The 72,089-nt window shown below is 40.2% G+C and overlaps 3 protein-coding genes across 3 annotated transcripts; 2 read left to right on the forward strand and 1 right to left on the reverse strand.

Annotated features, from left to right (window-relative positions):
• Positions 1 to 8,070: 8,070 nt before the first annotated feature.
• LOC109179823 lies at positions 8,071 to 8,772 on the reverse strand. The gene has a single exon (XM_019329303.1). The coding sequence runs from the start codon at positions 8,770 to 8,772 to the stop codon at positions 8,071 to 8,073; it is 702 nt and encodes a 233-aa protein (XP_019184848.1).
• A 29,780-nt stretch (positions 8,773 to 38,552) lies between these two features.
• Positions 38,553 to 39,542, forward strand: LOC109179824 (probable leucine-rich repeat receptor-like protein kinase At1g35710). Its single transcript, XM_019329304.1, has one exon. The coding sequence runs from the start codon at positions 38,553 to 38,555 to the stop codon at positions 39,540 to 39,542; it is 990 nt and encodes a 329-aa protein (XP_019184849.1).
• Positions 39,543 to 39,602: 60 nt separating this feature from the next.
• On the forward strand, positions 39,603 to 41,084 carry LOC109179825 (receptor like protein 30-like). The gene has a single exon (XM_019329305.1). The coding sequence runs from the start codon at positions 39,603 to 39,605 to the stop codon at positions 41,082 to 41,084; it is 1,482 nt and encodes a 493-aa protein (XP_019184850.1).
• Positions 41,085 to 72,089: the final 31,005 nt, after the last annotated feature.

Here is a 72,089-nt window from a genome sequence, read left to right on the forward strand (position 1 = left end):
TAGGGGGATTCTTGGAATTCTTGGTGTGGTGAGAGATTATTGTGGTGGGGGTTCTAGGTGTCTCCTATGTCCCCTATTTATATATCTAAGAGTCCTAATTTGGGCCCAAATACTATAGGCTTGCTAACTCTATTCCTTTTCGGACTAGGGATTGGGTTTAGGGATGAGGGCCCATGGACTATAGTGGGCCTTTCCTAACTAATTATTGTGATTTAATTCTTCCTTTTGGGTAATTGGTTAAATGATTAATTGGTTTCAGGGATCGTAACACGGGGTGTTACACTCTTGGTCCCAAAATTGCTCGTATCTTCCCACAAATCATTGAATTCCTCACTTGTTGTGAATGATTGTACCTTGAAATAAAACCAACATAACTTAGTCACAATTTACACAAGTTTTTAGGATTTTCACAAATAAAAAGGGTTCAAGAAGGGATAAAAATATAGACAAAAATGCACTTATCAACTCCCCCACACTTAAACTTTTCCTTGTCCTCAAGCAAAGACAAAAATAAATCACTATCCTAGCAAAGAAATTGATCACACTCCTACCTTGCTCAACTTGTCAATCCACAAGCCAACTTGCTACAACACAACTTATTTCAAGAATCATTTTAGCATTCCACACAAGTTCCATTCTCAAGCCGATAACCAAGCACCAAAATTATTTAAGTGTGTGATGATCAAGTGTGCACAATACTAAGTTGAGATTATGCAAAACTTGGCTTTGAATGAGATCCCATAGGCTTGCCCTTCATACCCCCACTAGTTTAACTCTAAAATTGCATGCTAAGATCAAGTAGGACTTTTATTGGCTTGTAACAGGGCTAAGGGTGAAAGGTTAACAAAGAAGGGGTATGGAAATTAAACAAAAGAGAGAACTTGACATTTATTCACAATTAGAGCTAGAAGAGATATAACATCTATGGACTAAGGAGCAAACAAGACTCAAAAGACAAAACAAACCTCTAAAGTGGTGGGGGTTGAGTACAACTCTCAAAACAAATTTCAAACTTTTATTCTTCTTCTTTTCTTCTCCTTTCATTTTTTCTCATTTCATCTCTTTTTCATGACTTTTTTTTTTTCTCAATCTTCTCATCATTCTTTTTTTTTTTTCAAATAAAAAAAAAAAAAACAAACTTATGAAACATGACCCCCACACTTAGACAAGTTTAACAAGAGGATTTCTTACAAAACAAGCTCCAATAAAGATCTCTTCAAAGAAAAAGAATAAATGCTCTATTCTCTCAAGGGTGGAGGGAAAAATTTTGGCTAAGGGTTAAGGGTTAAATGATGAGGGTTAACACAAGGAAAAAAAACAATCACAAAGAGGAGACAAGTGCTTAGCACTTATTAAACAAACAAACGGCTCAACGGGGACAACTAGGGGTAAAAACATATGTAATGGGTAGGCTTGAAAGGCTCGAGCTAAACAAAAATGGCCTAAATCATTTCTAAGCATGCAAATCTTGGGCTTCACTTGGGGAGTAATTAGGCAAGTTCTAGCAAAACAAACATGACCGGAATCTCACATAAGCCTTCACTAGCAAAGCATAACACACAAGATCAAAAATTTATTCATTTATTAAGTGGTTAACAAGGAAATTGGCAAGAGAATAGATCAATCATATGGTGTACCTCAAATCATCAATCACAAATTGCATTGCAACAAGCACCACCAATCAAACCACCAACCAACAAGTAGGGAGTAATCACAATTTCAAGCATAGATAGACAATTTATTCACACAAAACTCAATGAGTCATTCAAGCAAAAGTTTCAAAAACTTCATTTTTTTTTTCAATTTTTAGAAAGCACCCAAATTATTCCCTCCCCCACACTTAAAGGCTACATCGTCCCCAATGTAGAAGCAAAACAAGAATAAGAATCAAGAATAATATGCACAAAGGGGTAAGGGTCAAGCTCGGGGCATAAAAGAAGCATACTAGAAAACTACTAAGGCAAAATATCTAGACTAATAAGCATGCTAAAAATTGAAGGTAAATAAAGTCTGAAAATTAAAGTTTGAAAGTTAAAGCAACAAAAGTTTTGAACACAATCCCATAACCAAAACCACAACCAAACAAAAGAACCAAAAACCATCATCAGAATCCATGGTAGCGAGGATCATAGGGTTGGTCAGGGCCCCCAGGCGGGTGAAAGTATGCATGAGGGTAGAAGGGAGGCGGTGGACCCGTAGGGGTCTCTGGTGGGAAGAAACTGCGAATCTCCATGACAGACGTGTGGAGGTTGTTGACAGTGCCATACAACGTATCCAAAAGTGCCCCTTGCTCTCTTTGCTCAAGCTGCATTGCCTTCATACTGTCAAGCATTTGAATTTCAAACGATGTCATGCTTGCCGAGGATGATCCCTCTCTAGTCCCAACAGCTTCTCCCATGAACTGATTAGCATTAAGCTCTGCATGTTCCTCTTCCCCTGCATCAGTCTTTCGCCTCTTTCCCTCTTTCTTGTTTGACTCAGCTCTCATAATGTTGATCATGTTGCGGTCGGTGATTTGATGCACTCCATCGGATGATGGCCCTGAGATATTCACTGTTTTTCCACTACCCTTTACCAATCTAGTCAAGAATGGCCCGATATAGAGAGTATGCACATTGGACTGGTACTGGCTGTGAAATAGCATCCCAAGGAGATAACCCATATGAACCGGTTCTTTCTTAATGATGCCATAAAGGCAAAGAAGATCAGGTCGAGAAACCCGGTTCGTTGTGCCATACCTAGCACAAATGCAATGAGCAACAATATAATGCAAAACTTTGTACTCCCTTCTTTTGAATGTAACATTGGAATTCCGGGAGTACTCTAGTGCCACAGCCCCTTCAACTATTTCTTGCCAGAATTCGTCTTCATTAGGGACTTCAAGGTGCCGTGCATCCTTTTGGGATTCAGTTAAATCTTGTAAGGCATCAAAACCCATACATCGGCTTAGATCATGCAAAGAAAAATCAAACCTTGTATTGCCCAGCTTGAAGGTTATTGCCCGGGAAGTTGTGAAAGTGAACGTGAACACCTGCATTGTGACCAACGCTTCGTGCAACATGTCAATGTGTGTCTTCTCTTGCAAATCAAACAACAAGTATCTCCACTCTGGGGTTGTGACCAACTCATCAATCAGTGCATCCAATCCAAAAGGTTTAAGTGTCTTCAAGTCAATTGTTGCCACTGTAGCAATGGGTTTCAGCTTGAATTGGATATATCTAGCTTCATAATTTGGCTATTTGAATGGAGCTTGTCTGTTCCAAAGTTAGGTGAGGCTTTTGGAGCATCACGCCTTACCACCTGTTTAGTTCTCTTCATCTTTCAAGAAAATAACACAATTAATGGGATAAGAGAACTAAAATCAACCAATTCTTGGGATTGAGCGCTCAAATATGAAGTAAATATGCAATATATACATATGAAAAAGCAAAAGAAAGAAAGAAAGAAAAATAATAATAATAATAATAATAATAATAATAATAATAATAATAATAAAAAGATTTTTTTTATAAGAAGAAACTGGTTAGGAAAAGAAAAGAACAAAGAAAATGAAATAAAGCTTCTTTTTTTTTTTTAAATATAGTAAAGACTTACCAGTGAGATACTGCCTCAGGGATGCCCATCCCTGAGGCAGTACGTCACTGGCAGATTATTCTGCCCAGCGACACAATTTTTTTTTTTTTTTGGTTTTTAGAGAAGAAAGAAAGCTTAAAACCAAACAAAAAAATCACAGGAAACACATAAGAACAATGGAGATTTTCTAAACATGAGTAGCAAGCATAAAAAGAGTGAAAAACAACAAAGATTAAAACACACATTAAGGACCAAAGTTGAATTATATATATATATATATATATATATATATATATATATATATATATATATATATATATATATATATATATATTAGTAATTGCATAAACTAAATAGTCTAAAGCATACTAGTTAAGAATATCAAGTCTATATCTAAGCACAAACACAAAAAACTTTAAGAAGAAAAAGGAGAAAAATACCTTGAATACATAAAAAGAAAGGCAAAGAAAATGAAATGAGGAGATAACAGCTCAGGTTTCACACTGGTTGAACTGGGAAAGATGGAGAGAAAATGTGAGTGTGTGTGGCGTGAAAGAAGGGAGAAAAGAAAGAAAGAGAGAATCTTAGGGAAGGGGGAAGATTCAGGGAATTTAAGAGAGATTTTGTAAGGGAAATGGCAGGGAAGTGGGGTCACGGGAAAGGGAAGAAGAAGCATGGAAAAGGAAATAAAAGCTGCTGCAGAAAATAAAAAATTTGATTTTTTTTTTTTTAGAGATACGTACTGGCCAAGGGATGGCCGTACGCCAGCCCGTCCGCTACCTGCTTCAACTTTATAGATACGGATGGCCTCAGGGATGGGCGTACGAGTAGCAGTACCATTTTTGGGTGCCTTTCCAGTGAGCACTGGTTTTGGGTAGAAATATCGTACGCCCTGTGGGATGGGCGTACCAGTGGCAGTACGCTACCTGCTTCAAAGCTATAGACAAGGATGGTCTCAGGGATGGGCGTACGAGTGGCAGTACGATTTTTTTTGTGGCCTTCCAGTGAGCGCTGGTTTTGGGAGAAAAAAAACGTACGCCCCATGGGATGGGCATACCAACAAGCTCAAATTTTAATATCATGCAATTCACTCAACAACTAAGGCTCTAAAAGATAAAAACTTAACCAAAATATCACCATGCAAACTTAAACCATTCCCAACACCTTCCTAAACAATTAAGATCAATGCTCACACAATTACTCCTCAACTAAATCCACTTAAAACCAATAAACCCATCCCAGATATGCATGCAAAATTGACACAATAAAGGATCAATGGACTCACAAAAACACAATAGACACACTTCTAACTCTAGTTAAAACACATAAAAAAAAAACATATAAGGAAAATAAAGTAAGATTGTGATAAAGAAAAATGCAAGAATTTAAAAGATAACATGGGGTGCCTCCCATGAAGCGCTACGTTTAACGTCGCTAGCTCGACTTGACCTTTCATATTCAAGTGTAAGTGGGATAGAAGAGATCCCAAACCGCATTGGCATCCTTTTCTTTGAATTCCGGCTCATTAAAGAGCTTCAACCTTTGCCCATTGACCATAAAAGGATCTCCCGACTTAGCCACAATTGAAACGGCGCCCGATGGGTAATGTTCCACTACTCGGAAAGGGCCCGACCATCTTGATTTGAGTTTACCAGGAAACAACTTGAGCCTTGAATTGTAGAGTAACACTTGGTCCCCCGGTTCAAAGTTCCTTCTCAAAATTCTCTTATCATGAAAGTACTTGGTCCTTTCCTTGTAGATCCTTGCATTTTCATAGGCATCCATTCGGAACTCTTCAAGCTCATTCAATTATAACAACCTCTTTTCTCTCGCCGAGTCCTCATCCAAATTCAATCTTGAAACTGCCCAATATGCCTTGTGTTCATACTCAACCGGCAAATGACATGACTTCCCGAACACAAGTTTAAACGGAGAAACACCAATAGGAGTCTTGAATGCGGTCCTTAGGGCCCATAGTGCATCATCTAGCTTCAAAGACCAATCCTTTCTTGTTGGACTCACCACCTTTTCAAGAATAGATTTGATTTCCCTATTGGCCAACTCTACTTGCCCACATGTTTGTGAATGGTAGGGCGTAGAGAGCCGGTGATGAATACCATACTTGAGAAGAAGTTTCTCCAAAAGCTTGTTGCAAAAATGTGTGCCATTGTCGGTTATGAAAGCTCTCGGCATGCCAAATCGGGAGAATATATTCTTCTTGACAAACTTGAGCACGGTCTTTGAGTCATTCCTCGGAGTTGCAATTGCTTCTACCCACTTTGACACATAATCCACCGCTACAAGGATATACTCATTCCCAAAAGAAGGAGGAAATGGACCCATGAAGTCCATCCCCCACACATCAAACAACTCCACTTCAAGTATACCCTTTTGAGGCATCTCATGTCTTCTTCCAATGTTGCCGGTCCGTTGGCAATTGTCACACTTACGCACAAATTCTCTAGCGGTAGCAAACAAAGTAGGCCAAAATAAACCGGATTGTAGCACTTTTAGAGCCGTGCGGTCGGCACTCATGTGTCCTCCATATGGTGAAGAGTGGCAATGGCTCAAAACACTTAGAAATTCCTCCTCCGGTATGCACCTTCTCACAATTCCATCGGCACATCTCTTAAACAATAGGGGCTCATCCCAAAAGTAATCTCTCACATCATGCAAAAATCTCTTTTTCTTGTTGAAATTGAAATCCTTTGGGATGTACCCGCTCACAAGGTAATTCACAATGTCCGCGAACCAAGGCACATAATTTCTTCCCAATTCACTCAAAATGAAAAGTGTTTCTCCCTTGAATGAGTCATCAATGGGCAACTCATTTTCCTTATGGCCTTCAAGTCTTGAAAGGCGGTCCGCCACAACATTCTCGGAGCCTTTTTTGTCTCTTATTTCCAAATCAAACTCTTGAAGAAGAAGAACCCAACGGATCAACCTTGGCTTGGCATCTTTCTTTTGGAACAAGTACTTCAAAGCCGCATGATCAGTGTGAACTATCACCTTGCTTCCCATGAGATAAGATCGAAATTTGTCCATGGCAAACACCACCGCTAGGAGCTCCTTCTCGGTTGTTGCATAATTCACTTGGGCTTCATCAAGCGTATGGCTTGCATAGTGGATCACATGGTAGCTTCGGTTCCTCTTTTGGCACAACACCGCCCCAACTGCATAGTCGCTTGCATCACACATTAACTCAAACGGAAGACTCCAATCGGGGGGTTGAATGATGGGAGCATGGCATAGGGCCTCCTTCAACTTGTCAAATGCTACAAGGCAAGACTCATCAAAATGAAAATCAACATCTTTGGCAAGCAAATGAGTAAGGGGCTTTGCAAGCTTGGAAAAGTCTTTTATGAATCTTCTATAGAACCCGGCATGCCCAAGAAAACTCCTCACTCCCTTAACGGTGGCCGGCGGTGGCAATTTTGATATGACTTCTATCTTTGCCGGGTCCACCTCAATTCCTCTTGCCGAGACCTTGTGCCCAAGAACTATTTCTTCGGTTGCCATGAAATGGCACTTCTCCCAATTTAGCACGAGATTCACCTCTTGGCACCTACACAAAACTTTTTCAAGATTGATTAAACATTCATCAAATGACTTCCCATAAACGGAGAAGTCATCCATGAACACCTCCATGATCTCCTCCACCAACTCGGAGAAAATAGCCATCATGCATCTTTGAAAAGTGGCCGGCGCGTTACACAAACCAAATGACATCCTTTTAAAGGCAAAGGTTCCATATTGGCATGTGAACGTGGTCATCTCTTGGTCCTCGGGGTGGATAGAAATCTGAAAATATCCTGAAAATCCATCTAAGAAGCAAAAGTATTCGTTTTTGGACATTCTATCAAGAAATTGGTCAATAAATGGGAGGGGGTAGTGATCCTTCCTAGTAGACTTGTTCAATTTTCTATAATCAATGCACATTCGGTGCCCGGTAACAAGTCTAGTAGGAATCAACTCATTCTTCTCATTTTCAATGACCGTTATACCGCCCTTTTTCGGAACAACATGTATGGGACTAACCCACTTGCTATCCGAAATAGGGTATATAATGTCGGCCTCATGCAACTTTAAAATCTCTTTCTTTACCACATCTTTCAAGTTAGGATTCAACCTCCTAAGGGGCTCCACAATGGGCTTGGAATTGTCCTCTAAATAGATTCTATGCATGCAATACTTAGGATCAATGCCAATCAAATCCCCAATTGTGTACCCAATTACCCTCCTATGTTTTCTAAGCACATTAAGCAATTTATCAATTTCATCATTGTGCAAAGAAGAATTAATAATCACCGGGTAAGTAGAGTTAGAGCCAAGAAAAGCATACCGGAGATTTGGAGGTAAAGGTTTTAATTCTACCTTTGGGGCATGCTCCTCTCCAAGGGGTTCAAGAATGGCAAGAGCTCCCGTCATGTTTTCAAAGTTGCTCATCCACTCTTGCATGCCAAGGTCCACCTTGATTTGGGTGCACTCTCCCAACTTTTAAAAGAAATTTCCCACAAGAGAGCTTCCTTGGTTATCTCCTCCAATCCCAAGTACCTCTCCAACACATTCTTCTATGGCTTCCACCATGTTGCACTCATCAATGTAAGAAGTTTGGTGTTTGGCCATCTTGAAGATGTCAAACTCAATTTTATGGCTGGCTACCTCCATCACAAGCTTCCCTCTTTTGACATCTATGATTGCTCCGGCGGTGGCTAGAAATGGCCTACCAAGGATTATTGGAACCTTGGCATCCTCCTCTATGTCAAGAATCACGAAATCTCCCGGGATGTAGTATTGATCAATCATGACCGAGATATCTTCAAGTACTCCCACCGGGCGCTTGATGGAACGGTCCGCTATTTGGAGTGTCATGGTAGTAGGCTTGGGCTCTCCAAGATTGAGCCTTTTGCATAGAGAGTATGGCATAAGGCTCACACTAGCCCCAAGATCACACAAAGCACGGCTCACTACAAATCCTCCAACAATGCAAGGGATAGAAAAGCTTCCCGGATCCTTCAACTTGGGAGGCAAATTCTTTTGGAGAACTGCACATGTCAAAGCTCCCTCACTAAGGTCCACCACCGCACTCTTCTCTAATCTCTTCTTGTTACTCAAAATATCCTTCAAGAATTTATTATATGAAGGTATTTGAGTAATGTCTTCCACAAAGGGCATAGAAATCTCCAACTTATCAAGCATTGTTTTAAACTTGTTTTCTCTCTCGGTTTCTTTTGTTTTCCGTAACCTTTGTGGAAATGGCAGCAAGTTGCAAGGAATCACCGAGTCATCTATTTGCTTGCCCTTGTTCACATTCTTCTTACTTGAGTTGTTTCATTCTTGAATTGGCTCCTTCCCTTTTGACTTGTTTCTTTGAATTAGAGGCTCATCATCATTTTCACTTTCAAGATTTTTTTCAATTTCCTCTTCATTTGGCCTTTTCTCATCTTCATCTTTCTCAACATCTTCTTCAATTGTAAGATCATTAGAAGGAAAGGGTGGATCTTTCAAAGATTTTCCACTTCTAGTGGTGATGGCGTTGACATGATTTCTAGGATTTTCGGTGTTAGCCGGAAGTCTACCACTAGAAGATGAGGCTTGTGTAGACCCTTGAGTGCCTCCTCCTTGATTTTGGGCTTGTAGATTCTCCACTTGAGATTGCAACTTGCTAATTTGTGACATTTGAGACATCATCATGTTCATTAATGTCTTCATGTCCACATCTTGAGAAGGTTGAGAGGATCCTTGTTGATTTTGATTGTTTCCATGTCCTTGATTTCCTCTCCATTGTTGATTCAATTGATTTCCAACTCTACTTGCTTGATTTCCTTGAAAACCCGGAGGTGGATTCCTTCCTTGCACACCTTGATTGTTCCAAGAAGACCCAAATTGATTCCTTCCTTGTTGACCATAATTTCCATATCCTTGCCCTTGGTTTTGGGGTCTAGAATACCCAATCATATCCACTTGCTCCATGTTTGATAAAGAGCCTTGGCCACTAGGATCTAACAATTGACAAGCTTGAGAAGCATGAGCTCCTCCACATATGGCACAACAAGCTATTAGTGCCATACTTTGAGAACCGGGAGAATTGCAAGTAGCTTGTGGCACCTTTACTGTGCTGGGAGGAAAATTTCTGGGATACATGGTGAGAAAGAGAGGTATCGAGCTGAATCCCGAGAAGGTCCAAGCTATCATGGACATGCAGCCCCTCAGTACCATCAAAGACCTGCAAAGGTTGACTGGTCGGCTAGCCGCTCTGAGCTGATTCCTTAGTAAGGCGGTGGACAAGAGAGTGCCTTTTTCTTCGAGGCCATGAAAAAGAAAGAAGGTTTCACATGGACAGCCGAGTGCCAGGAATCCTTCGAGGAGCTGAAAAGGTATCTATCTACACCCCCTGTGTTATCTACTCCTCAGGTTAGTGAACCTTTGTACTTGTACCTGGTCGCATTGCCTAGGGTGGTCAATTCCGTGCTCGTCCGAGAGGAAGAACGGGTCTAGCATCCGGTTTATTACGTGAGCCGATCCCTGAAGTCCGCCGAGACTCGCTATACGCCTTTAGAGAAGGTGGTGTACGCATTGGTGGTTACGGTACGGAAGCTGGCACCTTACTTTCAAGCACATACCGTCCGAGTGTTGACCGACCTACTCTTGGGAAGTGTGCTGAGAAATGCCACGTCCTCGGGACGACTCGTCAAGTGGGCCGTAGAGCTGACCTAGTATGGGATCGAGTACCAACCCCGCCCGTCGATCAAAGGGCAGGCGTTGGCTGACTTCTTGGTCGAATGTATAGTGGGAGAAGTCGACGGAATCCTAGCTTCGAAGGAAGATTCAGGAGAATGGTGGGAGTTACATGCCGATGGGGCGACGAGTAGTCAGCATTGTGGCGGAGGAGTCATGTTAATCACACCGGAAGGATTTCGATTGTATTATGATCTAAGCTATCAATTCCAAGCATCCAATAATGAAGCGGAGTATGAAGCTGTGCTGGCAGGCATTAGACTCGCTAAGGCCTTAGGGGTCGACCGCTTGCGTATTAAGACGGACTCGCGCCTTGTGGTGGGGCAAGTGTCCGGAACTTGTGAAGCTAGGAGCGACCGGCTGGTACGATATAAGGAAAAGACCGCGGAGTTACTGAAAGGGTTCGTCGCCCAAGAGATAGAGCACATCTCGCGATTCGACAACACCGAAGCCGACATCTTGTCGAAAATCGGCCTGGAGGGGATACCAGATCATCTTTTAAGGATCCGCCAGAAAGAAGACTTACCTCGGCCTAGCATCGAGGAGTCGAGTGAAGAAATTCAACAGGTTAGAACCTTGGAGTGGGACCGCAACAAAAACCCAGAAATGTTCTAGATCGAAGACATACTACGTTTCAAGGAAGAAGGGAAATTGCCTGAAGACCACACGGTCGCCGCCCGAGTCTGAAGAAAAGCCCCTTCCTTTGCGATTGTGGATGGGCAGTTATACAAGAGGTCGTTCGGAGGCCCCCTTCTCAAATGCCTGCTCCGATCGGAGGCGGAGAAAATAATAGATGAGGCCCATCGGGGAATATGTTTGGCTCATCAGGGTGCTCACACCCTGGCACGCAAGTTAGTCGTCCAAGGATATTACTGGCCTACCATGATGAGAGACTGCGTCGACTAGATAGCCAAGTCCGTCATATGCCAGGCGTTCGCCAGGAAGGAAACTCGGCCGACTACCTTCTATACCCTGGTTGTTACTGCCATTCCCTTTGCTAAGTGGCGAATCGACCTGTTGGGTCCTCTACCAGTCGCCCCAGGGCATTTCTGGTTTTGCGTAGTGGCCATCGATTACTTCACCTAGTGGGTGGAGGCCGAGCCTCTCGTGATTATTATCGAGTATTAGTGTCGTCGTTTCTTGTGGAAGAAAGTAATTTGTCGTTTTGGATTGCCCGAACACTTAGTCAGTGACCTTGGACGACAGTTTGATTTTCAACCATTCGCGGAATTCTGTTGTCGGCACAGAATTCGGCATACCAAAGTATCGATTGCCTACCCTCAAGCCAACGGACAGGTCGAAAACGTGAACCGCACAATTGTGGACGGCATTCGCAAGAAGCTAGAAGATGTGTGAGGAAATTGGGCCGACAAGTTGGACCGGGTTCTATGGGCGTATCGAACTACTCAGAGGTGACCTACCGGTGAAAGCCCGTTCTCCTTAGCGTAGGGCTTCGAAGCAAAAGTGCCTATAGAGGTCGTCGAGCCCACTCATAGGGTCCGCCACTACACCGATGAAGGAAACGAGGAAAGCCTCAGGATCGAGAAGAATTTCTTGGAAGAACGAAGGGAATTTGCGCACGTTCGCATGGTGGAATACCAGCAGGCTGTCAAGAGGTATCGGGACAGGAGAATCCGACCACGAGCTTTCCAAGTGGGAGACCTTGTTTTGCGCGATCGACAAGCCAGCCGACCCACGGAAGGAGGGAAGTTCGCGGTCAAATGGGAAGGACCCTACCGGATAGCTGTTGTGGTCCAAGCAGGCACCTACAAGTTGGAGAGCCTATTAATCGAATCTAGAACGTGATTCACCTAAAAAAGTACTATCAGTAAAAGGTCAGCCCTGTGTACTTGTTTGAACACAGCTTTGAATAAATACTTGTCACTTTTTGGTTTCCCGGGGGCCACTTCTGAGATAGAAAAAGCCTACAGGGTCGCCTCGACTGAGCGACTCGGCAAGAAAAGAGAGAAACGATGGGGCACTGACCCTAAACTGTTTCTGAGATAGAAAAAGCCTAATGGGTCGCCTCAACTGAGGGACTCAGCAAGAAAAGAAGGAAACAAGGGCACTGACCCTTAGACGTTTCTTAGAAAAAGCCTACATGGGTCGCCTCAACTGAGGAACCCGGCAAGAAAAGAGAGAAACGATGGGGCACTGACCCTAAACTGTTTCTGAGATAGAAAAAGCCTAAAGGGTTGCTTTGACAGAGGGACTCGGCAAGAAAAGAGAGAAACGACGGGGCACTGACCCTAAACTATTTCTGAGATCGAAAAAGCCTAATGTGTCACCTCGACTAAGGGACTCGGCAAGAAAAGAAGGAAACAAGGGCACTGACCCTTAGACGTTTCTTAGGAAAAGCCTACAGGGGTTGCCTAGACTGAGGGACTCGGCAAGAAAAGAGAGAAACGACGGGGCACTGACCCTAAACTGTTTCTGAGGTAGAAAAATCCTAAATGGTTGCCTCGACTGAGCGACTCGGCAAGAAAAGAGAGAAACGACGGGGCACTGACCCTAAACTGTTTCTAAGATAGAAAAAGCCTAAAGGGTTGCCTCGACTGAGGGACTCGGCAAGAAAAGAGATAAACGACGGGGCACTGACCCTAAACTGTTTCTGAGATAGAAAAAGCCTAATGGGTCGCCTCGAATGAAGGACTTTGCGAGAAAAGAAGAAAACCGGGGCACTGACCCTTAGACATTTCGTAGGGATAAGAGAAAAATAATCCATCCTGAAGTATTTTCAGGACATGGAAAGCATCCGGAGCCGCCTCGACTGAGGGACTCGGCGAGGAAAGTTCCAAGATTCGAAAGATAAAAAGATTAGCTGATTGAAAAACAAAGAGATCGGAATGCCAAAAGAAATGTTTCCATTAATCAGAGTCCAAAGGGAGGACTGGCCCTTACAAAAAAGATAAAGCTAAGAGACCAAAGCTACGGAGGGAGGCGCTGTGGTTTCAACCCCTTCGACCTGCTCCTTTGCCGATGGTCCAGATGGAAGAGCACTCGAAGGGTCTTCTGTCTGCGGAGGTACATCTGTAGGTGCCGCCGAATCCGCCGCCAGCAGGACTGGAGGAGAAGGAGAGGAAGTCGTGGTCGCGGCCCCAGGCACTGGTAATGGTCGCGGGCCAGCAGAAGGGCGTATATGTGACTCCCCAAAAATCCACATTCAATCCATGGATTAATTGAGTAATTAATCCTATTTTATTTGAAGAATTAATTCCTAAAATCCTGATTTTTAATACTCGAGGACTTGTATTTGACTAGTCAACTTCAAAGCTATGTTGTACCTTGAGCTTTGAGGGGAGTTCCCTTGTTCCTTACACTTTCTAAAGGTTAGTAAGGGTATCCTTGACTTTTCACCAAGAGTTAGTATTGTAACCTAACCTAGAAGACTTCTTCATTTCATTCCTTACATTTCCTAGAAATTAGCTCTACCTTCTCTCTAGAAAGGTGAGTAGCTTATTCTCCAAGCTAAGTTGAGACCCTTGTCAAGATTCCAAGATTTGCTACCAAGATTCAACCTTTCACCTATTTCGGCATCTAGGAGGGTAAGATCTAAGTCCATCTTGTGTTTTTGGTTTCATCTTAGTTGTCTTTTTCTTAAAGGTAGGATCTTTATGATCTTTTGGTTTAATCTTGAAGTGGGTTTGGAAAGTAAGCCTTGTGGGGAGCTTGTTGTGGTGTAAAGTGAAGTCTTTTGGTCTACAAGAGGTAACCCATGCTCTACAAAACCTATTTTGCTTACCTATATGTGATTTCTTGGATTCTGCTTGTGTTTTGCTATGAAATGTGAGGGTTTATGCATTTGTCTTGTGATATTGCATATCTAGAGCTTGTGTTTAGGGTTCCTTTGTGCCACTGCTTGGCATTTTCCATGGTTCAAGTCATTTTGTTGTGTTGGGTGAGATTTGGCATGTTTTGGACTTGAATTTGAGCTTGGAGTTGAAAATTCTCGAAGGGATTATTTTGGACCCAGGGACGTACCCGCGGGCGGAACGACGGGAAGAGCTCTACCCGCCGCCCCACCCGCGGGAACGAGGCTTGTGGGTGTTGGTACCCGCGGGCAGGACCACGGGTAGGGGCCTACCCGTGTGTCCACCCGCGGGGTACATGTTGGCGTTTGTTCGGGATTTGTTCCCCGTGATTCGTTTGACTCGGTATTTGGTCTTTTGACTTCCTGATGTTCTTTTGTGGAACTATTTGAGTGTCTTCTTGATATTTCGTATGTCTAGAACTATATGGTAGGTATCTATGTAGGACTTTGGTATCTTGAATCGTGCTAAGTGTTCAACATTGTGTTTCGTTGGACCGTGAAGTGTCTTGTGTGTTCCTCGGAACTATCCTTGGTTTCCCCGTTGATAAGCATGCTAGTTTGGTATCTAAATGCTAGCGTGTGTGTTGTTTGTACCTTCCGATTGGTTGATGATAACTTGTGTTATTCATCGTTGTTGGTGTTGGGCTGTGACCCATTCCTTGATCGAATGTGTTTCATACCTTTGTTGCAATCTGTTGATTGATTCCTGTTGAGGTGTGATGTGTGAGTGGTTTTTCCTGGATTGCACGATTAGTGGTATGGGACACTAGTCACCAAGGTATTGTAGCGGTCCTCGTGGTGGCCGTGACGTGAATATGGAGTTGTGACCTGTGTGTCAGGTTAACGTATTTCTTCGGAAGGCGTGTGTCGCCGTGTGTGTGTACGGTACCTTGTGTACTATGAAATCGGTGGCTTTGTCGGAGGTCTGTTGGAGGGTGAACGACAGTTCCCGGTGGAATAAGGTTGGACTTGGTGTACAGGGGTCCTGGAGGTAAAGATTGGAACTAGATATAAGGTTGGGGGTAGCCATAAGGTTGGAACAGGGCATAAGGAAGGCATATCAACTCGTAATGGGTGATGTCACGAGGGCTTGTGTAGCTGTTGTTGTGAGTTCTCTTTCTTGTGACGTGTGTAGTCACAAGGGCATGTGTTGCCATCGGTCTTGTCTTTATCCTTTGTGTTGTGGTTATCCTTTGTGGTTTGGGATGTGTTCCCGTGTTATCTTTGTGAGTGTTGAGTCTTGTGTTGACTGTTGATCTTGGTTTTTGACTTATATACTTATGTATTCCGTTTCGAAAATGGCTTTACAACTTATATCTATCTATGTATGATATTGGTGGGTTACCAGCATTATTCGCTGACCGGGCGTCGTCCCATGTTTATCTTTGTGATCTTTCAGGTGATGTTTAGACGAGCGTAATGTCTAGTGCCTGGTAGTTTAGTGCCTTTCCCTTATTTTGGCCTGTGAGCCGATGTAGTGATAGACTTATGGATTTTGGGGTAGTTGTGTACACAATGCAGATTTGACCGCCGTAGCGTTTATCATTGTTGGTAAACGTGGCATAACACCCCTGTTTGGATTTGCTTTTATCCAGTTACCTTTTTATCTTCCGATGTGCTAGTGTTTTGTTGTGTTATCTGCATGTGTTAAGGCTGTTGTTTTAGCTTGTTTTAGAGGGGTGTTACAGTTGGTATCAGAGCCTAGGTTTTGAGCCTAGGAAGATTTAAGTCTAGAGTTTCTAAGTGGTTAAGTGTGTTTTGAGACCTCTATGCGACCTTAAGAAGCTAAGTGTTAGGCTTAGGACTCTAGGTTGCGCGGTGAGCTTTGTGTTGCTTTCTGTTCTTTGCTTGTTTGCTATCTTTTCGTAATCGTGTTGTTGCTGTAGAAGTTTGCGATGCCTCCTCGTCCCCGAGCTCGCACCCCGGAGACCCCGACGAACGAGCAGCTCGCTCATAATCTCCATCAGCTGATGTAGACGATGCAGACGCTCAGTGAAGCCTTGCTGAACAACAATCACGCTATGCCGCCTCCTCCCCCTGCTGGGCACCGTGACGTAGGATGTTTGGTGTTAGGTTATCGACCGCCAACCTTCGCCGGTGAAGAAGACCCGGTAGTCTTGGAAGAGTGGTTACGGGTATTTGATAAGATCTTCACCATTGTGGGTTGCCCCGAGGAGAGAAGAGTAGAATAGGCAACGTTCTACTTTTGCCAAGAAGCTGATCTGTGGTGGGTCCACGAAGGTCTGACCTTCCTTGAAGAGCCTGAGTTTGGTTGGTCCGTGCTTAAGGATAGGATGCGCGAGAGGTTCTACCCAGCGCATGTGCGAGCCGCTATGTTTGATGAGTTCCTTCACCTGCAGCAAGGATCCCTGTCTGTGGTTGAGTACCACAAGAAGTTCTTGGAGTTGGCGCGCTTTGCTCGAATGCTTGTGCCTACGGAGCTTGCTAAGGTTGAGAGATTCGTTGCCGGTCTGAATTATGAGGCACGAAAAGCGTTGACGGTGAGTAGGCCGAGCTCCCTTAAGGATGCGTATCTGAGTGCCGCGGATCTGTATCGTGTTCAGCAGCTTCAGAAAGGATCGTATGAGCTAGCTAGGAAGAGAGTTGAGAGCGGAGGTTCTTCCACCTACAAGAAGCCCCGACCGAGTTTCCAGGCCAGGATCGTGTCATCTTCTTCTCAAGGACCTAACAGGACGGAGCACGAAAACCAAGCCAAGGCATCCCTTTGTCAGCATTGTGGGAAGATGCATGTGGGTCAAAGTTGCAACGGCTATGTGCTCAAGTGTTTCCGATGTGGAGATCGAGGTCACAAGGTCGCGGAGTGCCCCCAGATAGCCGGTCAGAGAGCGTTGCCGTCTCCCCCGGGAGCCGGAGGAGCATTGGGAGGGAGTTCGGGTCGCGGAGCAGTCGGAGCTAGGCCAGCTGGAAGAGTCTTTGTGATGGCGCGTTCACAGGCTGAGTCGGAGGGCTTGATGGAGGATGAATTGGCAGGTAACCCCTTTCCTCTAGTCTATCCATGTTTTTCCGAGATCATCGTGTTCGTTGTTGTCTTCAGTGTTATCTTGTGTTTCGTAGTTGTCTTTTGCTTGGCAATACTTGGCATGTTTTTCCTTGATAGCAATTCTTTTGGGGCTTAGTGTAAACTCTTCTTGCTAAGTGATTTCTCTAGTTTGGTATATAAGCTTCGTTGTGAAGTTAGTAACCCATCCTCGTAATGTTTTGTGATTTGGGCCAATTCTACAATCTTTATACTTGGTTGTTCTTACAACAATTCCTTGTGAACTCCCTAAATTTTCGAAGTATTCTTTGAATTTGGAAATAGCAAAATTCATACCAAAAACCTTTCCTTGTGTAGCTTAAAAGCCAAACCTAATGTTTAATTGTAACCTTTGAGTTTCTAACCCAAGCCTAATCTTTGTCAACCAACCTCTAAACCACTTGAGCCAATTGTCTTTCTTGGAACCTAACCAATTTTAATCCTATCTAAACCACAAATTCCCACTTTACCCAAAATCCCCAAATTAAATCCTCTTTTTCCCAATTTCATCCAAATCTCTAAAATCTCCAAACTCCCTTTCTCTTTCTTCCCTCCCCACCCGTGTGTAGCCGAACCCCACCCCCACCCGTAGCTTCACCTGCAACCCGCCACCACCACCTGCCCGTCGCCGAGCCACCGCCGAACCACCGTCGTTGCTGTTCGCCGGAGCCGCCGCCGCCGACCTGCTGTGCGTTGCGTCGCCGTGAGCAGCCGCGAGAGAGAGAGAGAGGCAGCATGAGTGTGAAGAAGAAGTTGTGGGCTTCTTTTGTTGAGCTTTGGGTCATCTCTTGCCATGCCTAGAAGATCAAGTTTGGCTAGGAAAGCGGAATGGGTGGATGCCCATTACCTCGTTCTTGAAGGTAAAGCTTTTGATCCGGAATCTTTTCCTAATTCCTTGTTGGATATGCTTAGGTATCAAGGTTTTTTGGATGGGTTTCTCGCCATAAGGGCATAGACTTACCCGAGTTTGGTTAAGGAATTCTATCGTCACATGGTTGTGACAAAGGAGGGTGATAAGTTTGAGATCACCTCTAAGGTGAGAGGTGTGAAGGTTGTGTTATCTGAAAAGAGGTTGGCTCAGTTGTTGAGTTTGTCTGCTACCGGAGTGGCTCAGTACAGTGGTCATTCTTGGATTAGTACGGATACCATGGGGTACCGGGACTATTTGAGCTATCTGTTGGGCCGTACGAGTGGTTTCACTCAAGCCTCTAGGCCGGAGAAGAAGTGGTTGTCTGCGGAGCAAAGGATTTTGGTTATGTTGGTGTCGGATTGTTTGTTGCCTAATAACAACAAAAGCAGTTTGTTGGGTAAGTTGGAGTGCACCTTTGCCTTTTGCCTCAAGAACATGGTTAAGTTCAACCTGCCAGCTTTGATGTTACAGCACATGGTGTTTTGCCAGGATCACAATCGGAAGAGCTTACCATACGGGATGGTGTTGAGTTGGATCTTGGTTAGGAAGGGTGTTAGTGTGGACGGTTGTCTTCCGAAGGCCGTGGGAAATATGGTGTTGGATGCCACCAATCTTCGGAGTTGTAATCTGTTCCAGTTGGATGATGGTGAGTACATCACGCTTGAGGAAGTTGCAAGGAAAGCACCAGATGAACGGGCGGAGTTAGCAGCTGAGCTTGGAATCCATGCCGGGAAGTTGAGCCTCGCAGTCCAGAGTTTGGGCGGTGACGAAGAAGTTGAGGAGGAAGCAGACCAAGAAGAAGAAGTGGGAGCACCGGACTGTAGAAAGTGATTCGGACAGTGAGGAAAACCGGAGGAGGAAAGAAGCTTGCACGAAGAGGGAGCATGACGTCATGGCGCATGAAGAGTGCGTTGTCACCTTGCTTCGTCAGCAGAATAGCATGATCGCAGAAGGCTTCGCGTTTATGAAGGCGCAGTTCGTCGCAGTGCATCAGAGGTTGGATCAGATTGAAGCCAGTTCGAGCTGCAGAGACGAAGACGAAGAGGAGTCTGAGGAGGCCAAAGAGTCGGAGAGTGAGGAGTTCTAGCTTGTGTTGTGGTAATCCCGTTCGCCTTTTTCCTTGTTGTTTCCTTCTTAGCCGTTGTTAGTTTGGTAGTAGGTTGTTGCTTGCTTTGTGTGCTTGCTTGTTTTTGCTTGTTGCCTGGTTGTTTAGCTAGCTTGATAGTTGGTGTTTGGAGTTAGTTGTCTTGGTCTTGGTTGTTGTCTAGAAGTCGGTGGTTGTGTTGAAGCTAGAGTTCTTGATGCTCAATCTATCCGTTTGTTAAACTCTTGCCAATCCTTGAATTTGAAATGCCTTCTTTCTTGCTTTGGAATACTTCTTCGCTTTAGAATTCTTGTGAGTTCTTTTGGAGTCTTTGACCAAAAGAGTTTGTTCTTGAACCTCTTGTCACAATGTTGTTTCTTTTCACCGTTGACTTTTAATTCGTCGTACCCAAGCTTCGGGGACGAAGCTTCTTTGAAGGGGGAGAGGATGTGACACCCCAAAAATCCACATTCAATCCATGGATTAATTGAGTAATTAATCCTATTTTATTTGAAGAATTAATTCCTAAAATCCTGATTTTTAATACTCGAGGACTAGTATTTGACTAGTCAACTTCAAAGCTATGTTGTACCTTGAGCTTTGAGGGGAGTTCCCTTGTTCCTTACACTTTCTAAAGGTTAGTAAGGGTATCCTTGACTTTTCACCAAAAGTTAGTATTGTAACCTAACCTAGAAGACTTCTTCATTTCATTCCTTACAGTTCCTAGAAATTAGCTTTACCTTCTCTCTAGAAAGGTGAGTAGCTTATTCTCCAAGCTAAGTTGAGACCCTTGTCAAGATTCCAAGATTTGCTACCAAGATTCAACCTTTCACCTATTTGGGCATCTAGGAAGGTAAGATCTGAGTCCATCTTGTGTTTTTGGTTTCATCTTAGTTGTCTTTTTCTTAAAGGTAGGATCTTTATGATCTTTTGGTTTAATCTTGAAGTGGGTTTGGAAAGTAAGCCTTGTGGGGAGCTTGTTGTGGTGTAAAGTGAAGTCTTTTGGTCTACAAGAGGTAACCCATGCTCTACAAAACCTATTTTGCTTACCTATATGTGATTTCTTGGATTCTGCTTGTGTTTTGCTATGAAATGTGAGGGTTTATGCATTTGTCTTGTGATATTGCATATCTAGAGCTTGTGTTTAGGGTTCCTTTGTGCCATTGCTTGGCATTTTCCATGGTTCAAGTCATTTTGTTGTGTTGGGTGAGATTTGGCATGTTTTGGACTTGAATTTGAGCTTGGAGTTGAAAATTCCCGAAGGGATTATTTTGGACCCAGGGACGTACCCGCGGGCGGAACGACGGGAAGAGCCCTACCCGCCGCCCCACCCACGGGAACGAGGCTTGTGGGTGTTGGTACCCGCGGGCAGGACCACGGGTAGGGGCCTACCCGTGTGTCCACCCGCGGGGTACATGTTGGCGTTTGTTCGGGATTTGTTCCCCGTGATTCGTTTGACTCGGTATTTGGTCTTTTGACTTCCTGATGTTCTTTTGTGGAACTATTTGAGTGTCTTCTTGATATTTCGTATGTCTAGAACTATATGGTAGGTATCTATGTAGGACTTTGGTATCTTGAATCGTGCTAAGTGTTCAACATTGTGTTTCGTTGGACCGTGAAGTGTCTTGTGTGTTCCTCGGAACTATCCTTGGTTTCCCCGTTGATAAGCATGCTAGTTTGGTATCTAAATGCTAGCGTGTGTATTGTTTGTACCTTCCGATTGGTTGATGATAACTTCTGTTATTCATCGTTGTTGGTGTTGGGCTGTGACCCATTCCTTGATCGAGTGTGTTTCACACCTTTGTTGCAATATATTGATTGATTCCTGTTGAGGTGTGATGTGTGAGTAGTTTTACCTGGATTGCACGATTAGTGATATGGGACACTAGTCACCAAGGTATTGCAGCGGTCCTCGTGGTGGCCGTGACGTGAATGTGGAGTTGTGACCTGTGTGTCAGGTTAACGTATTTCTTGGGAAGGCGTGTGTCGTTGTGTGTGTGTATGGTACCTTGTGTACTATGAAATCGGTGGCTTTGTCCGAGGTCTGTTGGAGGGGGAACGACAGTTCCCGGTGGAATAAGGTTGGACTTGGTGTACAGGGGTCCTGGAGGTTAAGATTGGAACTAGATATAAGGTTGGGGCCATAAGGTTGGAACAGGGCATTAGGAAGGCATATCAACTCGTGATGGGTGATGTCACGAGGGCTTGTGTAACCGTTGTTGTGAGTTCTCTTTCTTGTGACGTGTGTAGTCACAAGGGCACGTGTTGCCATCGGTCTTGTCTTTATCCTATGTGTTGTGGTTATCCTTTGTGGTTTGGGATGTGTTCCCGTGTTATCTTTGTGAGTGTTGAGTCTTGTGTTGACTGTTGATCTTGGTTTTTGACTTATATACTTATGTATTCCGTTTCGAAAATGGCTTTACAACTTATATCTATCTATGTATGATATTTCACATGTATTGGTGGGTTACTAGCATTATTCGCTGACCAGGCGTCGTCCCATGTTTATCTTTGTGATCTTTCAGGTGATGTTTAGACGAGCGTGATGTCTAGTGCCTGGTAATTTAGTGCCTTTCCCTTATTTTGGCCTGTGAGCCGATGTAGTGATAGACTTATGGATTTTGGGGTAGTTGTGTACACAATGCAGATTTGACCGCCGTAGCGTTTATCATTGTTGGTAAACGTGGCATAACACCCCTGTTTGGATTTGCTTTTATCCAGTTACCTTTTTATCTTCCGATTTGCTAGTGTTTTGTTGTGTTATCTGCATGTGTTAAGGCTGTTGTTTTAGCTTGTTTTAGAGGGGTGTTACAGTATATCTCCAATTGAGCCTCGCGGTAGCCCAGGAGGAAGTCGCGCTTGCCGAGGTCGAGCAGATAGTCATCAACCTCCGGAGTCGCCAGCCATTCTTTCGCCAGCTCCTCCCGACGGCCTGCCATCGCCGACTTCACGTCCGCGTCGAAAGCTGCCGATGTAACAACCCAAAATCTTATTTTATAAATCCAATTTTAAGAAAGTCCAATATAGCCACTTTCACTCCATTAAAAATTTTTGCGATCAATTGGTGTTTGAATAAATTATTTTAGTCACATTTTAAATTAATTCAACACCAAAACTTATTTTTAATCCAAAATCCTAAATTTTTGGGTACTTTGCGTACCAAGTTTTAAATTAAGAAACCAATCTGAGTGAGATCGGGAGAATTTTTAGAAGCTTTAAACAAGTGTTCATCTAGAAGACTCTTTGAGAAAATTCATTTTCAACCCCAAAGTATTTAAAAATAGCATTTCTAGCCCTTGGTCCATAATAAAAGGTGAACCACAAAGCTTTGTCTGATACTTTAGATAGCAAGCTAAAATTGCCCTTTAGCCCCCAACCAATCATTGGCCACCTACCTAGGGTATTGAACCCATATAAATAGAACATATTCTCCTTGTTTCTCCTGATCCATTCCATTTGCCTCTTCACTCCAAGCCTTGCAAAACCCCTTTCAAGTGGGCCCAGCAGTGAGAAGAGATCGAGTTAGATTAGTCTCGTAGTTGAGATGTCTAAACTCTAGTTCTGTTGATGACTTTGTTTCCAGATTCTAGACTTACGTTGATTTGTAGACTTTTGGGGTGATTTTTCCCCTTATGTTTTTCAGTATTTAATATGGATATCAGATATTTATTTTATTTCTAGTTCTACCCCTTAGCCTGTGCAATCACCACGGAGTGGTGGTTGTGGCGGTGACATTCCCACTAGTTATCTTTTTAGTTATTAATTCCTCTGCTTAGTTTGTGTTAATGTTGGATTAGAGTTGTGATTAAGAGATAGAAAAGTGGGGTGTTACAAATTGGTATCAGAGCGGTACGAACCGCGGGAGACTTAGGAAGTTTGACCCTTAAGGTTGAGTATAGATACTCTAAGTGAAAGTTCTAGGAAGGACAAGTTAAGGAAAGACCTCTAAGTTGAAGTCTTAAGAAAGACAAGATAAGAAGGGAACTTTAAGTCGAAATACTAGGAAGGATCGGATTAGGGAAAGAGCCCTAAGTTATGAAATTTGATATAAGGAAGATCCCTAAGTTATGAATTTGAGATGAGAAAGACTCTAAGTTCAGTGATTAAGTATGAGAATCAGAGTTAAGAGAAACTCTAAGTATTAGTTGGGAACGCGGTGAGGTTGTGAGATTTCCCTACGTTGGCTTATCTGTTTATGTGCTTTATCAATGTGTTTAAAGTGCAGCTTGTTTATCTTTTGTAAGTGAAGAAGAGAAGTAGAAGTGAAAAGCTAAGAAGCTAGAAGTTGAGACTTTGAAAGTTAAAGTTTGAAAGTAGAAGTTTTGTAAAAGTTGCTAATATGAAAAATATAAGAGCTTATACTTGTTTCTTGTTTATGTGCTTTACTTATTGTAAGCCTTGTTTTAAGAAAAAGAAAGTTAGAAACAGTGAGTTCTTGAGTATCTCGTTGTGTCATTTGTGCCAATCTTCTATCCTAATCCCTTGTTGTGGATGGCAATATAATCCTTGAATTGTTTCAGTCGAGTTTGAGCTTACGTTTTCTGGAAATCTTCTCATAGTTTGATGTTGATTCATGAGTTATTCTGACTACTTCCCGCTTGTTTGCAATGTCTATCAAAGCTATCTAATGTCTAGAACTGAGTATGAGAAGTTGTTTTGATTGAGTTGAGCCTTGAATTATTGCTAATGTCTATTCTTGACATTCCACGATTTATTGTTGAATCGGTTTCTAGAATGCTTATAGATTCTTTCTAAGTATTGTTGTGAGTTTTCGTTGACTCGCAATGCTACTATAATTGAATCTTGAAATTAGTAAGATCTTGTTGAAAGCCTTATTCTTGAAATCTCATTGTATTGATTTGAACTTATTATCCTTGAATCCATATTGTTGGAATCCATTGAGTTGTTGAGGCAAGATCTAATTGTTGTCATTATGCCATTGGAATCCGTATTTATTGAGTTATTCCTATGAGCTTATCTCTGATAAGTATTCTTGAAAGTGTTGTGCTCTTAAAGAGCTATTGTATTGGCTATGTGTCCTTTTTGTACACTCGGATCAAGTTGCCATAGTATTGAGATCGTCCAGTGTGACATCCTTTCCTTGTTATTGAGCTATTGATTCTAGATCATCTCTCATTTATACCTCCATTTGGAATCCACTAGCGTTGATCTATTGTCTTGAGATTAAATCCCTATTGCATCTTCATTTGGAATCCGTTAGTATTAAATTATTTCATTGATATTATTCTATGTTGTACCCTTCTCTTGGGATCCGATCTACAGTTTTTGTTTCACGAGATTTTGTTGAATCTTAGAGAATCTTGACTTGGATAAGTAGGACTTTGGTTGTAGCCAATAGTACTCTCGAGTCTCAAATTTAGAAACCTCTTACCCTTTTTCTTCTGTGAAGTCAAATTTCTTCAAATCAAGTATACACCTATCTGGTGAAATCAAGTTTGTAGTTAAGCAGTTGCCTTGTTTAGCCTTGTTGTTACCCTTGAAAAGTTGAAAAGTTGAAAAGTTAAAAGTTATGTGAAAGTTGTTAATGTGATAAGTATAAGAGATATGCTTATATCCTGTTTGTGTGTTTTGCTTGTGTGATCCTTGTTTTTTTTTTTTTTTTTTAGAAAAGAAACTTAGAAGTAGTGAGATCTTTTGTTGCGAAGAAGCAAAGTAGTAGCGTGCATATCCAGACAATCGAAGAACGTGATGAAGAGTTTACTCCAGGTGCGGTTTGGAGTCAGTTGCAGCTGTCCTTGCTCGAAAAGAGAGGCATCCTCGCACGTGCAGCATCGTCTGCAAGACCTAAGCAAACCCCAAAAGTTGAAGAGAATCGTCGTGCAAATGGAGACAAATATGAAGAAAAAGAAGCAACGGGAGCTTAAAGACGAAGGTTTAAAGGTTCTCAATCGTGAAGAAAAGACAAGTGTGAATGCTGATGCAACCAGCAGGAAACAAATTACGCCAAGTGGATGCTTTTGAGATCAATGATGAAGGAACCTTCAAAGATCAAACTTGAAGACTAAAGGTTAAACCAAAGAGTAAGAGTTAAACTCGGGAAATAGAAGACTTGGATCTTAGGATTAGGTTACACAAACAGAAGGCAATACCATCTACCTTTAAGAAGATAAGAAGGAGATGAGCTAGGAGTTGTGAACTCTAAAGGTGTGAAAGTCTAAGATGATGGATGGTAACTTTGGACTATGAAAGATATAAAGATAGTAAGAAGCGTTGTCAGTAAGTTGTGGGTCCCCATGAAGTGTACTATGAAGAAGTTAATTAGGAAAGAACTAGCAAAAAGGGACAAATAAAAGAATGTAAATTTAAAGGAGGATAAATTGTGTGAGAACTTAAAGAAGAATGTTGGTAATGAGAATGAAACAAGAAGTAGTTGAACTTATGATAGAATTATTGGGTAATTGAAGGAATGAGATTGACAGAAGTAAATCTAAACGATTAGCACAATCGTTTAACTTTCTTGAAGAATAATGAGACTTTGCATCGAGGGACTTCTGAAAGGATGAACATGGCTAAGGCAAGGAAGAAAGTAACGTTAAGAGTTTCGTATAAAAGCGATGGTAAATATTAGTAAGAAGGGGAATAATCAAGTCGGAGTTTATCGAACTATAACAAGTTTTGGAAAAGACTTAGTAAAAGAAACTTATAAGGTGGCACTGATGACTAACGTAGACAAAGATTTAAAGTGTAGAGGGGTGTATGATTGTATTTCTCGTGTGGGGAATCCCTTGAGGTAGAGAAGGTGAACAAGGCTAGCAAGAGATAAGTAACAAGTTGATAAAAGTAACAAGGATAGTTAAGTAGTATCAAGAAGTTTTATAACGAAGTGATTGGTAAAGGGATAAGTTATACCATGGAATTAGTAAGGAAGCCGTAAAGGAATACACCGAACCAGATTGAAAGAGAGTTGCTACTTTTGGTCTACAATAAAGAGAACTAAGAGTGAGTTGGATCACATTACGTGGTCAGGAGGGTTGATACATCCCTAAGATGAGTATCCATGTATGGTATGAAAGAAGGGCTGCGACATTATGTCTAGTATGATAATAGAAATCGAATGATGAACTTGAGAAGTGAAAGCGGTAATGAAGGTTGATTTTGTTTGCTATCAATAGTTAAAGGATTAAGTAAACGATGAGGAAGTGATGACGTCAAATGAAAGGATCGAGGTAGTTGAAGTTTATCAACTACGATCAGAGTGAACGTAGTAGTGTTATGAGAATTAGATCTCATTACGTGTAACGTAACCTATCCTTGAGGGGTGAGAACAGTAAACAGTATGTGAGGAAGTATATAGTAGTTCAAGCAAGAGAGGTTGGGATCGATTTTAGTTTGAACTTTGTGGGTATCTAACCCTACTAAAGACGAGCAAGATGCTACTGAATAAGAAAGAAAAGTGTTTGTGAAACACTCTCAGTTTTCATGAGAGAAAACGTAGAAGTTCAAGTGTGGAGACCAAAGAAGTGGTAAGAACGATAAGAATAAGAGAAGTAACAAAGAAACTTTGAGTTAGTGAATTCTAGCAGTTAGATTAAGTTTAGCGCCTTAGTTGCTTCGGTGCTTGTTTGGAACTCAGAGATTCCATTTCTTCTTAGTATTCCAAGAGAAACTTCTAAGCCAATTCTTGAGATTCTTACCATCTTTTCGAAAGCTTCCGTTTTGAGAAAATCGATATGTTCCTTCTAAGTTTCGGGATGAAACTTCTTTTAAGGGGGATAGAGTGTAACAACCCAAAATCTTATTTTATAAATCCAATTTTAAGAAAGTCCAAAATAGCCACTTTCACACCACTAAAAAATTCTGCGATCAATTGGTGTTTGAATAAATTATTTTAGTCAAATTTTAAATTAATTTAACACCAAAACTTTTTTTAATCCAAAATCCTAAATTTTCGGGTACTTCGTGTACCAAGTTTTAAATTAAGAAACCAATCTGAGTGAGACCAGGAGAATTTTTAGAAGCCTTAAACAAGTGTTCATCTAGAAGACTCTTTGAGAAAATTCATTTTCAACCCCAAATTATTTAAAAATAGCATTTCTAGCCCTTGGTCCATGATACAAGGTGAACCACAAAGCTTTGTCTGATACTTTAGAAGCAAGCTAAAATTACCCTTTTGCCCCAAACCAATCATTGGCCACCTACCAGGGTTTTGAACCGATATAAATAGAACATATTCTCCTTGTTTCTCCTGTTCCATTCCATTTTCCTCTTCACTCCAAGCCTTGCAAAACCCCTTTCAGGTGGGCCAAGCAGTGAGAAGAGATCAAGTTAGATTAGTCTCGTAGTTGAGATGTCTAAACTCTAGTTATGTTGATGACTTTGTTTCCAAATTCTAGACTTATGTTGATTTGTAGACTTTCGAGGATGTAGACTCTTGGGGTGATTTTTCCCCTTATGTTTTTCAGTATTTAATATGGATATCAGATATTTATTTTATTTCTAGTTCTACCCCTTAGCCTGTGCAATCACCACGGAGTGGTGGTTGTGGCGGTGACATTCCCACTAGTTATCTTTTTAGTTATTAATTCTGCTCCTTAGTTTATGTTAATGTTGGATTAGAGTTGTGATTAAGAGATAGAAAAGTGGGGTGTTCCAGCCGACCCCTTATACTCGGCCACGGCGGCGAAAGCCTTGTCCCGCTCCTCTTCCCACACGCGAGTCACCCGCAGGAATTCATCTGTGTGGACCTCCCTCTCTTTGGCGAAAACCGCCTGATCCGTTTGGCGAGCCTCATCCGATTGACGCAGGCGGACGTTGAGGTTATGTATCCCAGCTTTGAGGGCTCGCATTCTCTTCCTCATCTCCAGCTGGAATGCAAGGTTCTGGGGAAAGAACTCTAAGATGTACTCATCCTGCATCTTGTTCGCCGCCTCCAAGTCCTTCGGAAGAAGCACATGCTCGACCCAAGTCTGGACCGAGTAATCGCCCTACCATATCGGGGCATCCTTGTTGAGCTCTAGATTTTTCCGGATCTTCTTGGGCGGAGGCGCGTCCGGTTGTTTCAGCGGAGGCTTGGAGCTTGGACTGTCCGCCGGTGCTGGAGGCGGAAGACGAGAAGGAGAAGCTGCCGGGGAGGTCGACAAGTCCACCACGTTTCTGGGTGGAGTAGCGCGAGGCACCGGGAGAGGAAGTGAGGAGGAGTCCATCGGGGTTCCAGCCGAGCACTGCGTCAGTCGGCGCCTCATTTTTTCCGCACGGTCGGCCATGGCGTTAGTCAGAACTTCACCTTCCTCCGAAGAAGTGGATGCAGAGTCGTCGAGACCTGCACATACGAAGAGAAAAGCTCGTCACTAGGCTGAGAAGAAGAGCGAAAGAAAAAGGTCTAGTAGAAGACTACCTGTGGTAGCCGCCCCAGTAGGCCAATGGCATGCAGTCGCGACCAACGCTTGGCGGAGTAGGGTCTCATGCTCTTCAAAAACTTGGCACCCCGGGCCGCATCCGGGGTGAAGACAGCTCGCCGGGAGCAAGGCTTGAAGAGAGCAGCCAGCCACATGGTCGGGAAGGTGAAAGGAGAAAAAGAAGGACGAACAAAGAAGAAATAGGGTTTCCAATCCTTCACAGAATCAGGAAGACCCTCGAAAAGAAGACGCCCGGGTCGGGCGGAGACTTGGACGAAGCCCTTGGAATGAGGGCCATCTTTGTTCACGGTGAACAAACACCGGAACAGTTCTATGTCGGGCTCACAGAGCCACCAGCGATAAAGAACTACGAAACAGACAAGGAGACGATAGGAATTGGGCACGAGCTGGCCCGGAACCAGGTTGTAATAACGGAAGAAAAGGGAGAGAAATGGATGGGGTGGCACTCGAAAGCCAAAGGCCATCGAGTGCAAGTGTACGCCGACATAACCCTCCGGCGGATCAAAAATGGGCCGGTTTTCTGGCAGAAGAATGACGACCGACGGACCGAGAAGATAGCGGGCCATCTCAAGGTCCGTCGCCGATACCATCGATAGAGTATTCGCCGGAGGAGCTATTGACTCGAAACTACCCTTCGGCCGTTGAAGGTCGTCGGGCAAGGCCGCTACTGTTGTTAGTGGGGCCGGGCTTAAAGGCATAGCCGCCCCGGAGGCATACTGGGCCGGCTGAGGAGAAGACGGGGAAGGGAGGTCAGAAGGACTCTCCCAACGGCGAGGAGACAAAGAAGAGGATGAAGGGGAAGACGAGGAAGAAGTGGCGGATGACCCCGCCGGACGATGAGAGGAAGAAGAAGACATGACTCGAATATGTTCACTAACCTGGAAGGGTTTCGGCAGGATGCGAGGAGAAGAGCGGGGTTCACTGATGGCTCGATTTCTCTCTTTGTGCTCTCTGAATCGAAGTGCACAATGGGGAAAGAGTGGAGATGTATTTAAACTTGGGGGAATCCCAAGAGGCCGCCACATGTCAGTCACGCACAGGAGGATAAGAGAGGTTGATTGATATGAAGGGACGGCTGCATTAAATGCGCTTGAACGACGAAATGACGGTTGAAACTAGGGTTAGCCTAGACGGCGCGTCTAGGACTCTAGGTGTGTGAAAGGTTAGAATGACCCGGCCTGTCCAATTCAGGCCCATTCTCGTCATAATCCCCTTGGGCTGCCCCAGTACCTGTCTAGGTAAGATAACTAGGGAATGGGTCTCAGGGCCGGTCGAGTAAAGGGGTCGGCACCCATAACCCGACTTCGGTATCCAATCGGGTGAATAGTTGGGCTTCGGGCCCAGAGTCGCCGTCGACCCCGTAATCGAGCAAGTGGGACCGATTATCCTTAATAAGAGGTTAAGTCGGCTGAAGGAAAGTTAGCAAAAGCAACAAAATAAAATTCTTTCTCCAAAGGCAAAGAAAATAAGGCGAAATGTTTATTAATCAAGGCAGACAGGCCTACATCACAGTCGCGGTACAAACTAAGAAGCATAAAAAGCGGAATCACGATTTTGACTTCTCCTTGGTCGGACAGGCAGAGGGAGATGGACCTTCCAGGAGCAGTCGGGGCTGGAAAGGAAGCGGAGTCGGATCCGGGTCCGGCACGTTATCCACATAGATCGGCGGCTCCCCGTCGTCAATCATTTGAAGAGGTCTTTTAAGAGCACTGGGGGACATGGCCACCCCGAAGAGCGTAGGAACTTCCCACACCTCCTCCTTGTCCAATGGCGACTCGTTTATCACCGGTTCCACTCGCCGGTTGGTTGAGTCTACCGGAATCACGTCCAGCATGTCTGGGGGATGGAGAAACGCCGATCACCAACTCTGTAGCTCATGTTGAAAGGAAGAAAGAAATAGCGACCGCAAATGATACCGAGAAAGAAAAGTGAGGATGGCAAGTAAGAAGAAGCCCTATTTATAGCCAGGTCAAGCGAACATCAAGGAGCAAATCACCGTGAAGAATCAAAACTGCCATCATTGGGCAGAAAAGAAGGAGGGTATAAGAGTCAGGAATCTGCATCAGGGAAAGATCCCATCAATTCCGCTCGGGAAGGGCGAGATTCCTGCCATGACCTAAAAGGTAAGATCTTCCAAAGATACTGGAAAATCGCGAGTGTGAGACCTCGGGCAGTGCTTAGGCCGACTAAAGGGTCGGGTGAATAACGAACATAACCGTATGCGGTGGAAAAAAGTGAACGCAAAGTCAGAAAACAAGTCCACACAATTTTATTAAAAGGAGGGGTACTACATCAAGAAAGAAAGGAAATTTATTCTATACTAATATAGGTTCCTCTCGCAGTCCCACACGGAATCTCACTCGACATCACATCTCGCCACTCGAAAACCTCAGGTAGTGCAATTCACTCGTCCGATGAAGAGGGCTCGTATCGGAAGGACATCTCCTCCGATGGGCCGGTCGGAGATGGGAAGACCGAGTCCCAGAAGGCCGGCATGAGAGGCGGAACCACAGGTGCTTCATCGTCAGGGTATAGCTCGAGGTAGCGAGCAAAGTCAGCATCCGACATTAGGTCGGTGGCTGGCCCATTGAGGTCATCCAGAGGAATGGTGAATGTCATTTTGTAGGCCAGTTGCTTTGGGACCGCCACCTTGACAAAAGTCCCGTCCTGGGCCGTGACACGGGCCTTTGTCTAGGGCGAAGGATCCATCTGAGAAGAGGAGTCCACCACCGGGAGAGGGGCCTCAGTCGCCGTCCGCAAGTCAAAAGAAGTGGAACTGGAATGATGCCTCCAGGAGGAGGGTTTGTGAGCTTTCTTCATGCCTTTCTCCAGCCTCAACCGCTTGGAAGGAGGAGGGCGAGGCGGCAACCCAAAGTCGATCTTCTTCCCCTTTATGAGAGAGCGACCCATGCTGATCAAGGGGATGAGAAAAAACCAAAGAACCGAAATGCTATTTATAAGTCCAAGGGAGGGAGGAGAAAGTTGAAACGGATCCGGCGAATCAGGCAGATCGCGGAGGATCCGGGCGTTATCCGGTCATTGAAGGAGGAAGATTAGAAGATATTCTCGGGATTTGCAGTAGGGGTACGGTTACTTTCCAACATTCGAGTAAGAAGACTGAATATTGAAAAGTGAGGAACTAGTTGATGGGGTGTGGACCCCGGGCCTAAAGCCTGGGAGAGAGAGAAGGAGCCCAAGAAATAAAGAGTGGCCCGGAAAGAGGAAGGGGCCAGGCCTAAAAAGAAGGAAAGCCCAAGAGAAGCATGGACCGAGCCACGGAGTCGGCCCAACCCCGAGGTCGGCACGAGCGTTCGGTCGGTGCAAGTGACAATAGACCGTTGGAGCATTTAAAGAGGGCGTTTAATAGCCCAGTCAAAGAGCCGTTGGGAGGCCCAGTAACGGCAGCCCAATGGCTTTTAGGGATAAATAGTGGTTAATTGGCCAATTATTGCCTTAAATGTATGTTTTAAGTCAAATCCAAAGGAGACCTACAATAAAAGGCTCCTGGAAAGCTGTATAAAGGGGGCGAGTTCATGTCGAGAGAATAGGGACCTACACTCACAAAAGCTTTTATTCTCTTCTATTTCTGAAAGGTGAATCCACCAACTAAGGTTGTGTTGGACCTCCCTGGGCCCAAAAACCCTAAAACCAACAGTAGTAGTAGTAGTAGTAGTAGTAGTAGTAGTAGTAGTAGTAGTACTACTACTACTACTACTACTACTACTACTACTACTAGCAGGATATTCCGGCATCTGTTAACTATTTGTTATGCTTAACTTAATCATGGATTTCCATAAGAAAGGTCTTAGGTTTGAACCCGTCCTAATCAGGGATGGTATAATTGTTAAATATCTATTATGAATGTGTTAGAGTGTATTAAAAATACAATATAAAATTTTACATAAATTTTGATTAATTATTTAGTCAGACTATATACATAGCATTCAAAGTTGAAAATAAAAAATTACAAATGAAAAACCTTGAAAATCATTTTATTGTTTTTTTTTTTCTTTTAACAAATATAGGTTACATTTTTTTTTTTCGTTTAGTAAATCTTTTTTTATTATTATTATTTAGAACAATACTCAATATTTTAATTATACTTTTACATTATTTAAAATGATTTAGGTCATTATGGTATTAATAAATTTTGTTTGTATTTCTATTACAATTGTACATTACTTTACAAATATTGTACTACTATTTTTCATCGAACAAAATTGTTATTACATCATTAAAGTTCAACACACACACACACACACACACAGATATATATATATATATATATATATATATATATATATATATATATATATATATATATATATATATATATATATTCCCTCTTGACATGACACTTTTCACTGGATGATTTAGTCTTTGATAACAAGTTAGTGATGTCTCAATTCAAGACACCCAATTGTTATAAACCATGTTAGGATGGATTTCAGGGTAAAAAAAATTTATGGGAACGTAGCATATAAATATAATCATGATTTTATGTGATTTAGGTTTCTCGTGATAAGTGTTGACTAATTTGATCCATTAGTATAGGATGATCAATGACTAAAAAAAATGACGGAGTCAATTTTATAAATAGTAGTTGAAATCAACTTAGGAATTCCACGCATCTATTTCTTTAATGTAACAAAACCTATTAGATTGTAAGGTGTAAGATGTTTGAGGAAATATCTTCATTCATTTTTTAAATTAAACTGTGTCATTTATCATAACTTTCAAAAAAGGGAGGAAAAATCAACAAATTGAGAAACACAAAACAAATCAGCAAAAAGTTATCATATCTTTCTTGAAATTCAGGTGCACAGTGTAAGAACTCCTACCCTGAATTAGTTGCCAAAAGTTCTATAAGCACTAGTTTGAAGTTCACTACCTACAGTCATTTTGATCAATTAAAAATGATTTTCTGGTTCATCAATTTTTACCATTTATGTAGTGAAATCAATGCATTAAGAATACAAAAGTGTCAACGAATTGAACCAACTTGCTTTGGGAGTGGGTCTGCATATTTAATTCTTCCCCAGCAGTAAAATGGAGAATCTGATTAAGCAAATTAAACTTTCCTGATCCAAAAGACCCACACCACTTTAAATGTTCAGAACATACAAATCCTCATATGAGAGCAAAAGAACTGCATAATACAGAGAAATTTTTTTTATGATTTTATGATTTCATGAAGCTTTTGCTGCATAAACTTGGCTTTTAGAACAGGAACACTTACTCTACAGGAACCAATGCCACTGTCAAATTCATTAACGCTTGAAATTGATTCTTTGATGCTGAAGTCACCAACTGCATCTAATTGGCCAACATTTGATCTGCTCTAGCTTCATCAACCTTATGAAGTATTTAAGCAAACGTAGGAAACAAGGGAGTGGCAGCAATTGGTTAAGCCACACCGGCCAAGATCTTTGATTCCTAAGACATTTAATTCATCAGCAGTGCTTGCCTCTTCAATTGATTCCATCACAATAAGTGGTGGCTCATGCTTAGTAACAACAATGTTTCTGGTTCAATCCTCTATGTTCTATCATATGTAAGAAGTTTAGTACAATTGCAGATTCATACAACCCAGATTTCATGATTGAATCCTCTAGAGTTGGGGAATTTGTCGAGCCTTCAAGAGTTTTTTTTTTGTTGGATGAATCAGATTGAAAGTAGTGTGCATCATTGGCTCCCTTTAGCTAAGCCTTCTCCCAGATATAAGTGAAAGAGATATGTCGATAATATGATTTTTCACTTCTCTATCACTTCTTTTGGTATATTTTCATAATTCAATTTGCGCAAGTAATGCATACCCATTATTCAGATGTTATTCGTGTTTGCAACTTATACAATAAAGTCAGCATCTTTAAATCCAATATAATTATGAAACTGAAACAATAATCACCCATAATAATAATAATATTGTTGACCTATTTTAGATTCAAATATGTTCTTTTTGCAAACTAGCACTAGTAAGCCAATTGCACATGAGACACTACCTACATATTAAAAAATAAAAAATAAAAAAAATAGACAAGCAGGTATTGAAGACAAAGACAATGGCAAACCTATCCAAAAGCGAATTAACAAAACTTATAGTAATTCGAACTAAAAGTAGTATCTACTACCTAATACCATACCATTACAATAAGTATTTAGACAATTTTTTTTTTAGAAAAGTGCAAACATTAATTCTAAATTTTAATGCCAACTATAATGAACTTCTCCTATATAATCTTGCAATGATATACTTTGAATTGCCTTTTTTTTTCTTTTGTTTTTTTTTTTTTGTTTTTTTTTTTTTTGTTTTTTTTTTTTTTACTTTGAATTACCTTTTTAAAAAAAAAAAATGGGACGGTGGGAGTACAATGTAATTTTTGTCCATACATACTTTTTCAACCTACTAAAGTACGAAGAATCAATGTTTCTATTGGTGTTAGAACTTTTGACGTCTTATTTGGAAGGGCCAAAATTATGCCGCTTAACCATAAGATAGTTATAGAGTGTGCGAAATGATATTGGTGCAATTTCTCTCTAAAAGTTATCTTCCAAATATAAAAATATAAAATTAGGTATTAAAACTAAATATAGGACTTGACCAATGAAATTGTTACATGCACCTAACACATCCTTGGTTTTGCTTCTTATAACTTTTTTTTTCAACTGGAATTTATTTTTCTCTTTTTCTTTTTGTACAAATAAAATTAATGTATAAAAAAATTATTATAAAAAAATTATTATAAAAAAATTTTAATTAAAATATTTTAAATGACACTCATATTGATATATTTTAATTTTGTTTTAAAAAATAAATTTATAGGTAAATAAAATAATTATTGTAGTGTAATGTTTATGTATATTAAGCTTTGCTTTTATGAACATATAGAAAGAGTATTATGAATCGATTATAGAGTAAACGAAAATGCATATGATGTACGTTTAGTTTATTTATGGACATTAAGGTTTAGATTTATGAACATATATAACAAATATTATGAACACAGTACACGATAAATTTTAGGAAAATTTGCATATTTCGTCCCTAAGTTATAGGGTAATTGTAGAATTCATTCCTATTTGTTGGTCATGCCCACTTCTCATCCCTAAGCTATAATTGACAATGTAAATTTTGTCTTTAATTTTTCTAACAGGTCGTGCTTACTTTTCGTCCTTAAGCTATTCTAACGTTGCAAATTAATGTTTGTTAGAAAAAGGGACAAAATTTGCAACACTAATTATAGCTTAGGGACGAAAAGTAAGCACAACCAACAAGTAGGTACGAATCTTACAATTATCTTATAACTTCGGAACGAAAATTACAAGTTTCTCTAAATATTATTATGTGCATATATAAAGAACATTATGAATCTACTATAGAGTGAAAGAAAATACATGCATGATGTACATTTAATTTACTATTTATGAACATTAAGGTTTATGTTACTTTATAGACATATAGAACAAATATTTTGAATATAGTATATGATGAATGTTATTAAATATGATGCGTCTGTAATATAATATTTATGTACAATAAGTTTTCTTTTTGTGAATATATTGAAGGAATATTATGAACCTATTATAGAGTGAATAAAAATACATATGATGTAAACTTAGTTTAGTGTTTATGAACATTAAGATTCGGTTTATTGACATATAAAACAAATATTGTTTTTTTTTTTTTTTTTTTTTTTTTTTTTTGGAGATATAAAACAAATATTGTGAACATAGTACATAATAATGTTATTAAATATGGTGTACTAATTGACACTTAATATAAAACGACATTGTTTTGGACCAGGATCGACCATGCAAGGCGAACCTTGGTCCATGATATAATTTATCATTAAAACCAAATAAGATGAAAATATCAATTCTATTGAAATTAATATATATATATATATATATATATATATATATATATATTTGAGAATGTAAATTATTATCAATATAGGAAAATTGTAATTTATGTCCTTCCATAATATGCCAATTATAAATGTCACTCCTGAATTATTAGTGGTGTAAATATTGCCCTTTAATTTTCAAAATGGTCCATATATTGCTTATCCCGTAGTGTAAATGTTGCCTGTTCGGTAAAAATGGGCAATATATATACGTTTTGAAAATTGAGGGGTAACATTTACACCACTAATAATTAAGGAATGACATTAATAATTGGCATATTATGGCGGGGTATACATTAAAATTTTCCCTATTAATATTCATAAGAAGCAACACATATGACATGCATTTACCAAACAAATATATTATCTTTGGAAACTTGAAGTAACACACATAGCTTGCATTTATAAATATTACATTCAGTGCAATAGTTTAATATATGCAACTTCCAATACTTTTGGGTAGCCAAATACATTATTTGTTGTGCTAATTACATTCAATCAAAATTTCCAAATTCAAAATTTGTGTCTGCCAAAATCATTTTGCACAGAAGCTTTTAGGTGTCATCCCTTTGTCTATAAATACCCACAACTTTGGGTTCAATCTCGGTGACTTTTTTGGTATAGTTTTCTTTGTATCACCATGGTATTTTTGGAGTCTATATGTTGATAAGTAATGAGTCTGTAGTCATTTTTTTTTAATTAATCGAAGACTAATTCATTATAAAGCAAAATTTGATACAATGTATCGATATATACTTTATCATAATAGAAGATTGTTAGAATATCATATAAAATTTTGATAATTTATTTATTTTGCACTATATAAATTTTATAAATAATATAATAATATAATTATTGAATATATGTTACTATCCGTGCATCGTACGGGTGACATACTAGTTGGACAAATAAAACAATTAGGAGAAGGTTTTGAACTTGAATTTGAAAAATACTACTTCGACAGCTGTGCCGAGCTGTTTATGAGATAAAGTTTGAAAATTTTAAACCTCTCAAGTGCATTTAAAAGTCTTTACTTCAGATATCTAGACGATTTTCTAAAGGCCCGATATCCAGACGATTTGCCTAGAGCTACTGATTCTGTCACTTGGCGCCGCATGCTCTACATAAGGGATTTTGTTGATGAGAATGTGGTCTCTGCAGCGGGTGAATTAATATGGGCCCCGTCCACGAGTCGTTATGTTGTGCACCATGGTGCACACGGATGCAAAAACAACGTCGACTTAAAAAAAATAAATAGAATTCGCATAACTACACATCCATAATTTCATAACTATACATCCAGAATTGCATAACTACACATCCATAACTTCATTACTATACATCCAGAATTGCATAACCACATATCCATAACTTCATAATTATAAATCCAGAATTGCATAACTTCATAACTATATATTCAGAATAGCATAACTACACATCCATAATTTCATAACTATAAATCCAGAATTGCATAACTATGCATCCATAATTTCATAACTATACATTCAGAAATTATGCACAACATAATGTTGTTGACGGGAATCGAAACTGATTTTTTTTTTTTAAGTTGGACGTGCGTTTTTAATCCAAACGACGTCGTTTTTGCATCCGTGTGCACCATGGATGCACAGCATAATTTTTCCCCGTCCACCTTTGGGAGTTTTCCTTTCACCTCTACGTATGAGCTCCTCCGGGCGAAAGCGGGGCGTGTTTTATCATAGGCTTGTATTTGGGGGAAGGAGATACCGCCTAAGATATCCGTGTTTATGTGGAGATTGCTAAAACGGCTGCTTCCATTCCCTGATATAATTGAGAAGTTTGGTTTCTGTGGACCTTCAATGTGTCCTTTGTGTCGTAGAAATGTTGCGAGTCTGGAGCATTGCCTGCTTCAGTGCAGCGGCGTACAACACGTTTGGAGATATTTTGGCGGGATTTTTGGTTTGTCACTGAACACTGCCCACACCATGAGGGCGGCTTGCCATCTCCCGACCCTCATCACTACTAATGCATACTCCTTTTCAATGCCACTTATATAAATAGGCTACATTACATATTCACCTCCACCACCACACAACTTATTAAACAACATCCTAGCTGTTTAAACATAGTGATCTAATGACCACTTGTCATATGTTGGTTTGTTTCGCTTTTCATTTTCTTCTTCTCTTTTCACTGTCTTTGGAGACTGCAACTTCTGAAACAATTGAGGGCAGAGCCCTTCTCGAATGGAAGAACACCTTTCTCAATAATCATCATGTTCTTCATTCTTGGTCTATTGCTAAACTTCACAACATCTGCTGGAACTGGACGGGCATCACTTGCAACAATGTTGGAGCTGTTTATAAGATAAAGCTGAATGATTTCAGCATCTCAGGTACACTTGAAAGTCTAGACTTCGTTTCATTTCCAAACCTCACCCGTTTTAGTCTCTATAATAACAACTTCACTGGATCAATTCCATATGCTATTGCTAATCTCTCCCACCTAGTTTTCTTGGACCTCAGTTGGAACCGTTTTGTAAGCTTTATACCATCAGAGATTGGAAGATTAACAAAGCTCCGGTTGTTGAACCTTGACGGAAACAACCTTAATGGTACTATTCCATCCCAAATAAGCTATCTTCAACACCTTATTTTCCTCTCCTTAAATGGAAATTCTTTGACTGACCAAATTCCAAAAGCAATATTCTCCAATTTGAGCAACCTTCAAACTTTTGATTGTGGGGGAAATTTGTTCCATGTGCCATTTCCAACAAGTTTAGTCAAGCTATCCAAGCTTAAACAACTTGACCTAAGTGAAAACAGTTTCTATGGGTCAATACCTCCTACAATTGAAAATCTAAGCTCACTAATCAATTTTCATCTCGGCTACAACATGTTGCAAGGACATATTCCTGAAAGCATATGCAATATTCACTCCCTTAAACTTCTTTCTTTATCTTACAATAATATGAGTGGTCCAATTCCGGAGTGTTTGGAAAATGCAACCTCACTGAGAAATCTTTATCTCTTATCCAATTTGTTGCAAGGAAGTATTCCTACCACACTTTGCAAACTTCACTCAATCACTCCCTTGAGTATCTCAATTTATCTAACAATACTTTGAGTGGTCTAATTCCTCAATGTCTGGGAAATGTAACTTCATTGTCTTTATCTTCTCTCCAACATGTTGCATGGAGTTATCCCTCAAACACTTTGCAAACTTCACTCCCTTGTTAAACTCAATGTACATGGAAATGGTTTGAGAGGTCTTATTCCACACTGTTTTGGAAATTTATCCTCACTTAGTTACGTGGCTCTTACCAATAACATGTTGGAAGGAAATATTCCAGAGACACTGTGCAATCTTAAAAATTCTCTTGAAGTACTATTTTTATCCAACAACAATTTGGGAGGTGTTATTCCACAATGTCTTGGAAAATTGAAATTTTTGGAAACTTTAGATGTTTCTAAAAACCATCTTAAAGGCACGATAGCTACAACTCCAACCCTTGGGTATCTCATAAACCAAAAGATAAATTCCAGTTTGATTTATGAAACAGAGACATGGTTGTGCAGTTTGAGTTACTTGCAATTTCTTGATCTGTCTGATAATAATTTACACGGTCCACTACCGGTGTGTTTAGAAAACTTCAGCAAGGAACTTACGGTTATAAATTTATCAAGAAATCAATTTCAGGGAACTATTTCAGGAGCATGCACAAATGGAAACAACTTGTTGTATTTCAATTTGAATGGCAACCACTTGGAAGGGTTATTGCCCCGAGGCTTGGTAAATTGCAGTTCTCTTGAAGTTTTAGATCTTGGAAACAACAATTTAAGAGATTCATTCCCTCATTGGTTAGATACTTTTACTAATTTGCATGTTCTTGTGTTGAGATCTAATCACTTTTATGGTGAAATATTATCTTCGAACACTGCACTTCCATTCCCAGAATTGCATATATTTGATATCTCACACAATGAGTTTATTGGTCCTTTGCCAAGGCATTATATGGAGAATTTTGATGCCATGGAACATGGCAATGATGGTGAAATATTGGATTACTTTTATGATGATTCAATAAGCCTAGTGTGGAAGAGGGTAGAGCTTCAGGTGTTGCATTATAATATTTGCACAGCCCTTGATTTATCTAATAACTACTTCCATGGTGAAATTCCAAAATCTTTAGGAAGGCTTCGTTTCATCCAGTTTCTCAATTTATCACACAACCAGCTCATTGGTCATATTCCATCATCATTGGAAAATTTGACCTTTCTTGAGGTACTTGATTTGTCATCCAATCAATTAGTAGGAGGGATTCCTGAACAACTTTCAAGATCATTGACATTTCTAGCTGTATTAAATCTTTCTTATAATCATCTTTCTGGTCCTATACCTCATGGTTTCCAATTTGACACATTTAGTAATGATTCCTATCTGGGAAACATGTCTCTATGTGGGTTCCCCCTAACTTTACAATGCGAAAGCAAAGGTGAAGGGCAAGCACCGGATGAGAAGGATTCAGAAGATTTTGGGATGAAATTTGATTGGCAAAGTGTTGTTGTTGGATACTGTTGTGGCTTTACCTTTGGTATTGCCATAGGATACTTCATATTTAAGTATGGAAAACCTCGATGGCTTATAAGGTTAGTGGTTGGGAACTGAGAGTGGACTGGAGATGCAACAATTAAGAAGGAACAAGCAGATGAGGAATTTCAGCAACCTTGAAGCAATGTATAGTATCTGTACTGTTATTATATGGTTGTGGTTTTCATTGTCTTTTTCTACCATTTTTATGTTGTGTTTGTTGTGTGATTGTTGTGTTTGGTTTGTAATTCTGATCACTTATTATTTGAATTTCGTTGTCTAACTTGCAAGTTATAATTTTAGTTTAATAATCTTTTCATAGTTCACTGCTGGAAATGTTCAATTTGGATGGCGAAATGTTATTGTTGGGTACTGTTTTGGCATACCCTTTGGTACGTAATTACCATTGGATATCTTATATTTAAGTATGAAAAACATCGATGGCTTGTAAGGTTAGTACTTGGGGACTGTATGTGAAAGTGCAATAATAAAAAAGGAGCGGTTAGATGAAGCAATTCAGCAAGGTAAGCTTGAAGCAATATAATATAGTTTCTCTTATTTTATGATTGTGGTTTTTGTTGTGTTTTTCTACTGTTTTAATTTTGTTGTTGTCATTTTATATTTTTATTGTAGTGTACTAGTGTTTGGTATGTAATTCTTCTGCAGTTGTTAATTTCTGTACATGTAGCTATCATATTATGTGTCAGTAATTATCCAAAATTAACCTTCTGATTCTATATTTATTGTTGACATATTCTGCGTATCTATAGTTGACACATTATGTACCTGCAGTTGATAGTTTATGTACCTGTAGTTATTATATTACGTGTCAACGGTAAATACATAATGTGTTAACTGAAGTCACAAAATTTTTGTATCAAGGTTTATAATGCACTATGAACCTTGGTCTATGGTATAACAATTGGGCCTTAATTATGTGGTTTAAGTTAACTGTGATGTGCATGTTAAGTAATCTAATTGGACTGAATAACTAGAAGTAGTTATTCGATTGGGCCTTATGCCTAACATAATGTCTGTAATGATTCAATCGTTATACCCTACACCACGGCGCGCGTAGCATTGTGCGTCGCGCGCCTCCCAAAACGATGGTGTTTTGAGGTCGTTTTGGGAGGCGCGATAGGAAGTTGCTGTGATTATGTATATTTGTTCACACAATTATGTATATTTGTTCATACAATTATGTATATTTGTTCATACAGTTACGTACATTTTTTATACAATTATGTACATTCTTTTTATACAATTATGTACATCCGAATCAGAAAATTTGTGTGTATTATGTTAAGAGTTGATGTGTATTATGTTAAAAGTTTATATTTATTATGTATTATGTTAGATTATGTGTATTATCTTTTAAAAATAATATGTATATTTTGTTATATAATTATGTACATTCATGTAAATAATTATGTGTATTCTAGTATATAACATTATGTACATTTTTGAACATGAGTTTTTTTTAAAGAAAAATTAACTGCTATACACTGGGGTGGAAAATTTCAAAAAAGTAAATAAATTTAAAACGACGTTGTTTTGCATCTGGGCGCATAGTGCAACGCGCGCCGTGGTGTAGGATATAAATTGCCGTAATGATTGCAATCGTCACTGGTCAGATTAATATTTAGTGATCACCCACTCTCGATCACTTGTATAAATTGAAAGTAACAACATCTAATTTAATAATCTAAGAAGCTAGAAAGTAAGAAAGACAGTAATGATGTCCTCTTCTTCGATAATCTTTTTTGTTATTCATATTCTTCTTCTCTTGGGAGACGGCAACTTCAAAAACAATTGAAGGAAGAGCTCTTGTGATGTGGAAGAACACCTTATCCAATAATACTCATCATGTTCTTCCTTCATGGTCCATTGCAAACCTTGACAACATTTGCAAGAATTGGACAGGGAGAAACGATGCCGTTTGACAGAGTAGAGCCTACTCTTCCAGAAGCCCTAATCATCATCTTCTTCTTCGTTTTCCTTTCCTCACCTCCTTTTCTCCTTTCACCCTCAACCTATGCCTTCACAGATCTAAGACCTGCAAAAAAACACAAACCCTTTTCAGATCTACACACAGAGGCGTATGCGTATACATATACATATATTGTATATTCTTAAGTAGAACGAAGCAGGAAGTATGAAGAAGGTCGAATAGATCGAAGCTAGCTGCCTTGCCGTTGCAGTATGTACCGGAAGCTCGTCGTCGCAGATCCAAAGCTAGATGGAAGAAGAAGTCATCGCAGATCTGAAGCTAGAAGAAGGAAGAAGGTCGTCGCAGATCTGAAGCTAGAAGAAGAAAGTCGTCACCGCTGCTACAGTCCGTCGCCGCCATTGTAGGAAGACGATGGTGAAGTAATGAACGACAAAGCAAAGATGGCGGTGAAAGAAGAAGCTACTGGTAAACGGTGAAGCTAAGGAAGAAGCAAATGAATCTGAAGATGTAGTACGTGAAGAAGCAGTGAAAGTGAAGAAGTAACTGACTTAGATATTTTTTTAAGTTGACTTAGTTGAGTATACAAGTCTGGATAAATATATCAAGTAGTGTATAATACTCACAATTAACAAAAATAAAAAAAATCGGCACATTAGGCGTCTTTACTAGGCAAGTAAAGACGGTAAAGTCTTTAACATATTTACAAAATTGTCACCGCATTTCTTTTTATTACTTCACAAGTCTTTAGTTACATAGTAAAGACTTGTATTCTTGCATTTTTTTTGGTCAATTCTCTACTAGTATTATTCTTGTTTTCTATCATTCTTTTTTGTTTTGTGTTTTGTCATCCTGTCATATTACCCAAATGAACAAACTTTTCTCATTGCATTTACGAGTGCCTATATCTCGATATTCTCATTGTGCCATAATTGGATTAGCTCAAATGTCATACAAATTGTATAATATTTGTATTCCATAATACAACAGATTGAGTTTTAGTGACGTTTACTTTTCTTTAGAATTTCTATGAATAAACAAATTATATACTAAAATTTCTATTTAATAAATAAGGGAAATACCGCGTCGATTTATCATAATTTTATTTTTTTTAAAAAATAAGATAAGCCATCGATTTTTAGGAAAAATCAACGTTGTATAGTATTATATAATTTTTATAAAGATACGATGTTTTTTTTTTTTTTTTTTTTTTTATAAAAAAACTTATGGTCACATCTTATTTTATATTTTCAATAAAGAGATACGACTCTAGCTTTTTTCTAAAAAACGGCGTTGTACAGATTTTTTTAAAAATATAAAAATCGACATTGTATCTCTTTTGTAATTCTTATAAATGTTATGATAATTTTTTTAAATGACATATGACGTCTATTTCGGAAAATCGACGATGTATCATTTATTTACTACTACAACAAGATTTACTATGCAATATAATCTACGCTGTAAGTTAAAAATAATAGACTTAAATAATATTTTTTGTGGTAGTGTTGATATATATTCACAATATAACAATTGTCTAAAATCAAAAGGAAAGTAAAATTAACATAATGGTTCTGTATATGTGCTAAAAAAAATTAATTTTGTGTCGTTTAGTTGTTGTATATTTGGTGACAAGGTCTGCAATTTGACGATAATAGAAGAATCATTATACATGTGTACATGTATGGGCTATGACAACTTGCCAATTCTAAAGTCTAATTTAATTAACTTTACAAGTTTAAATTCAACATGTCAAGATTTTAATTAATTGATAATTATAAAAGTTTTTTTTTTGAAGTTAATTATAAAAGTTTAATTATTATAATATATTATTAAAATCATATATTACATAAAAAATGATATTACATAACATGTCTAGAACTCTTTAACATTGGGCACGACTCGACGGGAATTCAAAAGTTCCGTTAATGAACAACAATTTTTCGAACTATAAAACAATAGTTCTTATTTTTATTTTTCACATGCTATCCTCTTGTTGTTAAAAAATAAAAATAAAAACAAATAAATAAATAAACTATAATCTGCCTTCTTCCGGAACGGCAGAAGGCGGACAAATTGTTTTTTTTTTTTTTTTTTTTTTTTATTTATTTTTTAATAACAATAGGGTCTAGCAACACATGTGTAATGAATCGATAATTTTAAGGAGTTTAGGTTTTGCTATCAAAAGCAGTTGTGTTTGTCTGTTTCAATTCCTGATGAATAAATGAAGAAAGAATGTTGTATTCTGTGTTGCGTGGATCTCCATCTGATCTGTTACATTTTCATGGTATCAAATCATAGGATTTTACATTGAGATCATAGCCTGCTATGTCTGCCGTTGTTGCTTAAGAAACTCCAAATCCTTCAACTGCGCCTGCGCAGCTTCTTTTGATAGTGGCTTAGGCATTGGGAATTCGAGTTCGTCCCTGCCGATTCACTTCGCCTTCTCTTTCACAATCCGGTCGACCTATGCCTGGCAACCTGGCTCACTGTATGGTTGGAAAAACAGCTCCGAGCAGGATGCACACCAGCCGTTTCTTCTGGATTTCACAAAATAAAGAATAATGATTTGACAGTAGTGTATAATTTTTACAAGGCAAGACATTTCCAATAACCTTAGGCACTACAAATTTGATATTACCATGTACCATATAACAAATGAAATCTGAGTTTACAATGGTAAACTACCAAGTAGCAATGAGAATAGACAGACATAAAGATGAATGGTAGTAAATTAAATTTGACACACATTGGCCCATAATGTACAAGCAACCTCATTACCTCAATCTGTGGTCCGGTGCGGCGGAGGCTGAGCGGCGTCTGGCATTCGCACTTCGTTTGGAAAGAAGAAAGAGTCGAAGGGGATATCGGTGTGCTGAGCGACCAGGGCCGGCCCTGGGCAAGTGCAGGCTGGGCCCTTGCCCAGGGCCCATGCTTGGAGGGGGACCTACCCTACTACACTCTATATATATAGTATATACATATAGGTATAAGTAAATAAAATGCATATATTTGAACCAAGAATGAAGTTGTTTAATTGGTAGAATGCATGCGCCTGATTTAAGCTTATAGCAAAGGTTATAGGGTCAAGACGCATTTGCTGCAGTTTTTATATATTTTTCACCAACACTCAATTAAACAAAAATTCAATTTGTGAGATTTATTTTTAAATTTGTAATCTATTTATAATTGAATAATTTAACACTTGTATTTATAAAACGTTTTATTTTTTGAACTTTATAATGCCTCAACATTCTATTAAATAAAAAATTGATTTGTGAGATTTATTAGGGGAAATTGTAATTTATGCCCCTCACAAATATGCCAATTATCAAAACGTGATATATATTGCCCCTCCCCTAACAGAACTGTGAGATCCCGTCATAATTTAGGGTTTAATAAGGTTAATTTTGTAACTTCCTTTTCCACTTTCTTTCCCTTTTCTCCTCCTGCACGTTGACTGGAGAACTCCGCCTCCTACTGCCGCCACCCAAGCCATCACCAGTTCCTGCACCACCTCCGGCTACTCCACCGCTAGTCGCGACACCAATATCAGCGCCCACGCCAACCCCATCTCCCGGAAAGCACCATAGAAAGAAGTGGAGACACAGGTACAAGAACCACCACATTCCAGCACCAACACCAGCCGTGAAAAGCCCGCCAACACAGCCAACAATACAAGAATATGTGGACATAACACTTGTCTCTCCGCATCTCTTAATATTAAGAAAAACAGTCAAATCCAAGAAAGTTTAACATGTAGAAATGGAGCGAACTGGGAAAAACTTGAAGCCTACCTCCAGGGCAAGAGCATCCATGTCTGCTCTTAAGGCAACAAAGGGGGAGGGGTTCCCGAACCAACGAATTCAACAACCCCCGTTCCTGCAAATGGGTACTTGTAAGGAATCCCCAATTCATCCAATTTTTTCCTTAATAAGCTTATTGTTGTCAAATTCCTCGAACTTCAACTCAGGATTTTCATGTATCTTCCGCCTCATCCCAACTATCTAATCGGAAACCTCGGTTTTCTTGGCAAAATTAAGGAAAATATGGGGTATGGCTTCAGGTGTAAACGAAGAATCTGACAAAACTATAGGAGAAAACGAAAAAAATAGAAGCAAAAATCAAGAGGGAGAAGCTCATGATTTCTATTGATTTGATTTCTATTGAATGAAACACTGTCAGCATCAAAAGGTTGTTCCAGAACCAAGCGATGGAAGCTCGACGTAGGGCGGAGACAATGGAGGGATCGGAGGGGTTGAGATAATTCAGAGAGAGAGGGTTCTGGTTTTCTATTTTCATTTTTATTTTTATTAATTTTTTTAGTAAAAAAATAAGTGGGAATTGAAAATTACCAAAATAACCTTAATAAACGGAACTTTATAACGGAATCTCACCGTTCCGTTAGGGGAGGGGCAATATATATCACGTTTTGATAATTGAGGGGCAACATTTACAACACTAATAATTCAGGGGTAACATTGATAATTGGCATATTTGTGAGGGGCATAAATTACAAATTTCCCTTTATTTAAAATTTTGAAATTTATTTATAATTGAGTAATTTAATACTTGTATTTATAGCTAGTGTTATTTGGTGAACTTTTATAATGAGATGAGTTCTAAAAATTATTTAACATTATTAATTAATTTATATGAAATATATTTTGTGATTTATTTATTAATAAAAATATAAATGATAGTTTGCTTTTTTATGAATTATTAAGTCAATGCATTGTGAAGTTTCTACATGTTTCATTGTATTCAAATTATTCTAGAAAATTTTGAAATTTTTCTAGCTAAAAGAAAATAGTATTTATAAATATCATATTAATATAGGAGATGTGTGGTTTATAATGCGTTTTCTATTCAAACCATTTTATCAAATTAACTTAATTATGTTTCATATTTTGTTATTAGTATTTTACTGCGTTTTTGAAGTATTTTGATTTCGCGCTTCCAATTAAATTTTGTTTTATAAATTTTTATTACTAATTAATTTATTATTTATTATTATAACAATGTTATTGTTTTTAAGCTTATTTGATTTTAAAGCACATAAAAATTTTCTTTCATGATTATTTTTTGTACATAGTTAGGGCCCCTTTTTTTCACTTGCCCCGGGCCACTAAAACCATAGGACCGGCCCTGTGAGCGACGGAGAAGAAAGTCTCTGTGCGGGGGTTTAACTGTGCGAAATATGAGGCCGATTTGTGAGGTGGGGTTTTTAAAAGAACAACATACACAAACGGTATATATGCATCTAACATGCCTAAAATCATTGTAGGATACCCGACAAATTAAACGTCAGAGGCGAGTTTGTTAGACATGTAATGAATCAAGTTAACACAGCACTTGACTACCTCATGGATTCATACATGCATAAATAAAATTGCAAGTTTAATTTGCAACTGTTTTGACCGAACTATGGTCACTGTGTAAAATCATTTTTCCTTTTGCCTTTCTTATTTTCAAATAATTTCTGATCAAGCGAACACAATTCAGTAACGAAATGTTAAATAATCCTTTATGCGCTATAACTTGAATACGGAAGCACAATTAACAATGATCACATGTAAATCAAATCAATCATACAACTAAACAATGTTCATGATTTAAATAGAAAAGATAGAACTTACATGGTTCCATTGAAGATATAATCTCTAAATTGAATGAATCAAGAATATAATGTTTCACCTCTCTGATCTATATTCCTTAATCACCTCCTGATGATACGGAGACTAGAAAACATAGAGATTTGAGAACCGTTAAGATCCCTAGAGTTTTTCTGGGTATTTATAGATTTGATGAGAAACCCTCTTCAAGAGGAATGGGGAACCTCCTTTAGGAATAGAAATCCCTTTAGGAATCTGAAACCCATAACCTTATCCATTATACATCTTTTAACCCTTCTGAACTTAAATTTTAACAGAATGAGAGTGAGGGAATTTCACCCAGTAATTTAGCTATTATCTTGAGTGGGCCACTTTGGTAACTAATGCACCCGCCTTATGCTAATAATTTATTTATGTGAAAAAAACTTTAATTTATGTTGTAACATAAACGTAAATGATTATCTAACTATTACCATGAGTGGAACGCTTTGGCGACTAACACACCCGCCTTATGCTAATAACTCATTTATCTAAGTAAACTTTAATTTATGTTGTAACATAAGCATAAATGATTATTTAGCTATTACCATGAGTGGGCTGCTTTGGCGACTAACACACTCGCCTTATGCTAATAAATCATTTATGTAAGTAAACCTTAATTTATATATATGTTGTAAACATAAACATAAATTATTATTTAGCTATTACCTTGAGTGGGCCGCTTTGACGACTAACACACTCGCCTTATGCTAATAAATCATATATATATATATATATATATATATATATATATATATATATATATATATATAACCTCCAGCCATAATTGCAATCGTTATGCCATGGAACCGTGTTCACCATGAATGGTGAACACGGTTCCAACGGTGTTAGTACACCGTTATCTTCTTCTTTTTTTTTTTTTAATTAATTGCGTGACTTTTCTTCTTCATTTTCACATTTTGCGATTTCACTTTAATTTGAGGTGAGCAATGATTTCGGACATTCATAAATTATGAATTCATGCCTGCACATTCACTTTGGAACCATGCCTACACATTCCCATCCGAAATTACAGACATTCATAAATTATGAATCCATGCCTGCACATTCACTTTGGAACCATGCCTACACATTCACTTTGGAACCATGAGATTATGAATTTTCTGTTATAAGATTATGAATTTTCAGTTATGAGATTATGAATTTTCTGTTATGAGATTATGAATTTTCTGTTTTGAGATTATGAATTTTCTGTTATGAGATTATGAATTTATACTACATTCATAATCTCATAACAGAAAATTCATAATTTAATAAATATTTTACTTTTATGCGATTATGAATTTTCTGTTATGAGATTATGAATTTTCATTACATTCATAATCTCATAACAGAAAATTCATAATTTGATCAAACGCGCGCCGTTAACTCCACATCCGCGAAATTTTTGTTTTTTACCTAAAAACGATGTCGTTTGGACTTGTGTTCACCATTCTCGGTGAACACGTTTCCAGGGCATAATTTGCCCCATAATTGATTCCAAAAGAGCCTATAATTTAAAGCAAGTCCCCTTAATGCCTTAAATAAACCAAAATATGTTCAAAAATAAGTTCAAATTAAATGAGCCTAGAATTTAAAACAAGTCTTTAATCAATCGTTATACCCTACACCACGGCGCACATAGCACTGTGCGCCGCGCGCCTCCCAAAACGACGTCGTTTTGGGGTCGTTTTGGGAGGCGCGGTAGGAAGTTGCTGGGATTATGTGTATTTGTTCACACAGTTATGTGTATTTGTTCATACAGTTATGTGTATTGGTTCATACAGTTATGTACATTTTTTATACAATTATGTACATTCTTTTTATACAATTATGTACATCCGAATCAGAAAATTTGTGTGTATTATGTTAAGAGTTGATGTGTATTATGTTAAAAGTTTATGTTTATTATGTATTATGTTAGATTATGTGTATTATCTTTTAAAAAGAGTAGGTATATTTTGTTATATAATTATGTACATTCATGTATACAGTTATGTGTATTCTAGTATAACATTATGTAAATTCTTGAACAACGAATTTTTTTTTAAAGAAAAAACTACTGTCATTCACTGGGGCGAAAAATTTCAAAAAAAAAAAAAAAATTAAAACGTCGTCGTTTTGCATCTGGACGTATAATGCAACGCGCACCGTGGTGTAGGATATAAATTGCCGTCTTTAATGCCTTAAATAAACCAAAATAGGCTCAAATTAATTTTGTTTGCCGAATTGGGCTAGGAAATGCCAATCCCTTAACCTCGATTAATCAATTGAGCCCAAAAAACTTACATAGGCCCAAATCATAATCCGTCATAGCCATCTTGCCGTCAACCTTGAATCGCAATACCAGCCTCACCGCCGTCAATTGGTCGCACCACCAGCCATTTTTGAATCCCAACGAAGGCCGTTGATTTTGATTCCAAATATTACAAACGTATATATTTTAACAACATATACACATAACATATATTTTTGTTATATACATGAACAGTGCGCATATAAGGCATATTTGATTCCAGGCATAGGTTGAATTTGCAATTATATTATATATAATATATGCTTGATGATTCCAACATAGCTTACGAACACAAACATATATTATATATATAAACATACAGAATGTGCACAACGGTTGATTATGGTAAATTGGAGAAAAACAGAAGTATTTGAATTACGCCAATGGTGTATTCATTCAAAAATTGGAAAAATTCGTTGGGTGGCCGTTATAAATAGCCATATTGGTCAAAAAAATAAAAACCAAGATGGAGGGTCCTCATGCAGAATCAGATTCAAAGAAACCATTGAAGCGGTGGACTCCAAGCTATTAACCCACTCCGGCAGCAACAAGCCGTGAATAAAGTATTTTTCTTGATAATTTGTGTTTATTTTCTTAAATTAGTTACATTTTAATAGCATTAATTCATTTCTAGAACTGCTCCTTGTTCACATCTGGAGCAGGCGAGATTTCGCTGCCGTGATCTTGACAGTTCCTCATCCAAGCGACAATGGAACATCATCCAGAAAGGTATTTTCTTTTGTTGATAATTTATGTTTATTTTCTTAAATTGGTTACATTTTTTTCGGTGGGTAAATTAGTTACACTTTAATAACATGAATTAATTTCAGAACTGCTGTGTCATCTCCTGATTCACCTCCGCCGCCGTGAAGATAATGAGAAGAAGCCTTGGGGGATGTACTTCATTTAATTTATTTGATTAGGTTAATATTATTAATAATAACGTGTTCACATCATTTAATATTATTGTGACAACCCCAAATGATAGGATAGTTAAGAAAGTATGGTAAGAATCTTAAGAAAGCATTTGAAATCTTTGTAAAGAACTTGGATTAATTGAACTTTTGGATGGTAACAAATGAGGCCCCTTGAAGATATTTATACACATCCCACCTCTTCAATGATGGTGGAGATATACTTAATCCTTTGGCGAGGATTTACTCTCAAAAATACTCCCAAAATTGAGGATTCTCTAGGATTCTAGAATGTTCTAAGCATCTCTACAACCTCTAGTTGATATGTACATGCCTCTAGACTATTCTACAAACTATGAGATGCTATTTACAAGTGCTAGAAAGCTCTAGAGGGATGTAGCAAACCTCATAAATGCATAGCAAAGTTCCATGAGCATTACATCCTCCCCACCTAATTTGGCGACGCCCTCGTAGCCTTGTATGCCTCTAGTCGGTCTTGGAACTGCCACAAGTCCACAAGTCTTCTTTGGGTTCCCATGTTGCTTCGAACTCGGATAGCCCTTTCCATTTGATAAGGTAGTGCATTTGTGGTGGAATTCCCCTTTTGTGAACAACTTTTGATGTGAGCAACTTATCTATTCCTTGGTTGAAGGACTTAGTTACCACGAGTGGTGCTCTTCGTGATAATCCACGACTTCGATTTTCCACAGCCTCATGATGTTGCTTATACTCTCTTGGCCTCCGCTTCTTGTCCACTACACCCATTTCTCCCTACACATGCGCGCTTTCTCTATGTTGGTCCCGGTAGGGTCGAAAGGAGAGTCTAGTTGGGGGGGGGGGGGGGTGAATAGACTCAACTCGATTTTTACCGAAATAACTCCTTTCGAGGTTATTACGCAGTGGATTTATTAGACTAGTATATATTGCTTTGCATCGTTTGTTGCTTTGTGAAAACTTTCGGTTTTGAGAGTATATGATATGCAATGCACGAAAGTAAAGCTGAGAGTAAGTAAAGAGAGAGGGACGAATGATTTTATAGTGGTTCGGCCAACTGTGCCTACTCCACTCTTCTTTCACAACTTGTGAAAGGTTTGCACTATCACTCCTAGTACAAACTACACCAAGCTAGCTTCCTTGATCACTAAGCCGGACAACTACTTGAAGGTTTTTCAACTTCTAGAGTTTACTCCGCCTCTATCAACGTCTTCTTCAGAGTTGAGGGTTGGTAGAAAATGTGACACCCCGTAAATCCGAATTCCATTTAAGGATTAATTAAGTGATTAATCCTAGCTTAATTGATAGTTTAATTCTTAAAATCCTGAAAATTCAATAGTCTGGGACTAGAAATTGACTAGTCAACCCAAGTCAATGAGTTGTACTCTAAGCTTTGTGAATTGTTCCCTTGTCTCCTTACACATTTCCATCTTAGTAAGGGTAATGAAGACCTTTCACCTCATGATTGGATTCCAAGATAACCTAGAGTCACCTTTCATTCTTTGCCCTAACACCCTAAAAAGAAAAGCTCCTCCCTCTTTCTAGAATTTAGCTAGCTTCTTCTTCAAGCCAAGTTTGGGCATTCAAAGATTCTTCAAGTTGGTCTCCAAGATTCAACCTTTCTTACTCTTGAGCATATAGGAGGGTAAGATCTTTGGTCCTTTAGTGTTTTTAGTACCTTTTAAGGTGTCTTTTCTAAATATGAAATCTTTGTTGCCTTTTGGTGTGTTTGTGAAGTAGAAGTTGAAGGAGAGCCTTGTTAGAAGCTTGTAAGGGTGTGATAAGTGAAGGAGTAGGCTACAAGAGGTAACCCATGCTTTACAAAATCTATTTTCTTACCTATATGATGATTTCTTGACTTTTACTTGTGATTTTTGTTATGAAATGTGAGATTTGATGCATTGTCTTGTGAGAATGCATATCTAGAGCTTGTTATTAGGGTTCTTGTATGCCATTGCTTGGCTATTCATTTGATTCAAGTCATGTTGTTGTATTTTGTGAGATTTTTTGTGTTTTGGACTTGAATTTGGGCTTGGTGTTGAAAATCCCCGAAGGGATTATTTTTGGTACAAGCTTGTACCCATGGGCGGAACGGCGGGTAGTGCACCACCCACCGCCCCACCCGCGGGGTACATGTGTGGTGTGAGATGGGCGGGCGGAACCACGGGTGGAGGTCCACCCGTGGCCCCACCCGTGGGGTACACAAATGATGGTGTTTGGGGATTTGTTCCCCGTGATTCTTTTGACTCGGTAATTGATGTTTTGACTTCCCGATGTTCTTTTGTTGGGCTATTTGAGTGTCTTCTTGATGTTTCGTATGTCTAGAACGGTATGGTGGGAATCCATGTAAGATTTGGTGTCTTGAATCGTGCTAAGTGTTCAACCTTGTGATTCGTTGAACCATGATGAGTCTTGTATGTTCTTCGGAACTATATTTGGTTTACCCGTTTGATAAGCATGCTAGTTTGATGTTGAAATGCTAGTGTGTATGGTTTGTTCTTTCCTATTGTGGATGATAACTTGTGTTGATCATCGTTGGTATCGGATTGTAGTCCTTCCTTATGGTTTCATATCTTTGTTGTGATCCATTGATTGATTCCTATGATGAAAGTGTGTGTTTTGGTTGTACCTGGATTGCACGATTAATGGATGGAACATTAATCACCAAGGTACAGAAGTGGTCCTCGTGGTGGCCATGATGTGATTATGGAGTTGTAGTTGGGCTTCAGGCTCATGTTATTTGGGCTTCAGGCTCATGTGTTGGGTGGCTTCAGGCCGTGAAATGAACGGTACCCCCTTGTACTATGAATTGTTGGAGATTGTCGGAGTGGGGACGACGGTCCTTGAAGGCATAAGGTTGGACTTGGAGTACAGGGGTCCTGGAGGTAATGGTTGGAACTAGTTATAAGGTTGGGGGTAGCCATAAGGTTGGAACCGGGCATAAGGCTGGAATGTGTAATATGTGACATGTAGTGTCACGGTGGCACGGGTTGCCAATGTGTGTGATTGTTTATCCTCTTCTGTTGAGCATGTCGAGGGGTATTCTACTTTGTGATCAGTAGAATACACCTCGAGTTGTACTTGTTATCGTTGTTGTCTTTGCCGTGATGTTTCTACTTTGTGATCAGTAGCTTACATCTTGAGCGGTGTTGAGTTGTTTTGTTGTGTTCTTGTCTTGACATTATTGGGATGTGATCCCCTTGTTCTTTTGAGAGTGGAATAGAGTCTTTACCGTTGACTTCTCCCCTTATGGTTTTGAACTGATATATACAGTATTCCGTTTCGAAAATGATTTTTTATTAAACTATCTATATATATATATATTTGTATTGACGCGTATTGATGGGTTACCAGCAATATTCGCTGACCGGGCGTCGTCCCATTTCTTTCTGTGCTTTACAGGTCCCGAGTAGATGGCGAGAGCGTTAGTCATGGATAGATTAGATCCCCTGGACGGCTTTATTAGTGTTTTGTCCTGTGCGCCGCTGTTGTTAAACATACATTAGATGTTGGTTTTTGACCTTGCCTGTGCGTTCACATCGGTGTGAACGTGGCTTAACACTCCCTGTTTTCCCGGTTTTCAATATTAGACTTCCGCTATGTTTACGTTTAATGTTTTGATGGTTAGTTTATCTTGCGTAATTAAGCTTTAAAATGGAATGAAAATCAGGTGTGTTACAGTTGGTATCAGAGCCTAGGTTTGAGCCTAGGATGCTATAGTCTAGACTTTTAAGAAGTGAAGTATGGTTTTGAGACCCTAAGCGACCTTAAGTATCTAAGTGTTTAGGACTTAGGACTCTTAGGACGCGCGGTGAGCTGTGTGTTGTTTATAGTTTGCTTGCTTGGTTGTTATTTTGTTTCGTAACAGTGTTGTTGTTGTAGAAGCTTTGCCATGGCACCTCCACGTCAACGTGCTCGCACACCGGAGATCCCAACGAATGAACAGCTAGCCCAGAATCTGCAACACCTCACGCAGACCCTCAGCAAAGCGTTGTTGCACAATAACCATCCAACCCCGCCACCACAGCCTGTCGGGCATAGAGATGTTGGACGCCTTGTATCGGGCCATAGACCATCGATATTCGCCGGTGAGGAATACCCTGTCGTGCTCGAGGAGTGGGTGCGAACCTTTGACAAGATATTCTCGGTTGTTGGGTGCCCCGAGGAGCGTCGGGTGGAGCTAGCACCGTTCTACTTCAGTCATGAAGCTGACTTGTGGTGGGTGCATGAGGGACCCGCTTGCCTTGAAGAGCCCGACTTCGACTGGACGGCCTTGAAAGACCGGATGCGAGAGCGGTTCTACCCGGCACATGTTCGAGCTGTTATGTATGTTTTTCCAACACCAACTCAGAATGAAGCCCCACCTCCGCAAAATGGATTTGGAGTAAGTCGTTTGGAGACTTTCATCAACAATCCTCTGTATGACAGGGAGTATGTGATGTGGCTTCGAGATCTTCCCTGCAATGATCTCGACAACAAAGAAGACGAGGACACCGAAATTGAATTTGATTCTGTTCTAACAGATCTTCTTGCCTTCGAGCTCTTTCGCAAAGACTACCTTGAGAAGCGAACTCTTGAGCTACAGATGGGAAAAGCCAAGAAGTGAAGAAGTAAGAATCATCTAGCATGTTCTGAGATATATTAAGATGATAATTTTGTTCTGTGTGTTTATGTTTCGTATGATTAATAATAAATCATCTTCATGTTTCGTGTTTTAAAGTGACAACATCTTCACCCGAAAGAACAATATCCAACTTCACGAAACTTTATTTGTTTCGTGGAATTTTGTGAATTGATGCTTCTCTCTCTATTAAGTCATCATAGCGAGAAGATCAAACGGTTCCTTGAAGAAGTCTTTACCCTAACCGTTCGATGATGTTAGTGGAGAACATCGTGTGGCCGAGAAAATCGGCCCACTAGCCCATGATCACGCCTGATCATGTCAGTTGAAAGGACAGACATTTAATGCCCATGTCCCATACTCGAGTGGATTTCTCTCTCTTCATTTAATGTGGAATGATCATTTTTGATATGATATCTCCCTTATCAGATGAATTCCAAAGTTATATTGCCTTATATACACACGCTGTCAGATTTGACCCAAAGACTAATCTGAATCTACGCATAACTTTTTCAAATTCAAATTGCGGGTTACCCATTAACCCGACCCTAAGAAATCGTGTAACACCCCGAAATTTTGAAACTTTTAAATCTTATATAATAAAGGTGACTTCTCATTAAATCCCAAAATCAACATAAGAGTGCGGGGTGCTATGCCACATCTGAGCTGGAAAACTCAGATGCACAGGCTAAACTAACTAAACAACCTCAAAGCAATGTCAATACATAATAATGGCACACAGGCCGAAAGAGAAACTAACTAATCTACGCTCTGGATCTCTAGCGCGCTCTGGTGTCTACTCATCTGTGCCTGAAAGCCAAATATATCTGTTCTGCGAATGATGCTGGTAACCTACTCCAACGCGTTGAAATACAATATATATATATATATATATATATATATATATATATATATATATATATATATATATATATATATATATATATATATATATATACGAAAACCATTTTGAAGCAGGAAGAGATATACTTAGGGGACTCTAGCTTTAAAATCAGGGATAGACTCGGCAAGTAGGGATAAGCACATTCAACCATGATAAACAGTTATATAGAGACAACATCGTAAAGAACATGTATCTAAGGTCACAGTTTACTTTCAAATCATCCACATCATCATTGAATCATCATTCAAATCACACAAGCACACCTTGGTGGCGCCACGGGACCAATCACATGCTCCGAACATGAGGGTTAGTGCATATAGCACTAACATGGCCCCGCAGCACCCTACCTCATACCGCAGCATGAAGGGGTTAATCGCAACCAACCGTACAGACCGCCGATAGCTCGACGATGGATCACAGCCCTACACACCGCTGACGCGCTCAGTCGGTGGACTGCGATCCTCTTTTGGGGACTACGACCCTACACACCGTTGACGAGTACAGTCGGTGGATCGTAGCGAATCAAGCCCTACACACCGCTGAGGACTCAGTCGGTGGGCGAAGATCCTGGAGACTACGACCCTACACACCGCTGGCGCTTCACTCGGTGGATTGTAGCCGACCACAACCCTACACACCGCCTGATCACTCATTCGGTGGGCTATGGCCTTCCTCAGGCTGGTGGCCCTACACACCGCTGGCGCGTCCAGTCGGTGGACTATCCGCACACGAGGCCCGTGGGCTGTAGCCCAAGAAGTGAGTCACTGACCGCAGCCAGGAAAATGAACCGCAGCTCATAAATAACCAATTTGACCGCAGCCAACTTCTGAACCGCAGCTCAGGAACAACCAATTTGATCGCAACCAAATTGGGGAATCATACATCACATAACACATTGTAGCACATAATAGCACATTGGGAAGGGGGAAATGTATAAATAAACTTACGTGTGATCATTCACATACTAAGAGTAGTCCTAAGGGGTTTATGCATTCTTCTCCTAGGCCAACGGGTTACCGATTCACTAGCATGCAATTCCTAAGACTCTTTTGTCCTACGAATGGTACCCGAAACATCAAACTAGACTCAAGCACGACAAACGGGGTCCGTTGGGACACCACGGGGAATGGGGAACATCAAACGGGGAAGCCGAGGACCCGGGGTGGGTAACAGACCAGCGGGTAGCCGGTCGGTAGGGGTCACCCGCCGGCTGCCTGCCGGTGATGATCTTCCGGGCGGCGGGTGGTCGGTGGTCAGGCGTCTGCCCGCCGGCTACCCGCTGCCTGGCGGTGATTCTCTGGCAGCAGGTAGGTGGCGGGTACCCCTACCACCACCTACCCCCCACTGACTCTTTCATCAAATACGCGTCCCGGGATCCTTTGTGGAACCCAAAACCATGCTTAGACACTTTTAAACGTAATTAACGACACAACATAGGCAATTAATGGATCAAAAGCAAGAATCATATCGAACACATCCTAACATGACTTCTAAACATAAATAACGCCTGAACATGCGAATTCCCGCCCAAGTATACATCAAGAATATCATAATACAAATTCCCAATCCAACCTAGGGCTCTAATCCCATCCAAATCATCAAAATCATATTGTATCTTTATCATCAAGAATCATCACATAAATATCAAGAACCTCTTTTTAACATCAAGATCACCAAGATCATCACATCAATCGACAAGATTATATCACGAATATCATAAAGGAATTGATCAAGACACAAGCATATAGAGGGAGCCAAAGAAGGAGAATATAGCAAGGAAAATAGGTTTTGTTGAGACATGGGTTACATCTTAGCCTTAATTAATTTCCTTGGCTATGACGGGTCTTTCTTTAAGATTTCTTCTTTCTTGATTTCTCCTATGGGAATCCTTGGAAATTCTTGTGTGGTGAAAGTTATTGTGGTGTGAGTTCTAGGTGCCTCCTTTGTCCCTATTTATATATCTAAGAGTCCCAATTAGGGTCTAAGTGTATAGATTAGCTAATTCTATTTCCTATAGGACTAAGGGATTGGCTTTAGGGATAAGGGCCCATGGACTATGGTGGACCCCCTTTTAGCTAATTAATGGATTTTAATTCCCTTTTTAGGGTGAGTGATTAATTAATTAATTTGGTTTTAGGGGTCGTAACACGGGGTGTTACACTCTCCCCCCCTTACAAGAGGCTTCGTCCCCGAAGCTGGTGCGTGTATCCATTCTTTCACCCCTGGACGTCACGTATTTTGGCTTCCTAATTAGGAACGTGGCCCCCCCACGTGTTGTCTTTGCTGGGGAAGATTGGATTTCTAGTGAAGTGGTGATTTGGAAAGTTTGGGTCTACCTTGGTTCCTTGCTCCCGAGCTGGATGCGCCGCGAGTGCCCAATACGGTCTCGATTGCTGCCACCCTTTGGTCCAAAGCGCGTGTCGCGCGGATTAGGGACGAGAACCCTTCATCCATGATTTGGTTTTGCCGGGTGAGCTGTGCGATGATGCGCTCGTTGACGGATTCTTCATTTTGGCTCCTTGGGTTTCCTCTTGCTCGTGCGGGTGCCGGTGGATTAGGCTCGCTATCCTCTTCCTGCTCCTCATTTCCCTCCAGTCCCCCACATTCTTGCATTGCCCATTTAAGTTTCTTGTTGGAGATATCCAGTTGATCAACCAATTCTCTTCGCTCCTCCTCGGGTTTAAGGCAAATCTCCTCGAGGGTGATGTATTGTCCCCTTTCGGTGTAGTAGATGTCATTGCGGCGGAGGTTCTGTGCATTGAAAATCATGCCGCTTACGGGTTTGATTTCTGTGTGGCTCAGGTCCACTCCCTTTTTTCTCCATGATCCAACTGAGGATCATCCCGTAAGGTAGACTAAGCCGGTTGCTAGTCTTGCAAAACTCCATGTGCTTCAACATGAGGGCCGGTAGGTTGAACTTGATCTTGTGTTTTAGGAAGTAGGCAAAAGTACACTCCAAACTTCCCACATCCTTGCTTTTGTTGTTCGTGGGCAACAAGCTATCGGTCACAATCATGACTAGTATCTTTTGTTCAGCAGTTAGCCATTTCTTGTTTGGCTGAGGTGAAGCCTTCTTCATTTCCTAGTAGGTACCCGAGGTAGTCCATATACCCCGTGCCTTGGGTACCAATCCGTCCCTTTCGGTCGTAATTCGACACACCTGTGGTGGTCAATTTTAGGAGTTTGGCCAAGCGGCCCTCGGAGAGTACTATTTCCTTGCCCCGGACTTTAGTGGTGATTTCCACTTTATCACCCCGTTTGACGGCCACTAAGTGGTGATAAAACTCTTTCACTAAGTTGGGGTACGTATCCCCTTTGATGGAGAGATATGTATCTAAGAGTCCTTGAAATTTAAGCATATCGACCAACTCCGGAGAGAATTGGTCGGGTTCGAGGGCTTTACCTCCGATTACCGTGTAATTGGCGTCGTTCCATTCCGGGGTCCAGATGCCAACGGGCTTTTTCGGAATTGTTGGAATTCTTCTTGAAGTAGTATTTTTCCGGCGGCGTTTTCCGGCGAGGCTCCAGCGAACTTTCGGCGGTGCTCCGGCGAAGACCTTCGGCGACGCGATTCCTCCGGCGGCGAAGGGCAGTGCGGTCTGGGGTCGACAGCGAGGTGCGATACCTTGGGTGGAGCAGTTGGCAGCGGGAAGAAGTCGGGTGGCGTCTGGGCGGCTCGCGACAGTGGGGGGTCGACGGGCGGCGACCAGGCTCGTGGCGGTGGCGTGTGGCGAGGTTGTCGGCCGGCTGTGGTGGCGTCTCATTAGCGGGGAGCGGAGCAGCGATTGGTGGTGGTGCGGTGGTAGGTCCGTGAAGATGGGGTGATGGCGGCTTGATGGTGGTGAGGAGAGAGAGTGTGGGTGAGGGAGAGTGTGAGGAAGAGGAAGGGTTTTTGATTTGGGGGTTTTTGTGGGTTTTGTGTATTTGGAGGGGTTTAAGAAGGGGGTGTCCCCTTGTGGTTTGAAGAAACACCCATGGTTTAGTGGTTAAGGGTTTAGTTTTATAAGTGGAAGGTCTAGAGTTCAATTCTCATTGGTAACATTAGCCTCCTTTGTTGTGCCCCTTTCTTGGGTTTCCTTTGTCTTTTTCCTTCTTCTAGTGGTAGAATGTTTAGCCGGTCTTCTTTGCTGGACTTTGGTGACGCGTGAGTTCCTGGGGTAGTCTAGTCCCTCTTTTTATGTTGAATTATTTCAATTTTATTTATAATAATTCTGAAGTAGCTAAACTAAACAAGTTACTTTACTAAGAGGGTGGTTACAAGGGGTTCATTAGTCTATCCTAAACAGAACTCGTCTTCTTGGTTTTATTCCGTTTGGTTAGTGGGATTTTCGTCTCCTGGGGCTGTGTTTTCTTCGTCGAGGATGCCATCGTTTTCACGTTCGGCTTGGGTGCGGCTCATGACGAATACTTTTCCGGGGGCACCGTAATTTCCTTGATTGTTCGTGCCTCCGCGTTGGCCCATGGCTGTAGGGCGTGAGCTTGAGGGTTGAGTGCAGTGGAAGGACTTGTGTCCTTCCTTTCCACAGTTGAAGCATCGCAAGGGATTTCCCATGCAGTCCTTGCCTCTGTGGTCCTTGTTGCACCTTGGGCATGAGAGGCCCCTTGTACTGGTTTCGTTGTTTCACTGGGGCGGCCTTTGGCTGGCTGGATTGCTTGGTCTGGTGTTAGCGTCGTTCCTTAGTATTTTCATAAGAGGTGCCCCACCTCCTGTGTTCCTTTTTCGAATCTGCTCCTGAACCCCTCGTTGTAGTAGTTGGATTCGGTAGAGGTTGGCGGCACTGGAGAAAGCCTCGTTGAGGGTCCGGGGTCCACTTATCACTAGTGCTTTTCGTGCTTCGAAGTTGAGGCCCGATATAAATCGTTCTATCTTGGTTGCCTCAGTGGGGACCAATTCTGGTGCGAAGCGTGCTAGTTTGAGGAACCGTTTATGGTATTCCATGACGGTAGTTGTTTCTTGCTTTAGGTGGAGGAACACTTCGTGCATAAATGCCCTTATGTGTGCTGGGTAGAATCTTTCTCATAGTCGTGTTTTTAGGTTTTCCCAGTTGAATCCTGGTTCCTGTCTGTAAGTGGGTCCCTCGTGGATCCACCAGAGGTCCGCGTCGTGTCCGAAGTAGAATGAGGCTACCTCTACACGACGCTCTTCTGGGCATTCTACCAACCCCAGGATTTTGTCGAAGGTCCGGATCCATTCCTCAATGATGGCGGGATCTTCTTCTCCTGAGAAACTGGGTGGTCGATGATTATATTTGAGACTTGTCGGGTGACTTCTGAGTTTGTGTTTGGTAGAGGTGGTGGTGGTCAGTTGTTGCGGAGAGCTACTGCTCAGGGGGAAGGAAAATCTGAAAGTTCGTCTAAAGCCAAACAACTCACTCAAGCCCTTGCCATTGTGCGGGAACAGAAGAAGCGAAAGATAACAACTGAAAGTTCCTTACCACAAGAACCTACTGTTGCAGAGCAGGTCCACCCGATTCTGACACAAGAACCTACATTGGTAGAAAAGGACAAGTGTGTTCTTTCTTCTTCTGATCTCTTAAGTCTCCCACAAGAACTTGGCTTGCCAGAAGAGACGAAAGAAGAGATCAATGAAACAAGACAAGCTCCACCCCCATCAGAAGATCAACTGCTTCGGCAAGCTATATTCGAGGAGTATCAATGCGTTTTGAGATGGCAGAAATGGCGTACATCTTCTCTCGACCTCTTTCTTGCTAAACTTGATGAAATGAGAGAAGATGAAGCTTTTGCCCTAAACTGGCTTTGCATGAAGGATGTTTATGAAGTCGTCATGCTTCCTAGGATAACTCGGGCGTATTCATACAAGATCACAAATCGAAGCATTGGGAAAGAAAAAGCTCCGATTAGTCTTGATATCCAAAATCCCCCGCTTGATGACCCAGTTTACGAAGCCAAAATGAAGAATCTAAGGGATGCTATGAGGCTGTCCAAAATCAAAACCGAGCTTGAAAAGTTATACAAAAATGATCCTTTCTGCGGCACTAGTGGCACGAAAGAAGATGGTTCTCATGTCATCCTGCCAACTGACACAATTAACGAACAAGCTGAGGATCATCGACCTCATGAAACCAATCGAAAGGACACACCCCGAAAGAACGATCATGAAGCTGAGGATGATGAAGATAGTACTAACGAGAAATCTGAAGAAGAAGATGACTCTGATGAGGATAACAATGACGATGAAGACAATGATGAAGAGGATGCAAATGATGATGATAATGATGATCGAAACAATAATGATAATTCTAGTGATGATGATAATGGTGACAGTGACGGATCTCCCATCATTGGAAAAACCGTGATGATTCCTCCCACCGATCAATACTCTCGCTCAAATGATGGAAAACCCTGGATATCGAAATCACCTCGTGATGGCAAACCGGAAGCATCACCAAGTATGAAACTTGTCGTCCCTAGTCGAAGGGAGCACAAGATTCAAACTGATGCTGAAACCATTGATGCTGAAGCTTTCTTAACACTTCTTGCGAACATAGTCACTGCACTTCAAAAGCAACATCAATGGTACAATGAGCAACGAATAGAAGATGCTGAAATAATGGAACACTTGTCCTCTTAAATGGCTCTCATCTCGGGGCAATTATCCTCCATGAAGAAGGACAACCACAAGGAGCAGTCACCAATCCAGCTAGCACAACAACCTATTGATTTAAGTCACCACACCGAAATGCTTGACAAAATTGCAAAGGAGCAACATTCTCTCAAGCTATCCCAATTCGGTCTCAAAGAAAGAGTCGATCTTTCCTGTCTGAAGATTGATACAACAAACAACAATCTCTTCACAATGGCTGAATATCAACTCCAGATTTTGAAATACGTCAAAGATCTCTCCATCAAACTTAACAAGCTTCTAAGCCAAATAGGGGGGAAAAGAGCCACAAGAGAGATTAAGATGATGATGAGTATGAAAGAAGAAGAGATGGACCATTCGACGAAACTGGAACTAGAGAAGGAACCTTCGATCATAGACACAACACACCTCCTCCTAAGTCTCGGCAACAGACACCTTCAAAGTCTCGACAAGAAGCACCCTCTAAGTCTCGAAGACAATCTATAAGACCTCGTTCATCCTATGGTTCAAAGTCTATCTATTCATTTGCAGGACTATCCCACCGAGAGAAGATAAATCTTCGAAATAAGTTGATGAGGGACAATAAAGTTGCAATGGATGGATCTGGAACATTCGTCCAGTTTGAAGAATACGAAAAGGAAAGTGGAAAATGATTTGAAGGTTGTAATATACCAATTTGGCTCAAGAAGAAAGATAATCACACAAGACAATATTATCAATGGAGACAAAATGAGAAGATAAGGAAGGAGAATGAAGCTCTCTGGCTTGAACAAGAAGAAGCTAGAAATATGAAGGAACGAGAGCTCACTAGGTATCAAGAAATACAAGAAAAGATAAAAGATGTTTCGAAAATAGGAAAGGATGAAGATATACATGTTAAATATGATGCCATATCCAAAGTTCATCGGGAATCTGGAAAAAGCTATGTAGAAGGAATGAACTCCATAGAACTTGTAACTTGGTGGAACAGTGGCATTGTATCTGTACGAAACATTCTTGAAGCTTACAACAACTACATGAGCTACAACTTTGGAGAAAAGTATGAGAATCTAGTTCGGGAAAGACCACTCCGAGAGGTCAGAGATTCAATCAACAATGAACTAGATTTTGATAACATACTCAGAAAGCAGGAGGAACGAGACGACAAAGAAAGAATGGAAGCACAACAGGTGAAACAGAATCTTTTAATCATGTAATAATCTAGTTTATTTCCAGTACTCCTTAAATTGTAATTTTCTTTTTATAAATGAAAGTTCGTTTTTGCATATTTTGTGAGTACTTCCTGTCTTTGCTTTTAGCAAGTTTTATAGATCTTCATGTAAACTCTTCTATAAGGCTGTTTTGTAATAAAATTTCCTTTAAAGGATATCCTTCAGCCTTGAAGTAAGAGTGTAGGTTTTGGCATCATAAAAAGGGGGAAATTGTTAGGAACAAGTGTATTTAGATTTTGATGATACCAAACTGTCTTAGATTGTATACCCCTATTTTTCATTTCTTAGATAAGTCTCGTATAACAAACCCATGAGGTGTATAAATCCTGCCCGAGACTAGCATAATAGATCTACATGAAGACTTGAAGATAACAAGGTGATCGAAAGATGCTTCAAGACGAAAGAATGATTGAGCAAGTCTCGGATAGACTGCTTTTACAAAAGGAACCTTCGTCTAAGAAGAAAGGATGAAAGATAAAGTAAATCTTTCGACCAAGCAAGTCCAAGACAACACTCATTAAGTGAAGCAATGAGAATGTTGTCTATGATTCAGATGGGCAAATCATTCGGATAAAAAGTGTCTTAGGAATGATCTTCACAAAAGACAAGGAGCATTAAAAGACTTGTACCTTCTTGTCAGAGATCAAGGACAAAAGCCATAATGCTTTTGGCTCCAACGGCTATACATTACAAGTGCATTAAATGCCCAATGCCCACTGGATAATACTCATTGGTTATTAGGTTTGAAATTTTCATCTCCCTTCATCGGATGGATTTTTCCACCTATAAATACCTCTCTTCTCCATTGAAGAAGGTGCTGGTTAATTCACTATTGCTATCCAAAGAAAAGCTCTTCAAGCAGTTCCATCTCCTAAAGCTTTTCGTAACCAGTGATCTTGTGAAGTTTTTCAAAGACATATTCATCTCCATACTTCACTACCTGAAACAATCTTGCAATTTTTATAGTGAAGATTCATCCGCACTTCAAGACAAGGCTTCAACCTGTTGGAGAAACATCAGATTATCCTTTCAACAACTCAACATAGGAAGAAGTTGATAGAGGCGAAGTAAACTCGAGGAGTTGAAAAACCTTTCAAGTGGCTGTCCGGCTTAGTGATCAAGGAAGTCAGCTTGAAGTAGTTTGTACTACGAGTGATAGTGCAAACCCTTTCACTAGTTGTGAAAGAAGAGTGGAGTAGGCTTAGTTAACAGCTGAACCACTATAAAAATCTCTCTCCATATCTCTTTACATTTTGCTATACTAATTTCGTGCATTGCATATCATAGCAACCAAACGCTAAGTTTTCACTATAACGAAAGTGTGCAAAGAATATCTAAAACAAAATACTATTTCCGCTGTGCATCGCTCCTAAAGGAGTCACTTTGAAAAATCGATTAGAGTCTATTCACCCCCCACTAGACTCTCTTTCGGCCCTACCGGGACCAACAAACAACACGCATGATTTTATTCAAAATTTTATTTTCTTTTATTTTGCGGCCCTAGTATTAGAGAAGTTATTGTTAGAATCAAACTCTTATCATTATGCCAAAATTTATATTTAGTAGCGAAGACGTAACTTCTCAGTGCTTACCACTATATAGGCCAAAAAGTATAGTCAATAGCAAATGTGAAACCTTTTTTTTTTTTTTTTTTTTTTTTTTTTTTTTTTGGTGAAGCAAATGCGTAACTTTTTGGAAAAAATAGCTTAAAATGGCATAATAAGTGGCTATTTTGTGGTACAATTATTAGTGGGGTTCATTTACGATTTGGGTCGGGTCAAAGTGAATTCGCGTTCTTCGTAGTGAGACGAAGAGAATGATATATTGTACGCTCAAAACGGATAATGGGTGAATGAGAAATTGATTCTCAAAGTAGACCCATTTGAGTTGGAAAAGTGAAGGGAAAAAAGCTTTGAAGAAGCTTTGTCCCACATTGGTTTGGGAATACAAGAGACTTTCTAAAACTTATTGAATTGTATAGCATAGATGTTCTCTTTCATGTGTAAGAGAGTGCAAATCAAATCCCAAAATGGATTCCTGTTGGTACTATTCAGCTTCAATTCGGCAATTTACTTTCTCGTTGCCCTAGTTTGCCCGATTCTTTCGTTTGGGTACTCAAACGTTGGACCGTAGTACGTTTTACCCTGGGAAACCTAGGCTACAATGCTATTAGCACTTCTTTTGGGAGACTCGTTGTAACACCCCGTGTTACGGCCTCTAACCCAAACTAATTATTTAATTACTGACCCTTAAAAGGGAATCGAATTCCCTTAATTAATTAGGAAGGGTCCACCATAGACCATAGACCCTTATCCCTAAGCCAAACCCTTAGTCCTATAAGGAATAGAATAAGTAAATCCCTACCATTTAGACTCTAATTAGGACTCTTAAATATATATATATATATATATATATATATATATATATATATATATATATATATATAAGGACATAGGAGACACCCCCAGAATTCACACTACAATAGATTCCACCACACAAGAATTCCCCTATCACCAAACGTAAGAGAAATCAAGAAGAGGAGATCTTAGAGAAAGAACCTTAGTAGCCAAGGATTCTAATTAAGGCTAAGAGGTAACCCATGTCTCAACAAAACCTATTTTCCTGGCTATAATCTTCTTCTTTGACTCCATTTATATGCAATTCTATGCTTGTGTCTTGATAAGGCTTTTATGATGATTATGATATAGTCTTGATGTTTATGAGAGGATCTTATGTGTTGATCTTGATAATCTTGATGATTATGAGAGGATTTTGATAATTGTGTGTATATCTTGATAATCTTGATGTTCTTGATTTTAAAGATAAAGTTATGATCTTGTGCTTTAAAATGATTAGAGCCCTAGGTTAAATCATGGATTTCAGATTGTGATATTCTTGGTATATTTGGGTGGGATTTTGCATGTTCGGGTATTAAGTCTTGGTTATGTTTAAAAGTCATGTTAGGATGTATTTAATGTGATTCTTGGTTTTAATCCATTACTTGATTACGTGGTGTCGTCGTTTGTGTTTAAATGTGTCTAGACATGGTTTCGGGTTTCACGAAAGATCCCGGGACCAAATTATTACAAAAGAGTCAGTGGGGGGTAGGGGAACCCACCACCTACCCGCTGCCCCAAATAGGGCCGCCGGCTGCAGGCAGGCAACTGCTAGCCGGGCACCCACTGCCCATTGTAGTGCCGCCGGCAGGTGGTCCTCCACCCGCCGGCCACCCGCTGGTTTTCCCAGTGTGGACTTGGTAGTTTTCCCCGTGTCCCGTGGTGTCCCATTGGACCCCGTTTGTCGTGCCTGACTCTAGTTTGATGTTTCGGGTACTGTTCGTAGGATAGAAGAGTCTTAGGTATTGCATACTAGTTGAATTAGTATCCCGTTGGCCTAGGTGAAAGATGTATGAACCCCTTAGGCGTATTCCTAGCAATGTGGTTGACCACGCATAAGTTTTATGTATATGTTTTCCCCCCTCCCTATGTGCTAATGTGGGTTGCATGTGCTTGCTATGTGTTATGTGTGCATGATACCCCAATTGGTTGCGATCAACTGGCTATATGGGCAGTTGGATGGGTTGAGAACCATCGGCTGTTAACCAGGCCGGTTGCAATCGGTCAGGTATATAAATATATATAGGGTTGCGGTCCACCGTTTGGTTGCGATCAAACGTCATAAATGAGCTACAGTTCATCGGTTAGTTGCGATCAACCCCTTCGTGTTGCGGTGCAAGGCAGGGTGCTTCGGGGTCGTGTTAGCGCTATATGCGCTGACCCTCATGTATGGGCATGCGATTGGTCCTGCGGCACCACCAAAGTGTTCTTATGTGTTAAGATAATGATTGAATACTGATATATTTGATGTGGACTAATCTTGTGACCTTAGGGTGTATGCTAGTATCTTATATGCATGATTATAACTGATGAATGTGCCTACCCTTACTTGTTGAGTCTATTCTCGAATTTTAAATTAGAGTCTTCTAAGTATATATATCTTCCGGCTTCAAAATGGTTTTCGTATATCTACTATATATATATATATATATATATATATATATATATATATATATATATATATATATATATATATATATATATATATATATATATATATATATATATATATATATATAGAATCGCACTTAAGTGCGAACGCTTCGCCCAGGCGCGAAATAGGAATGAATGCTCTTCGTCCACGTGTCCAGATCTAATGGATGAGAAACACTGATTTTTTTTTTTAAAACGCGGTGGCATTTTCGTAAATAATTGAACATCGAAGTGCAAGTAAAATGTATTGCAAGTGCATGTAAAATGTATTATTGGTGCAAGTAAAAATTTACACTGAGCATCAATACTTAGTTGCACCTATAGTTCTAAGTAGTTGCACCTATAGTTCTAAGTAGTTGCACACATAGTTATAAGTAGTTGCACCTAGGTGTATGAATGTTTGCGAGTGGTTTTCAGGTGTATTACTACCCGCTGAACTCAGACCAATGAATGTTAACTAGGCAAAATTACATGCACTCATAGGTGAAAGTAAGTGCACTTATAGTTATAAGTATTTGCACCTATAGTTATAAATAGTTGCACATATAGTTATAAGCACACCCAGGTGCATGAATGTTTGCGGAAAGTGAATGCTAACAAGGCAAAATTACATGCACTTATAGGTGAAAATAGGTGCACTTGTAAGTGATTTTACTTGCACCAAGATGTTCAATTATTTACGAAAATGCCACCGCGTTTTTTTTTAATTTATTAGATTTGGACACGTGTCGCGCGCTGATTCGTTTGCGCTATATATATACCTATATTGTATTTTAACGCGTTGGAGTGGGTTACCAGCATTATTCGCTGAACAGATATATTTGGCTTTCAGGCACAGATGAGTAGCTCCGGAGCGCGCTAGAGGACCCGAGGCTTAGATTGTTAGTTTCCTTATCGGCTGCGTGCCATGATGATGTAATGACACTGTTTTGAGGATATTTAGATAGTGTAGCCTGTGCATCTGAGTTCTCCAGCTCAGATGTGGCATAACACCCCAAACACTTGTGTTTAGTAATGCGCTGTTTCGGGATTAATGATAGTATTGCCTTTATTTCGTAAGTATTCAAAGTTTTAAATTTTAGGGGTGTTACACTCGTGCTAACCACCTACACCGTACCCACCAAACCCATTCGTCCTTCCCCGCTTTTTCTATAAAATAATAATTATTTTCGTATGATTATAATTATTGGTTTTTTCCCAACCTTATTTCCTACACAACTTTATTTCCTTATACTCTTGCTCAACACCACGTTCCGATGATATTATGTTGGACTCCACTCTTCAGGCCGTCGCCCAACAATTAGAGTTCTATTTTGACAATCTTATTATTATTTTACAGATGATAGTCTAACTCATATTAGAATTTTATTTTAGTTTTTTTAACTAGGAGAATATTAGAATTTTATTATAAAAGTCTTTCTTACTATATAATATTAAAGAGATTGAGATTCAATATTGTCGATATTTAATATTTTCTTTTTCTTTTTATTATTTTTTAGTTTAACTCGATGAGAATATATTTTCTGTATATTGATCAAGAGTCGCACCCTCTACCGCGGACGCCACCACCTCGATTTTGCGGGCTGCCACCGCGACTGCCCACCACGGCTTACGGCCAAGGCTGTCGGTGCGCCGAGAGCTGCACCGTCGTCCGAACAGATCCACTCCTGCGAAACAAGAAAATCCGCAACCTCCGGGAGGGGAACAGGCTCACCACGGGCTAGGGTTGCCACCAACGGTCGGAACTCCGGGCGTAAACTGCGAAACACATATAAATTCTGATCATCCAACTCAACAAGACGACCGACGAGGGCCAATTCATCAATCAAGATCTGGGCACGACCAAGGTAATCAGATATTGATGAATCACCTTGACGGAGCCCCTGAAGTTCGCCGAGTAGTCGGAGTGCACGAGAGCGGGTTGACGAACCTAGGGTTTGTTTGATTACCTGCCAAAGCTGCCGAGAGGTGCCCTTGCCGACGGCGAAACGAAGAGTCTCCTCGGACAAAGAGGAGATGAGCATGGAGAGGATGGCCTTGTCTTGCCGACGCCAAGCGAGCTGCCTGGCGGGGAGATCGGAAACCGCCGTCGGGGCGCTGTCCGCGGTCGACGTTAGGGCCGGCGATGCCGTCGGAAAGGGTGTTGTACCATCAACAAACACTAGAAGCCCTTGGCCTTCAAGAAACTGAAGCATCTGAGTTCGCCAGAATTGATAATTTCGGGAGGTCAACTTTAAAGAAACGAAGTGATGAGCCGATGACAGGCTACCACTCGCAGGCATCGTAGGAATCTCGGTAACGGTCCGTTCAGAAGAACCAAGAACAGAGCCGTCATTAACACCAATGTTTTCCATGATAGAAAAACCTAGCTGATACCAGATTAGAATATATTTTCTGTATATTGATCAAGAGCAGTGGATACAAAGTATATAAAGACATGAAATAGAGATCTAGTCTAATACTACTAATATAATAGAGATCTAATCTAATACTACTAGTAGAGTCCTAATAAACTCAAGTTAATATATTATATATAGCCGTCTACTTACGGTATTAATGAAAAGTACATAGAGAGAAAGAGATACCTTATACAATGCTTTTGATTTTCATTCATGGATAGGAAAAGTTAAAAAGAAAAAAATAGGAAGGTCCAAGTATTTATCTTCTAGATAATTGATTACGAACTTTGACTAAAGCTAAGTACGGTCTCTGGTTTTTTATTTTTATTTTTTTTATATGCAATTAGTTAAAAATATAAGCGTTAATTCCAATTTTAATTCTCGATTATGGTAAAATTTCCACATTAAATTTTACCTCTTTTACCATACCATTTAAAAAAAAATGATTCAATCCAAGTCAGTGGCAAATATATATATATATATATATAT

Source organism: Ipomoea nil, unplaced genomic scaffold (genome assembly GCF_001879475.1).
Source record: "Ipomoea nil cultivar Tokyo-kokei standard unplaced genomic scaffold, Asagao_1.1 scaffold0980, whole genome shotgun sequence".
Classification (NCBI taxonomy): Eukaryota; Viridiplantae; Streptophyta; class Magnoliopsida; order Solanales; family Convolvulaceae; genus Ipomoea; species Ipomoea nil.

Bases quoted from the DNA above. Each gene is read 5' to 3' on its own strand.
- LOC109179823 (XM_019329303.1), bottom strand. From the start codon at position 8,772: ATGCTTGATAAGTTGGAGATTTCTATGCCCTTTGTGGAAGACATTACT.
- LOC109179825 (XM_019329305.1), top strand. From the start codon at position 39,603: ATGTTGCATGGAGTTATCCCTCAAACACTTTGCAAACTTCACTCCCTT.
- LOC109179824 (XM_019329304.1), top strand. From the start codon at position 38,553: ATGACCACTTGTCATATGTTGGTTTGTTTCGCTTTTCATTTTCTTCTT.